Source organism: Copadichromis virginalis, linkage group LG19 (assembly GCF_057382275.1).
Source record: "Copadichromis virginalis isolate Kocher_CV1m ecotype Utaka linkage group LG19, C_Virginalis_male_GT1.1, whole genome shotgun sequence".
Lineage (NCBI taxonomy): Eukaryota > Metazoa > Chordata > Actinopteri > Cichliformes > Cichlidae > Copadichromis > Copadichromis virginalis.
In genome coordinates, this window is record NC_140636.1 from 6748099 (window position 1) to 6820187 (window position 72089).

General features: G+C 43.7%; 4 long non-coding RNA genes across 4 annotated transcripts; all 4 read left to right on the plus strand.

The window, feature by feature from the left end:
* Window positions 1-8083: 8083 nt before the first annotated feature.
* On the plus strand, window positions 8084-11006 carry LOC146685430 (uncharacterized). Its single transcript, XR_014916896.1, has 3 exons — window positions 8084-8966; window positions 10090-10184; window positions 10319-11006. It is a non-coding gene; the product is annotated as an uncharacterized LOC146685430 (long non-coding RNA).
* A 2219-nt stretch (window positions 11007-13225) lies between these two features.
* Window positions 13226-14762, plus strand: LOC146685431 (uncharacterized). Its single transcript, XR_014916710.1, has 4 exons — window positions 13226-13386; window positions 13753-13835; window positions 14137-14338; window positions 14450-14762. It is a non-coding gene; the product is annotated as an uncharacterized LOC146685431 (long non-coding RNA).
* An 80-nt stretch (window positions 14763-14842) lies between these two features.
* On the plus strand, window positions 14843-15881 carry LOC146685432 (uncharacterized). The gene is made up of 3 exons (XR_014916711.1): window positions 14843-15232; window positions 15330-15477; window positions 15594-15881. It is a non-coding gene; the product is annotated as an uncharacterized LOC146685432 (long non-coding RNA).
* A 10-nt stretch (window positions 15882-15891) lies between these two features.
* On the plus strand, window positions 15892-18127 carry LOC146685433 (uncharacterized). The gene is made up of 3 exons (XR_014916709.1): window positions 15892-16088; window positions 16186-16295; window positions 16782-18127. It is a non-coding gene; the product is annotated as an uncharacterized LOC146685433 (long non-coding RNA).
* Window positions 18128-72089: the final 53962 nt, after the last annotated feature.

Here is a 72089-nt window from a genome sequence, read left to right on the forward strand (position 1 = left end):
CTGATAAGATAGAACTGGTTGACCTGCAGCACAGGTTAGATGAGATTTACAAACGCAAAGCTGACGGAGCATTTATTCGGTCTCGCAGGAAATGGCTCGAAGAAGGAGAGCAGAATTCAGCCTATTTTTTCAGACTTGAAAAGCATCAAACACCAACTCCATCCTACAACTAAATATTAATGGGACAATTTATAATGATAAGGATACCATAGCAAAATATTGTTCAAACTTTTATTGCAAACTTTATTCTTCTAGTTATTGCCCTGAAGCTTGTCTGACTTTTTTAAATTCTTTAGACAAAATCACTCAGCTCAATGAGGAGGATAGTCAGCTTTGCGACAGATCGATTTCTTTGATTGAGGTTGCAGATGCTATAAAACATCTGAAGATTAACAGATCCTCTGGACCTGACGGCCTTACTGCCGAGCTTTACAAACAGTTCGCTGACAGTTTAGCCCCGTTTCTTTTAGAAGTTTTTAAGGAAAGTATGGATAGAGGTGCACTCCCTCCCACTTTATGTCAAGGTTTGATCACCCTCATTCCAAAACCAGGAAAGGATCCTTTGCTCTTAGACAATTGGCGACCAATCTCTTTACTGAATAATGATTATAAGATATTGGCACAAATTCTGGCTAATAGAATGAAACCTGTATTAGATAAAGTTATTGATGAGAGTCAGTCTGGTTTCATGCGGAATCGTCATATCTCAAACAACATAAGATTAATTCTAGACATAATAGATTACCCAGAACTTGTACAGGATGATAGTCTTATTCTTTTTTTTAGATTTCTACAAGGCGTTCGACTCCTTAGAGCATGAGTTTATTTTTACTGCTTTAAATAAATTTGGGTTTGGTCAGTCCTTCTGTAATGCCGTTCGGACACTGTATTCCAATAGTAACAGCTCCATAAAGCTTGCCACTGGTACTTCCCCAAGATTTTCTCGAAAGCGTGGAGTGAGGCAGGGTTGCCCCCTATCCATATATTTATTCCTTCTTTCTGTGCAACTCCTTAATTCGCACATTAAACTCAGTTCTTTAAAAGGCCTGGTCATTGCTAACAGAGAAATACTCATAAGTCAGCTGGCAGACGATACAGCTCTCTTCCTCAGAGACGCCTCGCAAGTTTCAGTGGCCATTAACAATATACAGCCATTCTCTAAAGCCTCCGGACTTTCGCTCAACCTGCATAAATGTGAACTTTTACCAGTTAAAAGTTGTTTAGCAACTTCAATTCATGGAATACCTGTAAGAAACTCTGTAAGATACCTTGGAATTCAAATAATAAAAAATGAGCAATCCAGATGCTCCACAAACTTCATTCCTATTATAGATAAATCCCAAAAAATCTTTAATCATTGGCTACAGCGAGACCTGTCATTGAAGGGTAGAGTTCTGCTATCGAAGGCTGAAGGTATCTCCCGTCTAACCTATGCTGCCCAGTCACTACATGTTGATAATACAACCTGTAGTCGATTAACAAATTATTATACAATTTTTTATGGAAAAATAAAACTCACTACTTACGTAAATCAGTAGCTTTAAATTCATATGATAAAGGAGGCATAAATTTTATTGATTTCGGTGCTCTTAACAACACCTTTAAAATAAACTGGATTAAAAAGTATTTAAGAAATCCCACTTCTATCTGGAACTTTATCTCACATCATGTGTTCTCTAATTTAGGCGGCCTTAACTTCCTACTGCTCTGCAATTACAGTATTCCAAAAATACCACTGAAACTTTCTCACTTTCATCAACAAATTCTTTTGGCATGGGCGCTGACTTACAAACACAATTTCTCTCCACAAAACTGTTTTATTTGGAATAACTGCAATATTATTTATAAAAATAAAACTCTTTTTTAAAATAACTGGTTTAATAATGGAATAATCTTGGTTAGTCAGTTATTTAGAGAAGATGGACTCTTTTATAATTACTCTGAGTTCCTCAGGAGATACAATGTACCGATAACGCCTAAAGAATTCTCAATAGTGCTCGATGCCATCCCATCTGGTCTGTCCATGTTACACAGATGCTCCCACAGTGCTCCACTACAGGTCACTCCCCCGGATGTGTTACATTCTTCTCCTGGCAATGTTTGCTTTTCCTCTCATAAGTCTATAAATACCAAAATAAGATCTCTCTTTCAGGATGCAATGGTCTCTGTTCCATCAGCCATATTTCATTGGGCCAATTTTGTAACAGATATTGAATGGAAAAAAGGTTGGACTTTACCACAAAGGTTTTTCTTAACAAACAAAATTAAAGAGATTTCCTTTAAGTCGATTCATAAGTTTTACCCTACCAAACAATATTTGTCCAAATTTATGGCTGAAATAAATGTAAATTGTACCTTCTGTCAAGAGCAACCTGAAACAGTTTCTCATCTGTTTTGGTCGTGTAAATTTACGTGTAAATTCTGGAAGGATTTCCACAAGTTTATTACTGACTTTGTTCTTCCTAATCTCCAACTATACTATAAGGATGTTATCTTTGGCTATTATTATTTTAAAGACAAGGACAATGATGCTTTCTTTTTTATAAATTTGGTTTTATTTTTGGCAAAATTTCATATACACAAAAGCAAAGTCCTCGGCAGAAAGCCTGAACTTCTTGTATTAAAAATGGAACTTGCACAATATATAAGGACAATCTCCTCATCAAAAAACACTAAGGTTCTCAAGACTGTTAACATCTGTAACCGATTGAAACTGCTAACTTGATTTTGGCTCTTGCAAACTTTTGTTTATTTATGTTCCCCTTAATTTATTTTATTTTTTGTACTCACTTTTGTCTCACTGTCCTTGTCACTCTTTCTGTTCCTCATTGTACTACCACAATGTCATCTTTTATTTGATCCCTGTTTTACTTGACTGTATGTCTATAATGTGATAAATAAAGTTAAAAAAAAAAAAAAAAGAAAGAAAAAACTAGTGCTGACCAAGCTGCCATCTTTCTCTCTTCCCGTTGTCACTACCCGATCCGAGGACCATCTATTCTTTTTGTGCAATTTTATACAAATATTTTGGTTGGATTTTCATACCTGGCTTTATTCCAGTGGGATTCAAATTACCCCATTTACCTTAAATATGATAATGTTTGGAGTGTTTTTGAAAGAAAAGAAAGCTAATTATGGTGTTAATGTGTTATTAATCTTGTGTAAGTATTTTATACATAAATGTCGCTTTTTTAAGATTAAACCAACACTGGCTCACTGGAAAAACGACCTAAACCTGTTGGTTAAATCTTTGACTTTAGTTAAAAAGAAAAAGGCTGCTTTTTTTGTTTCCTTTGTAGAAGATTTTGATTTAGTGAGTTAATAATCTGTTAATTTATGTGACCCCATTGTAACGCTAAGTTATTTAAGGACTAGTTTATGTCAATGGATGAATTTACTGACTGACGCGCAGAAGAAATAGTTCTTTATGGAGCCCAGATGGTCTTTTAGTGTTAAATTCATTAGTCTATTGAAGTGCTCTTGAACTTTTTTTATTATTTGTACAAGCAAAAACGTCAAACTTGAGCCTTGCGGTGTCTTTGTTTCCCACATACCAGTTCCCCCGAGAATGGCTTTGACTTCTGCAGTTTTAAATCATTTAAACATCATTTTACTAATATAAGACTTGGAAGCATGAAATTTCATTAGCTACTTAAGAGAAAATTGTTCACTAGTTATCTGGTTCATCATTTGGTTCTTAATCGTGTAGTGCAGTAGTTCCCAAACTACCGTACGCGTACCCTCGGGGGTACGCAAGTGGCTGTAGGGGGTACGCGTGGGTTGGGGTTGGAGTGGGGATCAAAAGTTTTAAAAGCCGAAATTTGCGCTAATGCAGTTTTTTTTGCCTGTCAAATACATGACTATATACCACCCTCTGGTGTTCAGCAAAAAAATAGCTCTGACAAAATACATGGGCGTGATTTGCCCAAATGACTGACACCTAACAGTTGAAGTTGCCTCCAAGCATTCAGTGCAGCGCGAAAATGGACAAGTGGTTAACAAGAAAAAAAGGCCCTACCACAGAGACACCGGCCACAACAACCAATAAGCTCATATCTGAAGATGCATTTTCCAGTGACCGCACAGGTGATTGTTCAACAACAATGTGTTCGTCAGATTTGGATGCTAGCAGTGCTAGCAGGGATGTATCTGTGGTTACTAGCCAAGTGGCTAGCATAGCTGGAGCCAGCCATGTGGAAAGTGATGAAGTGTCTGATGCGGAGCGTCAAAGTGGGAGAAAGCATGACAGCACGGACTGTAACACAACCTCATCAAAGAAGCGCAAATATGATGACAATTATATTTCGCTGGGGTTTACGTGTATAAATATTGGTGGATTTCCCCGGCCACAGTGTGTTATTTGTGCAAAAGTATTGTCTCAGAACTCAATGAAACCTTCACTTTTGCGCAGACATTTAGAGACAAATCATCCCCATTTGAAAAATAAACCAAGGGAATATTTTGAGCGACAGCTAAAATCACTTTCAACAAGTAAAACCTGCATTCAGGTGCCAGATCTTATGAATAAAAACAGACTACAAGCATCTTACATGGTCAGTTACAGAGTGGCTAAAAACAACAAACCCCACACTATTGTGGAGGACCTCATTCTCCCTGCTGCTTTAGATATGGTAGGGACAATGTTGGGGGAAAAGGCAAAAAAGACGATACAGTCCATTCCATCATCAAACAATACTGTCTTACGGCGCATCAATGCAATGTCAGAAAATGTTTTACAGCAGCTACTTCTGCGCATACGCCACAGTGAATGTTATGCAATACAGCTAGATGAGTCCACGGATGTGGCTGGCCTGGCGCATCTTCTCGTATATGTGCGCTACATTCATGAAGGAACCATCAAGGAGGACATGCTGTTCTGTAAACCGCTGGAACAAAGGACAACTGCCGCAGATATTTTTCAAAAGCTGGACACATTCATGAACACACATGGACTCGTGTGGGACAGATGTGTTGGCATCTGTACTGATGGCGCACGGGCCATGACTGGGAGACACGGAGGTGTGGTTTCGCGTGTGCAAGCAGTCGCGCCAGATGCCTCCTGGGTACACTGCAGCATCCACCGAGAGGCTCTTGCTGCAAAGGGAATACCTGTCCGTTTGAAACATGTTTTGGACACGAGTGTAAAAATGGTTAACTTTGTGAAAGCCAGGCCGCTGAACTCCCGCTTATTTGCTGCGTTGTGCAATGAGATGGGCAGCGAGCATGAGACATTATTACTCCACACAGAGGTTCGCTGGCTATCTAGAGGGAAAGTGCTGACCCGTTTCTTTGAGTTGAGGGATGAACTTAAAGTTTTCTTCAGTAACCATCCCTTTGAGCTGTCTGAACATTTGCATGATGAAGAGTACCTTACCTGCCTGGCTTATCTGTGTGATATATTTTCTCGTCTGAACGAGCTCAATCTCGGATTACAAGGCGTTTCTGCAACTATATTCAATGTTCAAGATAAAGTTGAGGCCATGATAAAGAAGTTAAACCTTTGGAAGAACTGCTTGGATACAAACAACACTGAAGTCTTTCCTGTGCTGCATGATTTTCTGTGCTCTAATGATCTCACACTATCTAAAAGTGTAAAGCGCGAATGTAACGTGCACCTTGAGGAGCTGGCGGTGCAGTTACGCCGATACTTCCCAGAGACGGACGGCTCAAATGATTGGATACGTCACCCGTTCACCGCCGTGCCTACTTCGTTATCACCGTCTGACCAGGAGAGCCTAATTGAAATCGCCACAGATGGATCTCTAAAAGTTGAACACGCTCAAAAGAACCTGGCGGATTTCTGGATAGGGCTGCGCACTGAACAGCCCGCGCTGGCTAAGCGCGCTGTCAAGACTCTGATGCCTTTCGCCACCACATACTTATGCGAAAAGGGATTTTCTGCTTTAACAAACATGAAAACAAAATACAGAGCAAGACTTTGTGTGGAAAACGATTTAAGACTCAGCCTTTCCCAAATTGAGCCAAACATTGAAGAGCTGTGTGCCTCTGCTCAAGCCAACCCGTTCTCACTCCCAAAGCGTAACATTTTACGCTAGGTGACAAATCGTCACCATATTACGTTTTCGGCTACCCACCACGTTCCTAAATGACGACCTCGGAAAAAGAGGAAATATGAGAACCGTCTGGACTGAACCTACACATGTTCGCTCTTTTTCTTCAAATCGCTTAGAAACACGCTATTTAACATCGTTAAAGTCCTGGTTAAGGTCAGGAATAAGGTTATGGTCAGGGCTAGGGATAAGGTTAGGTTTAGGGCTGGAATACAGGGCTGGAACGTCTACTACCGCGGGAGCGTCATTGCACTGGATTCCAGCCATAACCCGCCGCGTACCATAAGAACGCCGAAGGTCTCCTTTCGCGTTCCTCAGGAACGCCGCGGGACGTGACAAAACGTCGACATGTTACGCCTCGGGAGTGAGAACGCTCTGCTCAAGCACATCCATCACATTAAATAAAGTTCTGTTTAATGAAAGTTCATGGCCTTTATGCTCTCGACAAAAAAGTGAATTCTAATAAATCCTTTGATACACTGCTAGTATTAAGTAGTAAAGTTTGTTATTAAAACTCTGTCATTACTAAAAAATATTGATAAATTCATTTGGTGGTGAGAAATAATCGACTGTGCAGTATTTATCTTTATGCATGCGATATTGCAATGTATTTATAGACACTAATTAAGAGTCGTTCGTAGTAGGGGGTATGCGGCTGAGGGTGACATGTCTCAAGGGGTACGTGGCTGGAAAAAGTTTGGGAAGCACTGGTGTAGTGTATATAGCCTTTGTCTCAGATTCTATCATTGTATCCTGGTATGATTGTGATGATGCTACTTAATGTTGGTTATTGTGGAGATGGTTATTAAATAAACGAATCTTAAATCTCAAAAAAAAATTTATTTATATATATATATATATATATATATATATATAATAAATAGGGGAAAGGGGAAATGGAACAAAATAATTAACACAACGTAAATGTCCACAATTAAATAATAAATCAGTGCTGTGATTTTTCTGTGCAAGAGTCCTTTTGCTAAGAGTCCTTTTTTTGGTCCTTTTCTTTTTAAAGTTCACTTTTAAGGTATTCCTCCTTAGGGTCCAGCTTCATACAAGGGGGAAATATGTCCGTAATCCAAAGACGGCTAAGTGGGGGAAAAGAAAGAATGGTCCTACCGGCTCGCCACTTCAATATGAAGAAGATCAATTCAAAGAGGGAAAAAAAAACCTGACCTGTAGGTCAGAAAAATGTCCATTAGCACATCAAGTTCGATTCAGTTTACCGGTAAACAAGTATATTCTTCTGCATGTCTAGGTAACAATGCAAACCATAAATCATCATCAATCCATGTACAATAGTTAAATCATTAATCATCTTAGCTACGTAGCTTAATCTATACAGTCCAGTAGCGTTCGCTACAAACAATACAAAAACAACAATAAAGGAAAACAACTGTCTAACAGACAGCATAGCCGAATTCAAGGCAACACATAACAATAATCATTCAATCGCACTTTGTTTCAAAGTAAGCCCATAAAAATGCTTAAGTAAAGAAAGTGTTCAAAAACAGCGGTTTTTGAACCGGAGTTCTGCTTGCGGTGGGAGCGCTGCCGCACAAAGTCATTTTTTAATCGCGAAAACGATCGGCTGGTTACTGACAACCAAAGGTTGAAAGATATTAAGGACACTGACCGCTGAGTTTAAAGTTTAAAGATGACTTGAGGGGAGAAAACGCTTTGTTTCCCAACACCGTTCTAAATGCCATAAGCTCACAGCCACAGCAGGAGTCGAACCCGGAAGTATCCCTCCACAGCCGGTTTTCAGAGTTGCCGCGACATGGAAGGAGCCAATCAGAAGAGGGACCTCAAATCAGCTGACGTGGGTCATGTGACAGGGAGTAGTTGATATGGGTTACACCATCTTTATATTTTATTTTCACTATATATGAAAGTTGCTAATATGTAAGAAATGTTTATTCTCTGAATCTGTAATATATGGTGCATTTTGTTTGTATGTTTATATTACTAATAAAAAAAAAAACAAAAAAAAAAACTACCCGATCCGTACCGGAAACCCGATCGGTACCCCGCATGCGCAAATCTTACGTCACTTCCTCTCTTTGCGACATTCAATATATTTGAATGATGCGGTTAGCGCCCAGTTAGCTCTTATCATTTCTCAACAGCTCTGCCTTCTTTTCGACTGCCCGGGACATTTAAACAATGGATAATCCGTATACAAAGAAATTCATGCTTTTCTCGAGCGTTCCCCGATTGAGCAACAGCGCCGTAAAATAAGAAGAATGGCGCCTAATTACAGAGTTAATAATGCAGACTTTGTAATATCTCACGTGTAGATTCATCAGCCAGATGAAGTGTTTACTGACAATTGACAGTGATAGCGCACATCATCATCACTATTCCAACAATCCTCTCCTCACAGACAAGCATAAACACACTCGACTATCGCTAAATCAGATTTAACACACGTTTGTAATGACGATAAATCAGTTTATAATAGGGTTTATTCGCTCGGTCAGCAGGTGGCGGTATCCTCGTACACTGGGGAGTAAACTGCCATTAAACGAACAGGAGAAGAAGAAAACATCTGCACATGCGCGGTACGGATCGGGTAGACCCGATTTGTACGGTCAGACTTTACACATGCGCAGTAAAGATCGGAGAGTCCTGATCCGTAACTTTCTTTTTATTTTTCGTTTTTGTCTACATTGTACTGAAATGCTTCATTATTGCAAACATTTTAAGATATACTTGTTATTCTTAACATCTTAACAGATACTCTGACCCATAACTATCGTAAAACGCTACGACCGGAAGTAGAAACCTTTCGCGCATGCGGGGTACCGATCGGGTTTCCGGTACGGATCGGGTAGTGACACCCGTCTTTCAATGGCTGCTTCAATTTCAGCTTGAACCTCCAAACCGCAAGTAAGTAATCATTTTTTGTCATCTTTTCTTGCTGTCCCACTGGACTGGACATTAGTTTAGTTTTTTTTAGCTACATCTGGTGAAGTTGTGGTAAAATGCTGGTATTAGCCTATTCGTCGTAGCAAGCTAGCCTGAAGCTAATATTTGCTAAATTTAGGGACACCCGTGTCTCTTCAGGAGTTGGAGGCCGGTGTTCTAGGAGCGGATCTCAGGATCTCAACAGGCAGTGTTGGGCAGTAACATAATACATGCACCGGCGTTACGTATTTAAAATACAAAATATGAGTAAATGTATCCGTTACAGTTACCGTTCAATAGGTGATATTGAGAATACAGTTACTTTGTTGAAATAAATGGATTACATGGTGGAAACCAAACAAAACACGCAATAAGAGCCTCTAAAAATTATTATGCAAAAATTATTTAATATGAAGGCAATAGCAGAGTGTTACAGGCATCGCCCTAAAGAATGCAGCCTCATGGGCAGTGTAGTCCGTGCTGCAGGGAGAATGGACTGCCATACCCGTTATGTGTCTGTGAGCGAGCGAGGGAGGGAGAGAAAGGAAAAGTGCGAGCTGTCACGGAGCAGAAACGGGAGCTGGAAGCATGTAAATATAATAATAACCACTAAAGCCAAAAAGAGTGCCTGACGAGCCCAGCTGTGAGTAAGCTGTTAAGACTCGACTGTACACCGTGTTCGTGTTTGCCTCCAAAACAATAAGCAGCCTTTCAACGCCTCTCTCTGTCTCTCGCTAGCAAACTTGACCCAGACAACAAAGTAAAGCTAGTTTTCAGCTACGAGCCCAACACGAACCCGACGTATTAGCCAGAGGTCCCTTTACTACGGTTCGGAGCCGCTGACCTGTTTTATATACGCGCTGAATAGTTTTCTACACGAGATCACTGCAAAAAGTGCAGCCTTACCTAATGTCCACCTACTGTTACTCATTTATATTAAGATTTTAACATCTAGTTGGTGTTGGTATGGCGAGTAGCCTTCAGTAATAGTAATAAATCACACAGCAATAGCACATTCATGTAGTTGTAAAGTATTCAGAATACATTAATCTATAATCTTTGGTAGAATACATTTTAAAATTAACCTTCCCAACACTGTCAACAGGTTAGCACCTCATACCACAGTGCAGCAAAGCAGTCTCATGAGTGCTGGGAAGGACGAGCCCAGAGCCCAAAACAGACAGTGCAGGAGATGACAAGGTTAGTAATTGTATGGTGAAAATTATACTTTGTTATCTTGATTGGCAAAAGAAAAGTAAATACACAATCTGCTTCTCACATTTAGGGCATTTCCAAGATTTTTTTCAAAACTTCTTCCCTTTCTTTCATCACAGCTGTCCTGTGCCAGATGTTCTGTTGACCCACAGTGAGAGGCATCATTTCAGAAACACCAGGAAGACTGAAACTCGTCGCCAGGATCAAGCAGGGCTCGTGATCTTCACCAGCAGCTCCCTCACAAGAAGGATAAACCCAGCATTTCATGAACACTGATGGAGACCTTTGCTTTGTGTAATGTTAGAAGTACTCAGATAATCCTCAGAGGGTCTGGACTTTTACACAATAGAATAGAATTCAACTTTGTTGTCATTGCACAGGTACAGGGCAACGAAATGCAGTTTGCATCCATCCAGAAGTGCTTTAGCCATGATATAGATATATTACAATATATATTAGCAATAGTATAGATATGTAAGTATATTACAGAAATGGGTCTATTATGGTATGTTACAATGTACACGGTATGAAGTATGTTAAGAATATTCTATAACTATAAGTATGTACAGGCTGTAGTGAGTACAAACTGTACAGGCTATGAACAGGATATAAATATGAAAAACTACAGAAATCTGAGATATACAGTTATACAGAAATGTGAACTATGCAAATTATAAACAGTTGTAGGATTAAAAATCATATGTACAGAATGATTATTTACACAGAACTATACAGTAGTGCAGGTAAGTAATAGCTATAAGCTATAGTAATATCTTTAAGTCCTGTAGAAAGTTAAATATATGTTGTGCTCTCTGGTATGAATGACTCTGAATTACTTTATGATAAATAACACTATTGTCAAAAACAGTGAAAGAATTCCAGATCACAAGTTTTTAGTTCAAATACAAGTAACAACCTTTGAGTTTAATCAGGTTTTATTTAATTGTGTCAGAGAAAACATCATGTGCTCTTCATGTAGCTGAGTACATTCAGTGTTTAAAACAGAAGCTGTGCAGGTCTGAGATCAGCAGCTTTCTGAAACACCAAACTGAGGTCCTGTTAATGCTGATGTACAGTGACACAGTTACAGGGGTGATTAATCCTTTTGACTTTTTGTCTTTAAATTTATCAATAAAACAGCTGCAGCTTTCACTGACAGCACATGTGGTACTTTAACCTTTGTACTGTTTTCTTCAGTTAATTTTGGAGTTACTACAAAGACTGAAGATATAGGATGATCTGTCTGCTGTCACTGGGTGGTGCTGAGGTCTGAATTTGAGGACGGCTCCTGTAATCACAAACAGAATCATCACAAACTGAAATATAAAGTTTATCTCAAATCTGAAATACAGCTGATCCTTCTCCGGCCTCACACACTCGGGATCTGAAGTTGTTCAGTCCTACAGTTCTGCCGACAGCTGTTTATTTTTTTATTTGTTTTAAAGGCTTTACTAACACATTTTCTAACATCATGTTTACCTTTGAGTTGTTGATGCTTTATAAATGGACATCTGCAAAGATGAGATGATGGAGCAGGTTTCAGTCGAGGTTCAGTCTGCTGCTGCATCCTGGTCACAACATACAGAGGTGTTATCAGCTCAGTATTGAACAAGAAATATTAATGCTTCAAATTATTTGTCCTAAAGGATGCAAGCTGTACAGAGTACTGCACATGTGGCTTTGTGAACATAATTCATTAAAAATAATTTGGACAGTTTTTTAACCTGAATATTTGTAACAAACTCAGTAAAAAAAAAAAAAAGCTAAAAAAAATAATCAGGGGAAAAATGTAACATTTTAACTTAAGCTGACAAGCGGAAGTAGTTGGTTTCAGTACATAAGTATCGGGCTTTGCTATTTAATCCGTAGCTATTGACTAATGAGGGGAATTTAAAAGTTGGCTTTAATGTCCTTCCACATGTGGAAAGCGACAGAAAACATGCTGCTGTTTGCACATATCATATACACATATAATATATAATCAGCTCTGCACAGGAGCAGAAGCAGAGTCCAGCCTGTTGCTCTTACAGTATAATACTCATAATAAGAGTACAGTAAGCGTGGTTAGTCACTGAGCAGCCCGGTGCGTTTCTCTTGATTTCTTTAGTCAGGGTAAATTCATTCACCTGCACGGGTTAGCTAAACGAACTTTACAAAACTAGTTTCCCCGACAGCCGAGTGCTCATCTTAGCTAGCTAGATTGCGGATTAGCTTACAAACACATTTAATTTAGCAAAAATAATGCGGTGGGGCCTCAGGTCCTCCTGTCCGGGAGTCCAATTTACCGAAGAACACCTCAGGCTGTCACTTTGAAATAGTTGGTAATGTAAACGCTGGACCTCTCGGCATCTGCCATTCCCGAACAGACACGTGCGAGTTTGTCCGTGACCGCAGCCGCGTCGTCAGTGTTTTCTCCAGAGCAGAGTGAAGCTGACCCCCCACCCACTAGAAACGTAAAGGCAAATAGGCGGAGCGGTTAGTGCTACGTTTGTGCTGATTTGTGCAGGTAAAATTAGCGTTTGTGCTGCTACGGTTTTTGAGATATTAAACTTTATTTTAAAGGTCATTCAAAGGTCACCATCCCCCCAGACTGCTCCAAAACAAACCAAAATGGTCTACTGTTTAGTGCTACGTTTGTGCAGATTTGTGCAGGTAAAATTAGCGTTTCTGCTGCTACAGTATCTGAGATATAATGATTTTAATTATCACGGCCTATGCTGTATAACACCAGTGTCTGTGGCAGTGAGTTTCAGCAGCTGTGGAGTTTTGCACTTTTTCTAGGCTTGCTGCATAATAACTTTTATTAGTTTACACTTTAGTAACACAATTTATTCAGCGGAAAGGTCGATATTTCTTTTGTTACTAGTGCAGAAACGTACACAAGGTAGGCTAAAGTTTTTATTTTTTCTGTGGCAAAACTGAGTTTCATGTGAAGTGATTCACGTATCCCTAATTATTATTATTTTTTACATACCCAGTTGGCCTCTGTGATTTTGTTTTGAATTATACATGTTCATTATTATTAATGTAGCTGTCTCAGAAAAAATGAAGTGTTTGTTTTGATAGGTTGTTACCTACGTGTAGAAAACTGAATATTCCACAGCACCCAGGTGAGGGATCTTCAACCTGCGGCTCTAAAGCAACATGTGGCTCTCCGGCCCCTCCACTGTGGCTCTTATAAGACCAAGTAAGTCATTTTTTTATTATAAAGACAACAAGAAAGGGTTCTGTTAACAGTTTGTTTTTTAAATGAAATATCTGCATTGACTATTCACTGAATGTACAAGGCTTTTAAAAGTGATTTAATGTTTCTTAGGTTCAAATCTGTTTACTGTAATTTTCAAGTTGGTTGCCCATCTTTCCTAATTTTCAATTATTATGGAAAGGACTCACATAGCTGGCTTCATTTTAACAAATACTTTTTTCCGTTATAAAGCTTTGATGATTCATTGTCTTATCAAATCTAAAAATAAACATTTTTATTTACATTTCCATAGCTTACCAGATACAACAACTCATTTTCTAGATATTTATAGGCTCTTCCTTTTTTTAGGCTCTAGACAGGTTTTGTAGCAGCAGGGGGAAAAGGGGCCCTTTGAAATGAAAAGGATGCTGACCCCTGACTTAAGCCACCAGGTAAACACAAAACAAATACAGGAAAATTATTGACAGAAAAATGGAACGGGTACTTTCAAGGCTACGGGTGAAGGTGACTGGGTGTGTAAACGCAAATATACATCAGACTGACAAAGAAAAGAGTGTTAAAAGATTTTTAATTTAGAACTTTAACTTTATGTGCAAAACTGAACTTACTGATAACACACACTAGCCATTTGAACACATGTAACTGTAATGAACCAAATAAAACAGAAAAATGCAGGCAGCACTCATTATACTGTGTATAACACGGCATGGGGTTGTATTTTTTTCTTTTCAGATGCTCCTGTCACTCCATTTCCCAGGTCATCATAGCACTCCCACACACATGGAGCTCTCCTGCAGTATGCAGTGTAATGACCCAAACCATCAGTGGTCATCTTTCCATGGAAAGCAATTAATGCCCTCAAAGTGAACGACTTTCCTTGGAGAACCAGGTTGGAGGGAAATTCATTCAGTGGAAATTCTGTTTGGTTTGCAAGGTCAGTATCAATCCACACGATATCTCCAATGTTGTAGCTGTGAGTAACTGTCCCTGCACAGAGCTCATTTCCTGTGGTGCTGTCTTCTGTTTTGAATTCTGATGGACACAGAGATGGATTGGAGAGTGGCCTGAGGCAGGTAGACTCAGGTAGGCCAAGTCCTGCTTCCACAGCCGTGCCAAGATGAGCCATACCAGACTCTTTGAGGACAGAGATAGCAGGAGAAACAAATGGCACTTCCCTTGTCATCCCTTTGCTGAGGTAGCAGTGCTGTGAAGAGCAGTGTTTGGTAAAATAAACACTTGAGATGTTCCTCATTGTCTTAGCAATTACAGCAGAGATATTGCACTGAGCATCGATTTGGATCGCAGCAGACCTCAACGAGACAGCTTCAAACATTACACTAGCAGCTCTGCTCTCCTTCTGGGGCGATCGTGGCTCAAGAGTTGGGAGTTTGTCTTGTAACCGGAAGGTTGCCGGTTCGAGCCCCGGCTTGGACAGTCTCGGTCGTTGTGTCCTTGGGCAAGACACTTCACCCGTTGCCTACTGGTGGTGGTCAGAGGGCCCGGTGGCGCCAGTGTCCGGCAGCCTCGCCTCTGTCAGTGCGCCCCAGGGTGGCTGTGGCTACAATGTAGCTGCCATCACCAGTGTGTGAATGGGTGGATGACAGGTTGTGTAAAGCGCTTTGGGGTCCTTAGGGACTAGAAAAGCGCTATATAAATACAGGCCATTTACCATTTTACCATTTAGGTTTGTTGGGTCACACCATCTGTGGCAATGGCTTTCACCAGCTGCAGGACTGGGTTTTCACTGTCTTTCAGAACAGCATTTTGAAATGTGGAGCTGTCACAGAAGGCACAACATAAGCACTGAAAAAATGCATCAAATGCACAGGTATTGAGCACAGAGATTGTAGATTCCCCTAATCTAATAGGCTGATGGAGGTTTCCATTTTTTAATAATCCCACTTTCACTCTTTTGGCCCCAAAAGTTTCATCTGCATGGAGCCATTCGGTACATGAAGAGAGGTAGGAAGTCATCTTTCTTTTTTTGGGTGGAACAGCTAGGCCCCTCCAGTTCTCAACTGCATCCCCATCAGCCGGAAGAATGTTTGTGGCAGCATCAGATCCCACAAACGGGTGAGCATCCATTTTTATTTTGTCTTCTGCATTGTGAGTCGTCATGGATCCAGAATTGGCATCTGTGACTTTCAGTGATCCCACTGTTGGCTCATCTTTGACCTTTTCTTTTGCAGAACAAATCCGCATATTTCCCTCGATGAAGGAAAGATGACGAGCAATGAAGCAATTGACTCGAAGAGGCAAGTTGTCATGTTTGAAAAGGCCATGTTTTATGTTTTTGAACTCAGCTTCAACAGTGGCTGAACTTGCTGTGATGCTGGTGCTTTGGAAGAGAGGGACCATTATTCCTGTCCAGAGTGGCAAGTAACTTGCCAGTCTTATTATATGAGGAATAATCTCAGGGAGAAAGTGAATATTATCTCTATCCCCGTTTGCTGCAGCAGGTGACCTGCTCTCCTCACATATTTCTGTTACCCACTGTCGTAGGTCAGTCTGGATCTCATCCACTGAATCCACTCTCTCACTTTCCTCCGTCTGTTCATCTGGAATGATGATGGAGTCTTGAGCAATTTGGGCTTTCAAGTATTTCTTGCACCTTTCTGAAGGAAGAGGGGCTCCAGAACTGTCATCACCTTCTGCCTCACTGAGGGCCACAACAGTGATAGCACGTAGGAGCTGTTTTGCATGGTCCAAACATTGAGACTGAAGAAGTTTTGCTAATGACCTGACAAAGAAATCTTTAACGCGATGTGTTTTCTTCTTCAGGCAGTCCCACTGGCATATCATCTTGATGCAGTGCGCAACATCAACCCTGATATAACAAGGGGGAGTTTGGCAGACTGGGTTCCAAGAAGGACATGAAAGCATTCATTAAGGTAGGACTTCAGATCAGGATGAGGAGTGAAAGCCTTGACCAGAGCTCCCAGAATTGCCAGAGAAAAGTCACTCACAGCTTCCTTTGGCACAGGTGCACCTGCACGAATCCATTCTGTCAACCAGTTTGCGATGGCATTAACATCATGTTTCTCTGACAGCATTTGCACCACTGGGACACTGGGGCAATTGTTTTCTTTCAGAATACCTTGATAAAGGAAGATATGGCCAGATTTGACATTTGGTCTCAGCAGTTTTTTCACAACTGAACCAGTTGCATCAAAACACACAGTTGGGGGAGATTTTTTTGACAATGTCTTATAAACATGCATCTGTGTTTGACTCCAGTAGTGACAGAAAAACCTGTCCAGTCCAATATCTCGGATGCTACCACTGTGAGGAACACTATATTTTAACAATTGCAGAGATGCAATGGGGTCCTTATCTCCTAATTACAAGTCTTTTCTCTCTTGTTTGGCTTTTCGCAGAGTGGCCAAATTTGGAAGGTGGCTTGGCTCAGGATCTCCAACATCCATCAGATCTGCTGCCCTCGCTGACCTCCATACAGCCGGTTCCATTCTGCCCTCACACAGCTCTTTAGCGATCTGTTCACGCAGGTTTCCAGACATGAACCGCTTGGAGTGGCCAGTGTGCAGGGAGAAATCTGTATTTCTCATGAAACACTGGAGCACCATTGGACTATTAATTGCTGGCTGTCTGTCACATGACATTTCTAACTGGCCATGACACTCCTTACAGTCGCCTCTGATGTCCAGATAATTATTGTTGACAGTTGGATGGACCTTTGCTCTACGGAACACAAGTGTACATGTATTTTTGATCTTCTTCCATATAAGATCGTTGATGATATGAGTCCAAGTGCCAGGTTTCAAAATTGTGTATTCCCTTTTTTGGGTAGGAGAAAACTTGTCATTGTATTCAACCTTTTCAGGAATAAATTTAACCCAGTCCTCAAAAGGGACTTCTAGTTCAAAAGCTTGACAGTTTTCTTGTCCAGGAGAAATGCAATGTGAATCTAACTCTCCTTCACTATTACTTTCCTGATCACTGATTTCCAAAGCTGACCAGATGTTGTGTCTATTTAGCTTCACAAAAGTGTACAGGGCCTTTGCTGACATCTTGTCTTCTAGCTGCTGACTCAGCTCTTTCCAGACTGATGTAGCTGGAGTGGCTATTTTGCCATTTTGGACTATGGCCTCTTTTGAATTGCAAAGAACTGCAAAAATGGAAACCTTGTCTACAGATGGCTTTCGAGACATCTAAAAAAAAAACCACACTGATTATGATGGAGCAAAATGTGATTTCTGAACTATATATACAGCCAGGAGCAACCCCTCCCCCAAGTTCTCCACCAATCTACACTTTCATATTTTGTGGAATTATTGCTTTTAAGATGGAGCTATTGAATTTGTGAGTTTATTAAATTGAGTCTGAGTATTTAACCCATGTACTGTACAGCACTTTAGTCCAGTGTACTACATGTTTTAAAGTGCTTTAGAAACTTTTTTCTTGGACATTTTTGAAAATGTTTAACATTGAAAAAAAATCCTTTTGATCCAGACAGTTAGCTATATCATGTATTAACTCAGTAACTAAAACCTCAGTATTTTAAATGTAAGCTTACCTTGTTCAGAAATCAGATGAACGCTGTTCTAAGAATCCTTCAGACACAGTAATGCCAAATAATAGTTTTTTCTGCCAGAAAATGTGTATTTGATGCAAAAGACTGCTAGCTTGTTCGTTTCTCAAAAAGTGTTCATGGGAGTGTAAAATGTTCAAATGTAGTTTTCAATAAAGTTTTTTTAATCCACTCTAAAAAAAAAAAAAATACTCAAGCATTTGCATCGTGGTTTCATGAACAAAAAGTGATTGAAGTAAAGAAATTGAAGTAAAAAAAAATACACTCATTACAAATTTAGCTAATTAAATACAACAAGAGGGTTTTTTTAACAGAACTTTATTGAACAAGTGAACACACAAAGTGAAAGGTCATTTGAAAAAGACATTTTTCAGCAGTAAACCATAACAGGATATCTCAAATCATAGCAGCACAAACGCTAATTTTACCTGCACAAATCACCACAAACGTAGCACTAAACAGTAGACCATTTTGGTTTGTTTTGGAGCAGTCTGGGGGGATGGTGACCTTTGAATGACCTATAAAATAATGTTTAATATCTCAAAAACCGTAGCAGCACAAACGCTAATTTTACCTGCACAAATCACCACAAACGTAGCACTAAACAGTAGACCATTTTGGTTTGTTTTGGAGCAGTCTGGGGGGATGGTGACCTTTGAATGACCTATAAAATAATGTTTAATATCTCAAAAACCGTAGCAGCACAAACGCTAATTTTACCTGCACAAATCTGCACAAACGTAGCACTAACCGCTCCGCCCATTTGCCTTTACGTTTCTAGTGGGTGGGGGGGTCAGCTTCACCCTGCTTTTCTACAGTCATTGGTCAGCATATGCAAGTACATGCGGGTCGGAATCCCCGCCCCCCCCCAGTGCGCCCCCGTACGCCAAAACAGTGCCAGCAGAGTGAAACCGAAAAGTGGATTGAAACTGAAAAAAAAAATTGTAAGCGAAAACAAAAAAATTACAGTTTCAATTAATTGTTTTTCACTATCAATTTTTTTTTCCCGGTTTCAATACAAGCTTTTTCAGTACATTTATTTCAGTTACAATATTTTTTTTCGGTTTCAATATTTTTTTCGGTTTCGTTTCAAGGTGGCATCGTTCTGATTACATACATGGTTTGATAATCATGTGGGCTACAAACCAGTGGATACCTAAACGTAAAGGTGTGTCAGTTGCAGAATACCCATGTGAAGTCCTGTATAATGTAAATACACACGAATGCGCGTTATGTTATTATTGGACAATAGCATGTCAAAATGCTCCCTAACTGCTGATATTTTTGACCGTTGTGGTGGCTCCATACAGGGAGTGCAGAATTATTAGGCAAATGAGTATTTTGTCCACATCATCCTCTTCATGCATGTTGTCTTACTCCAAGCTGTATAGGCTCGAAAGCCTACTACCAATTAAGCATATTAGGTGATGTGCATCTCTGTAATGAGAAGGGGTGTGGTCTAATGACATCAACACCCTATATCAGGTGTGCATAATTATTAGGCAACGTCCTTTCCTTTGGCAAAATGGGTCAAAAGAAGGACTTGACAGGCACAGAAAAGTCAAAAATAGTGAGATATCTTGCAGAGGGATGCAGCAGTCTCAAAATTGCAAAGCTTCTGAAGCGTGATCATCGAACAATCAAGCGTTTCATTCAAAATAGTCAACAGGGTCGCAAGAAGCGTGTGGAAAAACCAAGGCGCCAAATAACTGCCCATGAACTGAGAAAAGTCAAGCGTGCAGCTGCCAAGATGCCACTTGCCACCAGTTTGGCCATATTTCAGAGCTGCAACATCACTGGAGTGCCCAAAAGCACAAGGTGTGCAATACTCAGAGACATGGCCAAGGTAAGAAAGGCTGAAAGACGACCACCACTGAACAAGACACACAAGCTGAAACGTCAAGACTGGGCCAAGAAATATCTCAAGACTGGTTTTTCTAAGGTTTTATGGACTGATGAAATGAGAGTGAGTCTTGATGGGCCAGATGGATGGGCCCGTGGCTGGATTGGTAAAGGGCAGAGAGCTCCAGTCCCACTCAGACGCCAGCAAGGTGGAGGTGGAGTACTGGTTTGGGCTGGTATCATCAAAGATGAGCTTGTGGGGCCTTTTCGGGTTGAGGATGGAGTCAAGCTCAACTCCCAGTCCTACTGCCAGTTTCTGGAAGACACCTTCTTCAAGCAGCGGTACAGGAAGAAGTCTGCATCCTTCAAGAAAAACATGATTTTCATGCAGGACAATGCTCCATCACACGCGTCCAAGTACTCCACAGCGTGGCTGCAAGAAAGGGTATAAAAGAAGAAAAACTAATGACATGGCCTCCTTGTTCACCTGATCTGAACCCCATTGAGAACCTGTGGTCCATCATCAAATGTGAGATTTACAAGGAGGGAAAACAGTACACCTCTCTGAACAGTGTCTGGGAGGCTGTGGTTGCTGCTGCACGCAATGTTGATGGTGAACAGATCAAAACACTGACAGAATCCATGGATGGCAGGCTTTTGAGTGTCCTTGCAAAGAAAGGTGGCTATATTGGTCGCTGATTTGTTTTTGTTTTGTTTTTGAATGTCAGAAATGTATATTTGTGAATGTGGAGATGTTATATTGGTGTCACTGGTAAAAATAAATAATTGAAATGGGTATATATTTGTTTTTTGTTAAGTTGCCTAATAATTCTGCACAGTAATAGTCACCTGCACACACAGATATCCCCCTAAAATAGCTAAAACTAAAAACAAACTAAAAACTACTTCCACAAACATTCAGCTTTGATATTAATGAGTTTTTTGGGTTCATTGAGAACATGGTTGTTGTTCAATAATAACATTATTCCTCAAAAACACAACTTGCCTAATAATTCTGCACTCCCTGTAATGTCCTTACAATGATAATCCTCAGAATCACCTCAGATCCAGCTCATACAAAAACTAATTTCTGCCTTTTTTTTTTTTTACAGCTCAGATTGATAACGAAGCAGAGACATTTAAGAGAATCAGGACTTCGTTTATCTTTGGTCACGTGATATTCAGAAGAACAATAAGGACCGCAACACGGGCTTCATTTGGATATGCCCCCTTTACTTAATACTGGGACATATCACTGACAGACGTTTCTCCCGTGAATAAACCAGTGTAATTTAAACAGTACTCTCCACTGAGGTGATCATTCTGCTAGATCATGATAGTATTTTTGAAGACCTGGAATATAAATGAGCTTGCCTCTAAAGGACATTGAATCAGCTTCTGTTGCTTAAATGTGCTTTAAGTAAAATAGATGCTTCAGTTAACACAAAAATGTCATTTTATAGTGCATGCTTGAGGGACATTTTTATGAAATAATAATAACATGATAGCATTGATTCACTGTTACTACTATTATCAAGAGTTGGTGTAACTGTCCCTGAGACAGTTAAAATAAAGTTGGTTATTTCATGTTTCTGTGATAGATTCATGCTCAATTTAGTTCTTTTATTTACAAGATAAGATGATAAAAGTGTAACATTAATTAAAAAACATGTCTAAAATATGTGATTACAAAATATGGGTTTGTTAAATATGTAAAGTGCTGTAAAGTTTGTATGAGGTAAAGTTTGTAATTGTCACATGACCAGAGTTTGGTTGAGAGCACAATCACGGCATTGTGGAGCTAGCATGGATACGTGGCTACAGATGCATCTACAGCCTCAGCGTTAATGTTATTCTGCATGTGGTCCAAGAGGCGCACACGGTATGGTTTCATGTATATTGTTTGTATAATGTTGCATACGTGTTCTACACTGGTAATGAGAGGACATTTTTGTGATATCCATTATTGTGCATTTTCTCTGTTCTGCTTGCACAAGACTGTTTATGGACACTGATATGAGAGACTGAAAAGCTCAAAACATTTATGTTGTAAACTTTGTGTTTCTTCAGTTTTCACGGTGTCTGAAGACAATAAGAGTGAGAGAGAGAGAGAAATAAATTTCTGAAGACATCAGTATGATGCGTGGCCATTCTTTGTTGGACCCCTGTAGTTACAGTGAAAACGTACCGCCAACGTGGCTGGAAGTTCGACGTTAGAAGCAATGCATGTTCCAGAATAAGAAAAGAAGAAACCTTCTTGACAGCGCAGTGTGTGTGGTTCGAGAACACAGCGGAAAAGAGGCTTGCAAACTTAAAAAGAGGAAACACCATTATTGGCGCTTTGGACGGCAACGACCACGACTTCACCAATAGAGGGCGACATTGACCATCATAAACTACAGCTCTGCAAATCTCTGCCGCTGCACACAGCAAGAACTGTAAAATCCCTGGCGGTCTTCAAGGAAAAGATAACGGCTCTTCAGTCAGCGCCAGGTTGGGCTGTGATATATCCACAACTTCATGGAAAGGTTTGGAGTTTGGAGAGGTCTATTAAAATTAGAGATGGCACGATACCACTTTTTTATGTCCGATACCGATACCGATATCATAAATTTGGATATCTGCCGATACCGATATGAATCCGATATAGTGTTTTTTAATCAACAAAACTGTTTTTTAAAATATCTTGCTGCATTTTGCAAGTCTGCAAGTTCATACTCAAGTTTAAAACAACAACTACACTAAAGCTATTCTGTTATACCTGTATACAAAAAAAATATTTCATAGTTCAGCAATACTGATCAATCTAATAAACTTAGACCTATACCATCCTCCCTATTCTGGTATTTTAAAGAGTACTTAGCGTAAATATTAAGCAACCTAACTAATAGGGTTCCAACTCCCAGCAACAACAAAAATAAATAAATAAAAAATAGGGAACCACCCCTCACGCTCCACCTCATGATGCTTAATCAACGTAATCAACCTTAATTTGATGCAGTGTGAAAAAAAATGCACAGAAATCAATTATTTTTCAAGAAATATTAAATAGATTCAACATCTTTCTTCAACAAAATTGCAGACTGCACAGATGGTACCTTCCCAAAGGAAAAAGTACTATAGCTTACTAGGGTATATATATTAGACTTAATAGTCACTATATACAGTAATGGACTTCTATTCATTTTACATCAAATTAAAACTTTGTGTGTCAGATAATTATTTATTAAAAGCTCGACATTTTAAATGAGAATAAGAAAGAAAAGTATGTCTTTGTGCCCCCTTTTCCCAGTTAATGCCCTATCGGCCCCCCTGGCTAAACTTTGCTAGATCCGCCCCTGCACAGTTACCAGCCGTCAGCTACCTAGAAAAAGATCCTGGTGTAGAAAGTAATATTAAATAAATTCTAACAACAGCTTATCAAGCTTAAACGTGCTGCTGTTGTTCAGCCGCTGGTTTCCTCTTTCTGGTGCAAAGTGGGCCAAAAACAAAGACGGACTCGCGACAGAAAAGCCGATCAGCTGATCATTTAAGCAGTTTCACGATTGAAGTAGCAGCAGGAGAGCGAGAGGCAGTCGCTCGTTAAGCTTAACGTGGGAATGCTTTACAAACATTCAGAGATGGACTTACACACTTGCTTTACTTCTCTCGGGGATAACTTTGTCGGAGATGAAATGCCAGGTTGCTAGCGAAGCTTCAAATGCTATCCAGACCACAGGTCCCGCATGCCACAGCCGCTCTATCACGTGATGCATACTGCTCCGACTGCTAACGTTCTGAGGTGAGTTACGGCGTGTTGCAAGTTTTGTGAGGTGCTTTCGTGATATTTAATGGATCGGATTACATTTTTTATTTTTCTCCGATATCCGATCCAGTCATTTAGGTCAGTATCGGACCGATACCGATACGTAATATCGGATCGGTCCATCTCTAATTAAAATAATAATTTATTTTGTTTAAGAAAGGTACTGAGTTAAAGGTAACCAACCTGTCATTATAGCCAAAGTGTTCCCTTTTATTTTACAAGTGGTGTTGTTTAAAGTGTTCTAAAAATGTTTAAGAGTTCAACTTAAAAGTAGAATAACAAGGGGTGTAGTTAAGCAAATTGTTGCAAGAATCAGATTGTACTGAGAATTGTATATTTGCCAGGATCGCATGTACATATAGCAACAACTTGTTTATGCAGCAGGTTTGCTGAAACATGTACAATGTCAGTAAACACAGAAAAATCACAAGTTGAAGAATGCAGAGAACAAATTGATTCCCTTAAGGAAGAGCTAAGTAGATTGAATGAACAATTGAAATTACAGACTGATGATGTTGAAAGGGAGAAATTGGAGTTACTCATAGGTGATATTCATGCTAAAATAGAAATCCAGCAGATAATGTTGAAAAAGCCTGCCTCTAATACTTCAAGACTAGAGCCCAGGAAATCCTCAAGGGAGCGAAAGTTAACGCCCAAAATGCTAGAACTTAAGCAACAAGAGTTTTCTCAGAAGGAGAGTAAATTTATCAAACTATATGAAAGCTGGAAAGAACAAGTTAAAGCTACACGTTCCAAACTTAAAGATGAGTGCTCTGACCAGGAATTAGCTGACATGATGGATACTGTCGAAGGGCTAGAGTCACAAGTGAAAAATACATACGAAGATATGAGATCGCAGTCAGCCCCTTCTACTGAGACTAGAAGAAAAATTGATTCCTGCACAGCAGTAACAGCGGACTTGATGAGAATACTTAAAGTACGTATGAGTGAAGTGGGGCAAGAAGAGTTTGATGCTAAGGCAGAAAATGCGAGACTTCACATGGTGCTAGACAGAGAATATGCTCGGTCAATATTTGGGACTACAATCTCCCGACCTTCTGTACGTAGCTGCCGCTCAAGCTGTTTATCGGAGCAGCAAAGCATCAATGTAAAAAAGGCAGAGTGTGCTGCACAGCTTGCCGCGAAGCAGGCCGAGATAGAGATGGAGGAGGCTATTGCTACACAAAGGCAAGAGCTTAAAAGACTAGAAAATCAGCGAGATCTTCAGGTAATAACTGCAAAGCTAAAGGCTTATTCTCAAGCAGATTCAAGTGAAGCCTGTGGAGAAGACAAAAGCGCACACAGTGCGGCAGTCAGTTGTCCTCCATTAGCTCCTGAAGAAATCATACCAGAGCAAACCTACAAGAATAATAACAATGAACAACCAAACAATAATAACAATGAGTCATTGTTAATGCAAGCCTTGCATGACACAATGGTCCTCACCAGACTTCCTGCACCTGAGCCCCCAGTCTTCTCAGGGGACCCACTTAAGTTCTTAGAGTGGAGCACTAGTTTCAAAGCTTTGATAGAGCGGCGATGCACAAATCCAGCTGACAGGTTGTTCTACCTACGCAAATACATCAGTGGAGAAGCACGGTCTGTATTGGAGGGAAGCTTTTACAGAAAGGATGACGAAGCATATGACCAAGCTTGGGAAGCTTTGAATGCTCGGTATGGCCACCCCTTTATAATTCAGCGTGCATTTAGGGAAAAACTGAACAACTGGCCAAAGATTGGTTCAAGAGAGTCGCTTAAACTGAGACAATTCAGTGATTTTCTGACATCCTGCAGCAATGCTATGCCATACATCAAAGAACTGCAGGTGTTAAATGACTGTGAAGAGAATCAAAAATTGCTCCAAAAACTTCCTGACTGGGTGACTTCTCGTTGGAATCGTCGCGTCACAGTGCAGTTACAGCAAAAAGAAGAATATCCAAGCTTCAAACAATTTGCTGATTTTGTTGCACAAGAAGCGGAAGTTGCATGCAATCCTGTAACATCATTTCATGCCTTGAAACACACTGAAGAAAGGTCAGCTAGAGACATAAAGCGTCCAAAAGCTAATGCATACATCACAAATGTGAAAGCATCAGAGAGAACAACCACAGGATACAGCGGAGTGGAGAACAATTCAAATGAGCCTGATATAGAAAGAAAAGCAAATGCTTTGCTATCAAACTCAGTCACATGTATTTGCTGTGGAGAAAGCCATTCTATTCACAAATGCCAGACCTTTGCTAAAATGTCCGTGGAGAACAAAAGAAAGTTCATACTTGACAATAACCTGTGCTTTGGTTGTCTCAGAAGAGGACACAATTCAAAAGACTGTAAGCGCAAGGCGACTTGTGGAGTTTGTAAAAAACATCATCCAACAGCTCTTCACGAAGACCGTCCAAAGACTCCAGTGAACACATCATCACATAGAATGCAGGCAGAAGAAAACATATCTGCACTTTCTTGTTGCATGGACAGAGGAGATGGTGGGAGCACATCCATGATCGTGCCTGTGTGGGTTTCTTCAACCACCACTCCAGAGAGAGAGACCTTAGTGTATGCTCTATTAGATACACAGAGTAGCAACACTTTTGTAGATCAAGGGGTATGTGAGGAGATGGGGATGAGTTTAGAGCCAGTGAAGTTAAAGCTAACCACTATGATGGGAAGAGATTCCATTGTTCAGAGCGAAAGAGTTAGTGGGCTTAGAGTTAGAGGGTTTTCCTCCAAAAGCTTTATCAACTTGCCACTTGCCTATACCAGAGACTTCATCCCACCTGAACGTTCACACATTCCCACCTCTGAAACTGCCAAAAGATGGGAACATCTAATCAGAATAGCACAGGAGATGCCTGAGTTAATGGATTGCAAGGTCGGGCTGTTAATAGGCTACGACTGTCCTAGAGCACTGGCACCACGGCAAGTAATCGCGGGAGGTGACGAAGAGCCATATGCAATCAAGACAGACCTGGGCTGGAGCATTGTTGGCAGTTCGCAAAAAATGGCAACATCAGCAGAAGTGACAGGCCTGTGCCATCGCTTATCTGTTAAGGAACTTCCACCCTTGACACCAGCCACCATCATCAGAGTGCTTGAGTCAGACTTCAAAGACACAGCTCCTGGAGAAAAGAGCATATCACAAGATGACATACAGTTCACGCAACTGCTAAATGAGAAAATACACCAGAATGCTGATGGGCACCTAGAGATGCCACTTCCCTTTAAGGCACGCCCTGAGCTGCCAGAAAATAAGCGTTGAGAAAAATCCCAAATTTAAGGACGATTATGTAAGGTTCATGGACAATGTCTTCAAGGGAGGTGACGCTGAAAGAGCTGAAGATGATCCCAGAGAAGGAAATATGTGGTATATTCCACATCAAGGCGTCTATCACCCGAGAAAACCGGAAAAAATCAGGGTTGTGTTTGACTGCTCTGCAAAGTACAGTGGCACAGCTCTGAATGATCACCTCTTGACTGGACCTGATCTCATTAACAGTTTGACTGGAGTACTCTGCCGATTTCGCCAACACCCAATTGCAATCATCTGTGATGTAGAGAAGATGTTTCACAGATTTCATGTAAACAGAGAGGACAGAAATTACTTGCGATTCCTGTGGTGGGAAAATGGTGAAACAAACACAGAGCCAAAAGAATATCGCATGAAAGTCCATCTTTTCAGGGCCGCATCCTCACCAGGCTGCGCAAATTATGCAATGAAGTATCTTGTGAGCCAAAATGAAAGGGAACATCCCACAGCAGCCAACTTCATCAGAAGTAGTTTCTATGTTGATGATGGGCTAATCAGTGTAAAAACTGTGAATGCAGCCATTGAACTAGTGAGAGATGTGCGGAAGGTGTGTGCAAAGGCAAGACTAAGGCTCCACAAGTTCATATCCAACAACAGAGAAGTCCTGGAGTCAATTCCACATAGTGAACGAGCTAGTGGAGCCCAGGATGTGGACATCAGCCATCATGAACTCCCAGTTCAGACTGTGTTGGGAGTAAGGTGGAGTGTAAGCAGTGACACCTTCTCCTTTAAAGTTGCCCTGGAGGAGAAACCAGTAACACGACGGGGAATTCTGTCCATTATAGCCTCTGTGTTTGACCCATTAGGCTTCTTGGCTCCTTTCCTTCTAATAGGAAAGAAAATTCTACAGGAAATGTGTCTAAAGAGCATTGGATGGGATGAGCCACTGCCTGGTGAATTGAAGCCACAATGGTGGGAGAGTTGGGTCACTGATCTGAAGAACCTGCAGAGACTCCAAATCCCAAGATGTACCTGAAAGCCTTGGGAAAGTCCAGAGAATAGAACTCCACCACTTTTCAGATGCGAGCAATCGTGGGTATGGTCAGTGCTCATATGTTCGGGTGATGAATGAAGACCAAGTGCATTGCTCCTTAGTCATGGGCAAAGCAAGAGTTGCACCCACAAAAGTTGTAACCATACCAAGGCTGGAATTAACAGCAGCAGTGGTGTCCTCAGCAGTCAGCAGAATGCTAAAAGAGGAACTGGAGCTCAAATTGACCAAGAGTATTTCTGGACTGATTCACAGGTGGTTTTGGGCTACATTAACAACGAAGCTCGCAGATTTCACGTTTTTGTTGCTAATAGAGTGCAAAGAATCAGAGAAGCAACTGATCCTGCACAGTGGCACTATGTTGACACCAATCAAAATCCAGCGGATCACGCTTCCAGAGGCCTCACAGTAGCGGAACTCATCAGTTCAAATTGGCTCATTGGACCTCATTTCCTGTGGGAAAGAGAGCTTGTCACACCAGACTCAACTCCAGACCTTCTGGTAGGTGATCCAGAGGTCAAAACGACACAAATACTACAAACAAAGGTAGTAGAGGACAGGAACTTCTTGGAGAGACTCAAAAAGTTCTCAAAATGGCATACAGCAGTAAATGTAGTTGCTAGGATTCAGCAACTAGCCAAAACGAGCCAGAATACAACTAAGAAATAGAAAACTATCGAAAGAGGGTGAAAGGCTCAATAAACCATCCACTCTTGAACGCCCTATACATAAATTAGTGGTCCTAATAGAAAGTAACTAGAATGTTCCAGTGGAGCTTCTGTAAATGTGTATGGGATGGTTAAAGTATTAGGATTGACTTGCAAGTTTGTCACAATTAAGTACTGTTTGGTTCTGTAAATTCCTAGATTTATTCAAATTATTTACAGATTTCATAAATCATAGTAATTTGGTGGGAGTGTAACTGTCCCTGAGACAGTTAAAATAAAGTTGGTTATTTCATGTTTCTGTGATAGATTCATGCTCAATTTAGTTCTTTTATTTACAAGATAAGATGATAAAAGTGTAACATTAATTAAAAAACATGTCTAAAATATGTGATTACAAAATATGGGTTTGTTAAATATGTAAAGTGCTGTAAAGTTTGTATGAGGTAAAGTTTGTAATTGTCACATGACCAGAGTTTGGTTGAGAGCACAATCACGGCATTGTGGAGCTAGCATGGATACGTGGCTACAGATGCATCTACAGCCTCAGCGTTAATGTTATTCTGCATGTGGTCCAAGAGGCGCACACGGTATGGTTCCATGTATATTGTTTGTATAATGTTGCATACGTGTTCTACAGTGGTAATGAGAGGACATTTTTGTGATATCCATTATTGTGCATTTTCTCTGTTCTGCTTGCACAAGACTGTTTATGGACACTGATATGAGAGACTGAAAAGCTCAAAACATTTATGTTGTAAACTTTGTGTTTCTTCAGTTTTCACGGTGTCTGAAGACAATAAGAGTGAGAGAGAGAGAGAAATAAATTTCCGAAGACGACAGTATGATGCGTGGCCATTCTTTGTTGGACCCCTGTAGTTACATTTGGATTGATCTGTCTTCTTCCAATCAAACCTCTTAATGCAACTAGCGTCTCCTCTACGTTCCCTGTGTACTTGTGCACCTTGTGGAAAAGAGTTTCGTTGGAAGAAGTGGCTGATAAAGACGTATGAACAACAGCAAAAATGTTCAGAGGCTCAGAGAAATATAAACTAGACATAGATGCAACAAACTGTATCAAAAAACCGACACATTAGCTGTTGGGCCTTATGTTGACAGTGCAGTAGCAGTAGTACCAGTAACAACCAGTAACCAGACCTTGCAGTCGCAGGATGGGTTCTGCTGCTACCACTAGCAGGGGGTATGTGGAGGTGGTCTGATTTGATGGTAAGGATGAAGAGCATGATCACGTAGTATTTCCTGTTCTCCAGATGTCTCAGTGCTCAGTGAAGGATAATGGTGATGGCACCCTCACTGGACCGATTTGCTGTATAAGCAAACTGGTAGGGGTCGAGACAGGGAGGTCGGCAGTCTCTGCTGAGACACTATCCGTTCGATACACTTCATGACTACAGATATGAGGGCTATAGATCCGAAGTCATTAAGGCTTTCTATTCCAGCCTTTTTGGCAATAGGAATGATGGTGGAGGCCTTCAGACAGATGGCAATGGTGGCATGAGTCAGCCTGGTGAGGATTTGAGCACAGTCTCTGGGATGGGTCTCTGACCAAGCAAAGAAGGTCTTGATATTCTCTGCTAGACAGAGGTTGGGGGACTCTGGCCTTTGCAGGTGGTGAGGGCCTGGATGCCTCTCCACAAGCCCTCTCTCCACCTCCTGTAGGCCTCCTTGGCCTGCTCCTCCTCAGGCTAGCTCTGGCAGTGCTGTACAGAGAACTGTCCCTCGGTCTGAAGGCTGAGTTATGTATTCTGAACCTGTTCTTCACTTGTCATCCAAGGTTTTCGGTTAGAAAAACTCTGATGGTTTTTGTCACTGTCACATTCTATACAGAGCACTTAATGTAGAAAAGGACAGAGTGAGTGAAGGTCTCCAGGTCCTGCTGTTGAAAGATGGAGCAGTCTGACAGATCAAAACAGTCCAGTAGCTGGAGGAGAGCATCATCTATGTTTTAATGGCCCAGGTGCTTGGAAGGTTTTTTTTCCTGAGGCAGATGTAGGGAGGGATGAGTAGCAGGGAGAGGTGGGGGAGGGGTGTTGTTCTGTAGGGATGCTTGATGTTACTGTGGTCCAGTGTCCTATTCCCCTGGTAGTACATGTGTTGGTGGAATTTGAGGAGTACAGATTTCAAACATGTCTTATTAAAGCCCCCAGCAACAATATGTCCAGCAACAATCTGCAGCTGATTGTTCAGTAAAATATTTTAGTCTTCTATCTCAGTGATAATGGAAGACATGTTTTTAGTCTCACTGCCACCAAGTGGCCAGAATGTAACATGTAATCACTTTTACTCTTAATTTCACAGATCTTATGCATTAATATTAGTGTGTAACATTTGCTAGATAAATTGTTTCTTCCCATTATGTATACATTTTTTCTTCTCTGTTTAAGTAGGACTTAAAGTTTGGCAATCTTATAAGTATAAGTATATATAAGTAAGTATGTCTTTTTAAAAAGATGGGATACCAGCGTCATTAAAAAACCTTCACATCTGTGAGAGTGTCTCTCTACACTGTTAAAAGAAATCAGTGAAAAAAATAAAACAAATCAGTAAGGCATTGTTACCAAAATGAGGAAAAACAAAACAATTATTCATGGGCATTCATCTAATCAGCCCAGAACTTAAACAGAACCTCTGAATGTGAATGCCTGATATTGCTCTTTCACAGATATATAAACCAGATATATTAATGTTAGAGGAGAAAAACTGTTACGTCTAGAAAGGAGACTGTAGAAGTTTCCAAGCCAGTAATGAATGCTCTGGTCCTAAGTGATAAAGTTTCGCGCTGCAGCAAATTGTGTGCACAGTAATTATAGTTCAGAAATCACAGCCCAGCAGGTGGGAGATTGCCTTCCTGGCTTCATCTCGTTCTGTTTCTCAGCCAGCACTGACATACCTCACCAGACAGGCACAAAGGCGAGAAATTAAGAGCAAGGATACGTTGATAGCACTTGCTGATGTTACTGGCCAGGGGGTTACTGACAAAACAGGTTTTTGCTCTTTGTACATATCCCTAGCAAATTGTTGCTATAGATGTAAGAGTTCTTTAAGTTTTCATCAATCTCAATGTGTCACACATGCATGCAGAAACACATGTAGACATACACACATACAGAAGCACACTACCAACTGGCCGCCAGCACTGGGGAGAATGTACTGGAGCAGGGTGGGCAAGTATGGATCAGTTAGCAGGAAAGTTGTCATCAGTGTAATGGTCAGTCGCTGTGACACTCTGTCTCTGGCCCATTGGCTTCTCTGGTCAGATTCAATTTCAGCCAGTATGACTGTGAACTTCTCTCTCATTAGTTGACAGTCATGCCTCACTGCTGCAGACTTTGGGGGTCTGGCCAAATTTTAAGGCCAATTGACTTTTAATATGAATCACGCTGGGATGCCAAGGACTCATCCCATCGCTGGAAATTAACACCCTGGAGCCCACACACACACACACACACACACACACACACACACACACACACACACACACACACACACACACACACACACACACACACACAAAGTGACTCACAAACAGTTATTAATGGCTTGACAGAGTAGTGTGATTGTTTTCCCTACAACTAGACAAGTATCATGTGGTGCAGAATATCACACTTTTGGTGTAATGTATAGTAAAGGCAGACTTTTCCATTTAAGGCTGTCAGCCCTGTACACAATACAAGTCTAGCCTCTGGCCTCATTCTTCTGCTTATTTAGTTTTGATATCCTTGCCGGCTCATCCTAATCACCATTTTTAACCCTGCTCTATTTGGTTGCCCGTCATAAGCAATTTTGTATTCTCCACAAGTGCACTACCTTCTATAATCACTTGTGTTGTTGAAAAGTTGGCCTGAAATTCTGATTTTCCACACCAAAAACATGGTCTGCTCTGTTCCTTGTTGTGATCCAATCTTTGTCTTGGTGTTATTTCTACCTTTATTTTTATAGCCTTTAGTTGTTTGTACCTTGTTCTAAGTTTAATCTCCCATGTCTTGTTATTCCTGATTTGTTCCTGCTGTTCCCGCTAACCATCTTTTGTTCCCATTGAGATTATTCCGTACTGCTTTAATAATGTTGAGATTTGGGTTCTGAGCAGGCCAGGTCATAATTAATAAAAAAAAAACCCACACATAACAGAATGCTATCTGTGTACATTAGGTACTAACTACATTAACCCACCTCCGGCAGAGCTTCAACAGCATTCCAAGGGAGACTGGGGACATTGAGTCCGAATGGACCATGTTTAGCATCTCCATTGCCGAAGCTGCTGCATTGAGCTGCGGCCACAAATTGGTTGGTGCCTGTTGTGGTGGTAACCCCGGAACCAAATGGTGGACACCAGAGGTGAAGGAAGCCTGTGGGACTTTGGAGGCAGCTGACAGGTACCGACAGGCTCGGGCAGTAGCTGAAGCAAAAACTCGGGTGTGGGAGGAGTTCAGAGAGGCCATGGAAAAAGACTTTCGGACTGCCTCGAACAGATTCTGGCAAACCGTCAGGCGTCTCAGGAGGGGAAAGCGGTGCTCTACCTGGGGTAGTCTTAGATGATATTACAGGTTTTGCTGAGACAGCGTTTGTGTGCAACATGGATGCAAGTGAATGGATGCAAGGGAAGTGATCTCTTCCATCATCAACTTCTCTTCCTGGGAGAAGGAAGAGAAGTTTATGCAAGGTAGGCCTGGAGGAAATTAAATACCTTGATCACATCTTCTCAGCAGATGGTTTGAAACCAGATCAGAGCAAGATAGAGGCAGTAAAAAAATGCCTACACCAAAGTGCAAAAAAGATGTGGAGCGATTTCTGGGTATGGTGACATACCTAGCAAAGTTCATTCCAAACATGTCACAACACACAGAGCCATTACGTGGCCTTACCAGAGATGATGCTGCATGGCAGTGGGAAGGTGAGCATCAGCACGTGTTCAAGAAATTGAAAACAATTCTTACTGAAGCTCCTGTGCTCAGATACTATGATGTACAGCTTCCAGTAACACTATCTGTCGATGCTTCTAAAAGTGGACTCGATGCTGTCTTACTACAAGAGGGCAATACAGTTGCTTATGCATCACGCTCATTAACAGAGACTGAACAGCGTTATGCACAAATAGAAAAAGAAATGTTGGCGATTGTGTTTGGTGCAGAGCGTTTCCATCAGTATGTATATGGAAGAGAAGTGAACGTGGAGTCAGATCACAAACCACTAGAAGTGATAATGAAAAAGCCATTGAGCAGTGCTCCAGCAAGAATACAGAGACTCCTAATGAGACTGCAAAAATATCAGGTACAAGTACAGTACAAGCCAGGAAGTGAAATGTACATCGTAGACACATTATCCAGAGCATATTTGCCAGTGACCAGCTCATCTGATAATGAGATAGAAGACCAGCGTAATTGGCAGTCCACAAATATAATCAAACAGTATATGAGTGACTTTGGTCTTTGCGATGCATGGCGCTCCCTTCACCCCACCAGTAAGGAATATACTTTTTTCTCACATGTCCATCACTCCTACTCTCGTCTGGATTATTTTTTGGTCAGCAGCTCACTGCTGAACGACATTTCAGACACTGAGATTCATCCTATAGCTGTCAGCGATCATGCTCCTGTATCTTTAACACTAATGCACAAGAATAATACTACACCAAGTAAAAACTGGAGATTTAATACATCATTGCTTAAAGATGAAGACTTTATCAAATATTTTAAAAAAGAGTGGACTTCATATTTGGACTATAATGACACTCCCGAAACATCAGCTTCTGTTCTATGGGAAGCAGGGAAAGCTGTGATGAGAGGTAAAATAATTTCTTTCTCATCACATAAAAAGAAAAAAGAAAACAAAAATATTCAGGAATTAGAAAAAACCATCAAATCACTAGAAGAAGCCTACGCGTCCCACCAAGATCAGGAAACATTGAACAAAATACACAAAACAAAACTAGAATTAAATGAGATAATTGATAAAAAAAAAAAAAAAATTCTTAGTACAAAGACTACGCCTACAAAATTATGAACATGGTAATAAATCCGGTCAATTTCTAGCAAACCAGCTAAAAATAAATAAAGAAAAAACAACTATATGTGCTGTTCAAGATTCATCTGGGAACACATTATATGATCCGATACAAATAAACAACATTTTCAGGGATTTCTATAAAACTGTCATGGTCCTGGGTCGTTGACCCAGCGTTTTGTGTTTTGTGATTATTTCCCTCTGTTCTAGTTATTCTGTGTCCTCCCCCCTTGTGTCCGGTTTGGGTTCTAGATTTCCTGTTTTACTTTGTAGGTCTGTGTCTCGTTATGCCCATTAGTTCCAGCTGTGTCCCCTCCTGTGTGCCATTTCCTCATTACCTGGTGTGTGTATTTATAGTTGGTGTCTGCCTGTGCTCCTCGTCGGCTCGTCTGCGTTCATCCATGTATCACTGCGTTAATCTACATTCATCTGCGTTCTATGGTGTTCCTGTCTCTGCGTCTCTCTGCCCCGCACCCCTTTTGTATGGTCCCAGGTTTGTCACTTAGTTTCTCCCAGTTTAGGTTTCCGTTTGTAATTACTCATGGTTCATTGCCTGTTTTTGCCACTACCACCCTGTAAATAAACGTCACTCGTATCATCAGTTTGCTGCATTTTGGGCCCTCCTTTTCCTCCACTCCACACGGCTCTCCGCCAGCCGTGACAAAAACGTTGTATTCACCACAAATAAACCCATCTAAAAAAGAAATTGATCAGTTTTTAGACAACATAACTCTTCCAAAATTATTGGACACTCAAGCAATGGCACTGGATTCACCACTGACACCAGGTGAACTCCAGGAAGCCCTGATAAGTATGCCCAATAATAAGGCTCCAGGTCCAGACGGCTTTCCTGCAGAATTCTACAAAGAATTCTGGTCGATTCTAGCACCAGTTTTTTACAGAACGTTGTTAGAAATCAAAGAAAAGTGCAGACTTCCATCAAATATGAATTCTGCAAACATTAATCTCCTGCTAAAACCAGGCAAAGACCCTGTATATCCCTCAAGCTATCGTCCAATATCCCTTGTAAATGTAGACCTTAAAATAATCTGCAAAGCTCTCTCAAAGAGACTGGAGAAAATAACCCCCCTCTTAATTCATCCTGGCCAAAATGGTTTCATAAAAGGTAGGCACTCATCAACAAATACACGTCGATTACTTAATTTGATAGACTACTTATACAGTAAAAACCTAGAAACTACAATATTCTCTTTAGACGCAGAAAAAGCATTTGACAGAGTTAACTGGAAATTTCTATTTGCAACTTTACACAAATTTGGTTTTGGATCCTCTTTCATTAACTGGTTAAAAATATTATATAATTCCCCAACAGCTTGTGTTAGAACAAATGACCAGACATCCTCCAGCTTCTGTCTCTTGAGGGGCACCAGGCAGGGATGCCCACTCTCCCCTTCACTGTTTGCAATTTTTATTGAACCACTAGCAGCAGCAATTAGACAGAATTCAGTAATTAAGGGCATAAAATGCAAGAACGTGGAACATAAAATCAGCCTTTATGCGGATGATGTGTTACTCTTTCTCCAAAATTCACAAACTAATATCTCTGGGGTAATTGAATTGATAACCTCTTTTTACAAGAATATCAGATTACTCAATTAACTGGTCAAAATCTACAGTCCTTCCGATTAATTGCTCCCTCCATAATTCCTCTTCTAAACCACTGCAATCGGGAAATATAAAATATTTAGGTATTAATGTTTCTCCCAAGCTTGCAGATCTAACTAAATTAAACCATATCCCACTTTTAAAGAAGGTAGAAGATGATCTGGCTAGATGGAAATGTCTACCCATATCACTCATGGGAAGGGTTGCCGCTATAAAAATGATGGTCTTACCAAAAATAAATTATTTATTCTCAATGATCCCAACTAAACCGCCACAAGATTGGTTCAGATCTCTAGATTCATGTATGTCCAAATTCCTTTGGAAAAATAAACCCCCACGTATAAGCTTAAAAACACTACAAAAGACCAAGGATAAAGGAGGACTAGAACTGCCTAACTTTCAGCACTACTTCTTAGCCAACAGGCTTCAGTTTATCTCAGGATGGCTAAAACATACCCTCTTAGATGAACCTTGGCTAGATGTTGAACAAGCACTCTGCAATAATCTAGAGATCTCAGACCTACCATTTATCAGCTCAAACATCCAACGACATGAATGCTTTAAAAGCATCAACATCAGCTCTTCTCTGACAGCATGGTGGGAGTTTCTAAAATTGACGGCGTCTTCATTAATCCCATGCAAACGTACACCTATCTGGAACAACCCTGACATATTACAAAACAATAATATGATAAACTTTTCAGATTGGAGTGGTAAAGGAATCAAATATTTAGAACATATACTAGAAGGAACAGAATTTATTTCATTTGACGGACTAGTTACACAATATGGGATCAACAAGAAAAGATTTTTAGAATATCAACAAATTAAATCCATAGTAAAAAAGAAATTTAAACCGGGTCAAGTTTAACTACAAACACCACCAAGTGTGGTTCAATTTCTTACTCTTAAAACCCCCAAATTACTTTCCAAAATATACAGAATGCTTTCTAAAACAGATGAATCAATATCACTTCCTATTGCAAAATGGGAAGTGGATTTATCAGTTAACTTAGACCTAAACTTCTGGTCTCAGATCATTAGTTCATCTAATTAGAAAGTCTCAGTTTAGTTTTTTGTTTTTTTTTTCTAATTAGAAAGTCTCAGTTCATCTAATTAGAAATCCCAGTCTTCAATTAATTCAATACAAAATATTACATAGAGTGCACTATACAGGTCATCGGATGTTCAAGATGGGCTTTACGTCTACCAACAACTGCTCACACTGCCAAACCAATTCACCGGACAATTATATCCACGCTCTTTGGTTCTGTCCACCAGTTCAGAAGTTTTGGCGCGAGATATGTGAAGACTTATCAAAGTGTCTGAAATGTAACATTCCAACTTCCCCCTTAGTGTGTTTGTTGGGCAGCTTAGATAATGTCACTTCAGAAAAGAATATAGCCCATATGGTTTTCACTGCCCTATGCATCGCCAAGAAAACTGTCCTCATGAACTGGAAAAATAAAAATAATCTTAATTCTAACCAATATAGAAATTATCTATTAGATTACATTAGTCTTGATACAGCCTCTGCCACCACATCAGATCAATTGCTCTGGGCTCCTTTGATCAGCTCCATCACCTAGTGGGGGTGGGGGGTCATAGTTTGGTCCCGCCTTCACTGTTGTGATTGGTGTGGGGGTAGGGACAGGCTTAGGGCGTCGGGGGGTTCCCCGGAGGCATCTTCCTTGGGGGGCTCAACCCGAGGTAGCGGTCATGTCCGGTTAGGGGCTCTGTTGGCTCTCAGGTGACTGTTTCCTCGCGGCTGCGTGCAGCGGGGCTAGGGGAGGGTCTGTGCTGACGGACGTGGGTTACTGACCTGGTAGCCTGGCTGGCCCTGGGTGGGTCCGGGATGGGCGTGAGGTTCTGGGGGCGCTCCGTCTCTGGGCTGGGGCCCTGGCCGGGCCTCGGGACCTTGGGTCCTGGTTGGTGTGTTGCCGGGGTTGTGGGCGGGTGGGTGCATGGGGGCCCAGCCCTGGCGCAGGGTGCCGCCGGTGCGTCGAGCCACCTGGGGGGCTCTTCAACTGGTGGGGGAGATTGTCACATCTTGCAGGAGCTTTCCGCTCTTCAGGAACTCTCTCTGCAGGAGGGGGAGATACAGGTGGAGGAAGATCTCAGCCTGGGCGTCTATTGTCTTATGTAGTCTGGAAGATGAGTGGATGGTGGGGTGGGTGCAGTTTTCTCTGTGGTGGGGTTGGGTGGACTGTCCCGGGCTCTGTGGGGCCGGGAAGCGCTGCTGCACTGGGCCCCGGTCTGGATGGGCCTGGGCCCCCTTTCCCTGGCGGGTCGCGGAGTATGGGGGTGCCTACTGGGGTCAGCGGGGGAGCTGGCCCCAGGGAGGGGTCACTTGCCCCTCCCTTCCTTCACTCCCCATCTCCAGCTGCCTCCCTCTTCCCGCTCCACCACAACCACCCACACATGCAGGACCTTGGAGTAGGGGTATGTCACCAGGGTGCAGAGGAGGCTACCCCCCCTCTGTCCCCTTCTGGCTGCCTCTGCCTCAATTTTATCCCACAACTTAGACATTCACATTACTCACACTCTCATTACACATACATATAGGATCTTGGGGGTGGGCACGCTACACGGACTCCAATAGACCATCAGGGTGTACACCTCACCCCTGGCGTCGTTGCCCACCTCTCAAGGTTAAATACACGTAGACATTGAGGGCTAGCAGGAGGGACCATGCGCTTACCTGCTGCTCTCTGGCAGGTAGCTCCATGCCCTCCTGGGTTTTAAATGCACCTTAGAACACACAAGCATCAACACTACAATGAGCGGGTGGAGGGAGGTTTGGAGTCTTCTCTCACCCCCATTCTCTGCGGCCTGCTGGAGCGGGGGGCTAGGAGGAGGAGTTGGCCGTCCGACTGGGGTCTGGAGTGTGGGGCCTCCCTGCTGCTGCGTAGTCGGGCGGTCACCACCTGGGTCTGGGTGCAGTTTCCCCCTCCAGGGGCAAGGGTACCTAGACCCGGTTCGTAGAGTACGCTTGGGGAGTGTGATCGTGTGTACAGCGTCTCTTTATGTCTGTCTCCACGTTGGTTGAGTGTGGAGTAAGTGCATATGAGAGCATGAGGGTGGGAATGGATGTTTGTATCTGTGTGTGCCTGTATGTCTGTGTCTATATGTCAGGTTGGGTATCAGACGCCACCTCTCTGGGGACATCTCAGGCCCTCCAAGGTTTGGAGGCCTATCTCCACCCACCACTTCCCCTGCCAGTGGCGGACTCCCTCAGACATCGGTGCGTTGGTGGTTCTTTGTGTCTGGGGGTGGGTGTCCAGGTACACACCGGCTCACTCCTTGGCGGCCGCTTATCGGGGCCTGGAGCCTGGGGCTCGCTCGGGCCACTTCGGAGGTGGGGTGCCCCCGGCCTCTCGGCCTGGGGCTCGGTCACTCAGGCACAGCTGGCTGCCGGCGGAGCTCACGGGCGCGTCACTGCAACTCTCCCTGGCTTCTGCTCCGCGGCTGCTGAGTGAGCCCTCATCTGGGACTCTCCTCAGCTCTTTCTGGGACAGTGGCGCAGCTGCCCCTCTGTTGGTCTTCCTTGGTCTCTTGTGTTCTGGGGGCCTCTGGATGTCTGGAGTTTTGATCTCCTCCATACCTGCTTCATACCCTGGTGGACGGGGCTGTGGCCCCCCCACACCCTCTAGCAGATCATTACATGAAGGAACCTTTTAAAAAAACAAGCGCGTCCATGCTCACAGGTGTACACACGGGTGATCACACCCACAAACTACACCCTTTTTGGCTCCTACCTCAAAGCACACTGTTCTGTTGATCTTATGTGCTGCACAATAATGTTTAATATTTAGTATTTACTGTCATATTCCCATATATCATTGTGATGTTGTTTATTCTATTACTCTTGTTCTCTTCTGCTTGTTCTCTTTTTTCTTTCTCAGCAGGTGATCCAGGTGATCCTCTTTCTTTCTCCCCTTCTTTCCCCCAGTCAAGTCTGTCCCGTATTCAGCAAGTTAAAATAAAATAAACAATAAAAGGTGAATCAAATGGACCATTACGGCAAGGCTGGGATGGTCCATTTGGTAAAGTAAATCCGTTGGGCATCTTTCTTCGCCTTTAGACAACAATTCTGATGGCAAAAGAGCCAAACGGGACAGGCAAAAAGAAAAGAAAAGAAAAAAAAAAGAGATAGAAGACCAAGTGCACATGGTAATTTCAAACTTACCTGTGACAAGTGCAAAACTAGAGGAATTCAGAAAGGAAACAAGGAATGATATGACACTGACTAAACTTACAGAGACAGTTTTGGATGGATGGCCAGAAGCAAGAAACCAAGCTGCAACAGAAATCCAAGCGTATTGGAATTACAGGGAACAAATTTCAGTAGTGGATGGAGTTCTGTTCAAAGGAGAGCAGCTTATTGTTCCTGCAGCACTGAGAGCAGAAATGCTAAAGCGCATTCACGAGGGTCACTTGGGTATTGAAAGCTGCAGACACAGAGCAAGAGAAGCACTCTTTTGGCCTGGAATGTCACAGAGTATCACAGAGATGGTGAACTGCTGTGATGTGTGCAGTACTCACCAGAAATGACAGAACAAAGAGCCACTACATCCACATAGTGTTCCAGAAAGACCCTGGCAGAAGATAGGTGTGGACCTATTTACCTTTGACCAGCAGGAATATATCCTCTTAGTGGATTACTATTCCAAGTTCATTGAGGTTGAGTGGCTGAAGTCAGACACAAGAAGTGCAACAGTTATCACTCATCTTAAGCCACAATTTGCCAGACACAGAATTCCTGAAACAGTGATTTCAGACAACGGACCACAGTCCCGTGAATTCCAAGACTTTGCAAAAGAGTGAGAGTTTTGGCACAACACTATGAGCCCCCACCACACACAGTCAAACGGAATGGCAGAGAGAGGAGTACAAACAGTGAAACTCGTATCTACACCCGTATCTATCATTAATGAATCTGAGGAGTACACCGTTGGAGGACATTGGGGCATCACCAGCCCAGCTGCTAATGGGTCGACGCATAAAGACAAGACTTCGAACAACATCGCAAAGATTGAAACCCCAAATGGTCACTAAGACAGTGCAGCAATTGTTGGAAACAAGACAACAGAAACAGAGAGAATACTTTAACCAAGGAACCAAAGCACTTCAGCAACTGCAGGTTGGTGACACTGTCAGAATGTGGCAACAGGGTGCATGGAATCCAGCTCAGGTGACAGGTTTATGTGAACATCCAAGATCTTATGTCGTTCAGATGCCTGATGGACAGACATATAGAAGGAACAGAAAGTTTCTAAGGCAGTCAAGGGACAATCAAAATGTGACACAGCAAAATGAGTGTGATAAAACACAGGGACAAAGTGAGATGGACATGCAAAGTAAAAATGTCATTCCTACAGAGTTTCCAAGTTCCCCACCCAAAACAGCGAATGGACATATTGCTTCTAAGCCCAGAAGGCTTATTGAGAAATAAAATGAACATTATGTTTTGAGTATATGCTTTGACTTAAAAAAAAAAAAAAAAAAAACATGGGAAGAAAAAATATGTTCACAAGACAGAAATGTGAGTATGCCAAGAAGCATTTCTTTCTCCCTTTCTTTTTTTGATTGATTGATTGGTTGAATATTTATTTTGAACATGTTGAAAAAGTACAACAAAATAGAATTAAAAGAGACAAATGAACAAAGCAAAACAAAAGGAAAACGAGCAACCACAACTCCAAATAACGTTCATGTTCAAAAAGGAGCAGGAAGAAGCATAAGCTTATTTAATCCCACCCCTTTTCCACTATCTAGTATCAATAGACTACAGAAATACCTCATTGCAATTACATTATATGTTATTTGTAATTTTTATTTATTTATTTATTTTTTTATATATATATGCATATATGTTTCTATCTATCCATGCATACGTATATACACATACGCACATATACACATTTTCAATAACCCCATTAACACCTCAAGGATACACAACCTACAAAATATATATATATATATATATATATATATATATATATATATATACACACACACACACCCATACCAACATACCCGTGCACCCGCACACACATGAAAATATTAGACAAGAACACCCTATCAAATCTCTACCTTTTCCCTGTACCCTGTAAAAACCATATCCTTAAACTGCTTTTTAAACTGCGCCATGCTTGGACATTGCTTCGTATCTTTACTTAACCTGTTCCACAGCTTCACTCCACACACAGAGATGCAAAAACTTTTTAATGTTGTACGGATACGAGGATGTTTTAAATTTAATTCCCCCCTCAAATTGTATCCCTGTTCCCTTTTAGAAAACATTTTTAGAATATTGTCAGGAAGCAGGTTATTTATTGCTTTATATATAATTTGTGCAGTGAGAAAATGAACCAGATCTGTGAATTTTAGAATTTTCCACTGGTCATGGGCCTTGGTTCGTGCTGTGAGTTACTTTGTTGTTTGCACCTGTTGTTAAAAAAAAAAAAAAAGGGGGATGTCATGATATGCTGAACAGTTGTTGTTTAAGGTGCAGTTCACATGGAAGCCACAGGAGGGTGGTGTTGAGCGCATAATAAAAAGTGATGGCAAAACCTAAAAGACGGTGTCATGTCTGCTCCCTGAAGTAATATCGTAACACCGTGTACCTCTGTGCAACTGTGAAACGCAACGGCAAGGGGTTCTATGGCCAGATCAAAAAGCAGGGGGCTGAGAGGAAATCCCTGGCATGTGCCTCTGTGAAGTTTGAAAGGTTTTGAGAATTGGAGGTTAGCTCGTATTGTAGCACGTGCACAGCAAATTCAAAAGTGTTAAATGTTTTGGTGTTAATAGTCTTCTTGCAAAAGTAGAGTTAATTTTACTCTAAGCAGAGTCACATTCTTTTAATGTAACTCTGAGGTGTAAAATGATAGTAGTTAAAATCGAGTGTTAAAAATGAGTGTTTCTCTGTCAAATCTGGAGGTGTTACAATGGAAACATTAACTCTTGACCTCTTAACTCTGAACTCCTACAGGGGCTATGACACCAACAGAGTAAATTCACAGACTCCGCCCCCAGCACGGCTCCAATCGAAGCTGAAGTGAAGCCGTTTCAGAACATTTTGCTCTACATATTTGAGTTGTTTGCCATGCTTGGTAAGTCATTTTTTCAAAGATTGTTTCAATTATTATTATGAGCTTTTACTTCTGTGGCTCTTTGGAGTTGAGACAAAGCTGTGTGAAAGGCATTAGCCATGTTGCTCGCTGATAGCATAATATTCTGTTTTAGCTAGCTGAAAGGTATTGTTTGCGGGCAAATACCACAGCCTTGAAAAAAAGCTTGCATGTGAATTTTCAGTCAAACTTTTGGTCAAATACACCTAAAACAATGTCTAGAATGTGAAATGTTGGTATAATGGTGCTGCTTGAAGCCTGAAAACGATCGCCCATAAAAAAAACGAGCAAACAGCAGTAGCAGGCGTCCTGACTCGATTCTACGTTAGCATAGATCCCTCCAGAGTTTTGTGCACACGGTTTAGGTAAAAATGAAAAAGGTTGAGGTTTTACATTTAGTTCAGTATTACCTGTTGCCTGTGTCCTTGTCTTTTGGGAAAATACTTTACACAAGTAATGGCTCAAAGAGGATTCCTTTTTTTTTCTGTGCTGCAATTGTTTACTGGATTATTTGTGCCATTAATTAGTGTCAACTAATTTTTATTCAATCTCCGCACAGGATATGCTTGTGAAGATGGAATATGGGGGAGAGCAGAAGTGCGTTGAAGTTCCACAAAGGGATGAATGAAGGACATGCATATTGTATTGAAGGAATAACTGATGAGATGCTGTTATTTGCATTTACCATGTCAGACCTTTTGATAAACAAAATTCTAATGAAAGTGAGAACATGTAAACTGTTACATCTTTCAGAAAATGTTTTGAAATTGTGGTGCACAGTTCAGAATAAATGTTTTTCAAAAACCATTGCATCTTTTTAGTAAATGTTTATTTCCAAAAGAAATTTCTAGAAGTTCAGAACAGTAAAATTCCCGCTTTTTAGAATGAATTAGAAGATAACTCTTACGTAGTTAAACTAAAATGCTCTTTGAGAGTTAATATATAAACTCTTAACACCAAGTGTTAAATTATCAACTCCAGACAGATTTGGTGTTTAACACTAAATCAGAGTTAACGTACCAACTCTCCAAAAAGAGTTAAATTAACACTCTCTGGTGTGGACCCATATAGACACTTTAATAGTGTTGAAGTCAAATCCGACAGTGTTAATTTGGACATGCTGGATTTGCTGTGTGGTTAAGAGTAGAGTAATTTAATCCATGAGGTAAATTTTGCTCCAAAGCCAAATCTATCAAGGACTGCAAAGAGATAGTGGAACTCAACTCGATCAAAGGCCTTTTCAGCGTCAAGAGAGACTACACATTCATCAGAATATGTGTGGCTGGAGTAGACTATATTAAACAGCCTCCTTATGTTAAAATATGAATGACGATTTTTAATGAAGCCTGTCTGGTCTTTTGAAATAATTTTTGGAAGAACTATTTCTAGTCTACGGGCAAGTATCTTGCCTAGTATTTTAGTGTCTGTGTTCATTAGAGAAATGGGTCTATAGGAGGCACATTCCAACGGATCTTTTCCTTTCTTTGTAATAAGTGTAATACAGGCTTCATAGAATGACTGAGGAAGAGATCCCTGTCTGATGCAGTCTTTGAGGGTAATGAAGAGAAGTGTTTGAAAAACTCTGACGGAAAGCCATCTGGACCTGCACACTTCCCAGATTGCATTGAAGCTACAGCTAAGGAAACTTCTAACTGAGAGATGGGTTCATCCAGCCTTGTTCTATGTTCTGGTGGAATTTCAGAAATGTCAAGTTTAGCTAAGAAATCATTCACGGAATTGCAGACAGTTTGGGACTCTGAGGTGTAAAAATCCCTGAATACTTCATTGATTTTTTCATGATCTGTGACTATGTTGCCGTCTTGTTGTCGAATTTTAAGAATACTTTGCCTTGCCCTAGAACCTTTTAGAAGGCTCACCAGTAATTTATCAGGTTTGTCACCATGCATATAAAATTTTTATTTCTCATGTAAGAGTAAACGTTCAGTTGAGTACGTTGTGAGTAGGTCAAGTCTTGTTTTGAGTTCAACACGCTTTTTAAATATTTCACGACTCTATTTAAGAGCATACTGTTCATCGGTCTTCTTAATTTGTTGCATTAACTTATTCCTTTCACGGGTGGACTGTTTTTTTAATTCTTGCTAAATAACCAATAATCTGGCCTCTGATATACTGTAAGCCTTAAAGGCATCCCATACGACAAGGCTGGAAGTCTCTGGGGAAGAGTTGGTGGCAAAGTAAAAGCGTATCTCATCCTGGATAAACTTTACAAAATTTTCATCAGACAGAATGGTTGAATTGAAGCGCCACTGTGCAGCTTTAACAGGAAGATGTGGAAGAGACAGAAACAGAGTAAGAGAAATAACTACGCTATTGTAGGCACAGGAGTGGACCTGCTGCAGACAAGTAGTGTCAATGATAAAGTAATCAATTCTTGAATATGTATGGTGCACATGTGAAAAATAGGAGTAATCTCTTTTATGAGGATTTAGGGTACGCCAAACATCACACATTCCATATTCTGATAGAAAGGCATGAATGACAGATGCAGATTTGCTTAGAACATTACTCTTAGTAGATGAGTGATCCGGGGCTGGGTCTAACCAGCAGTTAAAATCACCCCCCAGAAAAAGAGAGTAGATGTTTAAGTCGGGTAAAGAGGAGAATAGTTGTTTAAAGAAATTCTCGTCATTTATATTAGGAGCATACACATTTACTAGGGCAACAAGACTGTTATACAGTTTCCCACTGACTATGACATATCTGCCATATTTGTCTGCTATGACATTGTGGGCCTCAAAGGGAATGTTCTGCCTGACCAATATAGAGACCCCATGTGCCCTAGCTTGGAAAAGTGAGTGCGAATACTGGCCCCTCCAACGGGAGAAGAGACGGACGTTATCAGAAGCCCTGACGTGGGTCTCCTGCAGGAAAGCCACGTCACTGTTATGGTGTTTAACATGTGAGAAAACCTTTTTTCTCTTGACTGGATGATTTAGATCATTACCATTCCAGATCAGAAAGTTTAACTGCAGACTCATCTGATTTATAGAGCAAAGACAATATGCACACTGGCTTTAAACGATAAGAACAGAATAACTGTACAGTGGGTGGAAATTCGTTCAGAACAGGTGAAAAAAAAGGAACCAAGTCAGTGTATGAGGTTCATAGCAGTGCAAAACTTTATCTGCCTGTTAAAAAAAGAAGATAATCTTATCACAAACTGGTGTTTGATTTTGAAACAGGAAAAAAGTGGGGAAACAACTGAAAAGTAGGGATGGGTACCGGTTTCTGGTGCCATCATGGCACCGGTTTTGACATAAACGGTAGTAACTAGACCGAAAAGCAGCGCACATTTCGGTGCTTCATTTCGGTGCTTTTTTCCTCCCTGAGATGTCACACACTTTAGATTCTAGCCAATCATTTTACCTTTCCGAGGATAGTAGGCGGGCCCAGGTACGTACATTCTTTTAGAGCAGAGCTACAGATTAAAAATGCCCAAGGCGAAGCGGTCAAAGTCTGGCTGTACTTCACAGCAAAAGATGCAAACTCAGCAGCCTGCAACAAGTGCTTTAAGCTGATACTGTCAAAGGAGGTAACACCTCAAATCCGATGAAACACCTGGTAACGCATAGCGTTTTTTTAAAAGCCGAGAAATGCACAGTATTTGATAGCTTGCTGCGAGACCTCACACCGAGCACATCTACTGCGGGTGGGTTGCCTGTTATCGGACCCAGAGTTAGCAACATCCCCCAAGAACCCGAAGAGGAGAGTCCTGGCCCCTAGCCCTGCCAGTGTAGCAGAAATGATGATGATGGCAGCAGCAGCTGTTCTTCTCTGCTTAATGTTGTTCGTGTGTAATTTACGTTTAGTAGGCTAACCACATTATTACATTAATGCATGTAAGGTGAACTAGCAAACACCGTCGTAGTTACATGCAGCTGTCTTCTTGTTTTGATGGCAGATACTCCCTTCACCCTGGCCAAAAAAGCTAAAATGACCAAAGAAAAAGTGGAAAACAGTTAAACATGAGAGGTTTTTGGACAAAGTGTCAGGGCTCTGTGTGCGGGCAGGCAGAGATGAGGATCCAAATGCAGGACTCGAACACAGAATTGAAACTCAAAAACCTCAGCTTTATTGCTGGCAGGAAAACAAACATGAAGTGATGATGGAACACTGAGACCAAGGACACACAGGCATAATCTGATGGTACGACGCAACACCGAGCATGGGAAAACACAGGGCTTATATACACAGGGTAGTAACGGGGGAATCGGCAACAGGAGGGAGACACAGCTGGGAGAGATCAGGGCTAACGAGACAGGGGGAACAAAGCTGCACACGCTAACATCAGACAGGAACAAGAACCCTCAAAGTAAAACAGGAAACAAAACACACTTTACTAAGACACAGACTAGACAGAGACAGACTTGACACTGACCAAAGGCTACTAAATGATAATCATAATCACAACAGTATCAGATCATAAATCATAATATAGAAAAACACCAAGATAACTGAAACACCAAGTACCAGAGAAACAAAGGAAAATCCATGATGCAAAAGTACCAAAACATAATGAACTCAAAATACTGGGTCCAAGAGTCCACAAAAAGTTCAGGGGACCGACCGTGCACGCGGCAACAGCGGCGACGGGCGTACAGTTCTGGAGGCCGACCGTGCACACGGCAACGGCGGCGACGGGCGAACAGTTCCGGAGGCCGACCACTTGGAAGGCAGTGGCGGCCACTGAGCAGGTTCGGAGGGCGGCTGCGATGCCAGCGGCGGCGACAAACCCTTTCCGGAGGCCGTCCCCGAAGGCCATGATGCCACCTTAGAGGCCCGGAAAACGGCCGGCAGAGGCGAGGCGGAACGGATCGAGCTGGCTCTGACGGCGGCGTGGCAACCACAGGACCAGACGAGGCAGGACCAGACGAGGCCGGACCAGGCGTGGATGAAGACACGGAGGCCGGACCAGGCGTGGATGCGGCTGCGGAACCTGACGGCAGCGGGACGGCTGCGGAACCTGACGGCAGCGGGACGGCTGCAGGTGATGATGTAAAAGTCACGGGGGACGATTCAGCAGGTGATGGCTGAACCAATTTCCCCGGACCATCAGCAGGTGTGAGGATGGGCTGGCTGGGTCCCCCAGGACCCTCAGCTAACGAGGCGTGAGGCTGGACGGGCTCCTCGGGCCCTCCAGCAGACGTGGCTTGAGGCTGGACGGGCTCCTTGGGCCCTCCAGCTGACGAGGCAGAACGCTGGCTGGGTTCTCCCGAACCCCCAGCAGGCGAAACATGAGGCTGGCTGGGTTCTCCCGAACCCCCAGCAGGCGAAACATGAGGCTGGCTGGGTTCTCCCGAACCCCCAGCAGACGAAACCTGAGGCTGGCTGGGTTCTCCCGAACCCCCAGCAGACGAAACCTGAGGCTGGCTGGGTTCTCCCGAACCCCCAGCTGACGAAACTTGAGGCTGGACGGGCTCCTCGGGCCCTCCAGCTGGAGTAGATGCAGGGCCAGAGGCAATAGGGACCCCTGACTGAGGGTGGAGATGAGAGGCTGATTTAGCAGAAGACAAAGCTAACGATTCCTGCACTAGTTGCGCTACTGACTGGGCCATGGACCGTAATAAAGTCTGCAAAAAGTCTGATTGAGGTAGCGACTGAGCCATGGATAACTGAACTTGAGGTGATAGTGGTGGTGGTGGAGTTGGTGACTGGGCTACAGACGGCTGCTGACCAGGTGACACAGAAAACTGAGCTGAAGGTGGCTGCTGATCGGAAAACTGAGCTGAAGGTGGCTGCTGATCGGAAAACTGAGCTGAAGGTGGCTGCTGATCGGAAAACTGAGCTGAAGGTGGCTGCTGATCGGAAAACTGAGCTGGGAACTGCCATAAAGGTTGTAGTGATGGTGGTTGTGATGGTGACTGAGCTAATCCTCCTGAGCCTTCTGAACACGACAAAAACTGCTGGAAGGGCTCACCTGAGCCTCCAGCTGACACAGGAACAGGTGCCGGCACCAGCTGAACACCAAACCCTTCCACCCGAGGAACTGAAACGGGTGGAGGGGAACGCTGGGCCCGAGCTACCCTAGAAGCAGAAACAGGAGGAGCGAGAAGCTCAGGAATGGTCTCAAAATGCCCAATATTGCCAACTGGGTCTGGGCATATAGTCTTAGCAGAGTGGGCAACCTCAGAAACATTCAACCGGGACACAGAACAGTCCCTGGGAAGAGCCACGGTCTTAATAGACTGTAGAGAGGTGCAACTAGAGTCCTTAAATGTCCTTGGGGAACAGACAGCCCCTTCCTTCAGAGAGCCTGAGTTACAGCCTGCAATTTCTGTCCCTACCAACTGCCTGCGCCCTTGCTGAAAAGTACATGGTTGAAAGGCTGGCTTAGAAACATTAACCACCCCCCTTTCAGCTGACTTGAAAACAGAACTTGAAGCCTCCGGAAATTTCACAGCAGTTCGAACATTTCTCCCCCCAGATTTAAGTGGAGTAGTCTTATTCATTTTAACACTAGGTTCAGATTGGGCAGAATGAAAACAGGTTCTTAAATCCTCAGAGCAGGGGTTCACAGGGTTAACAAACACAGACTCAACTACCTTTAAGTTAGTGGATTTAGATTCACTTGAATGGCAGGTAGTCTTCAGAATCTTAGGGGTGGATTTATTGTTTGTTATGTTCATGAGTTCAGGAGGTGCATGAGATAGACAGTCTTTGTTGCTCACCACTGCTGGCTGTCCAGAGGAAGCGGAGCGACGGCTGCGTGAGCGTCGCTCACTCTGGGAAGAGGGAGATAAGCCAGACTGCGAATCCTCCTGCAGACCGGGCCGAAAGTCTTTCGGTGGGCCGGGCTGGGACGAAGAGGCGGGAAGTTTGTGTAGCTCCGAACGTGGAAGTCCCAAAAACAAAGCAAAGGATTGCAGTGGAAATATGGTGATTTATTTTTTGTGTGTTTTTCCCAGCATTATTATTATCATTATGATATCAAAAGTGCATAGGTTCATAATAGGTTCATAATAGTTGTATTTTTAGAATATTATCTGTTGGTTACAACATAACTACAAGGTTTATTGTGAGTGTTTTATTTTTTATGTTGCTGGCATTTACAGTCATGAAAAAAGAAGAGCTTTGTGCAATCCTGTGAAAAACCAAATACTCCTCATAGTTCAATAGTTTATAGAGCCGCCTACAGGAAAAACTTGAAGTCATTATTTTCTGTAGGACTTCTGCAGTCTCTCAAATCATTTGGAGGAATTTTTAAACATTTCACTATGCGGTTGTTACTTTGGTTCACTAGTGGGCATTTGTTTAGGCACAGGTCTCGAGTTGATCGAGAGGTTAATACCTTGATTCTTATAAAATATTTTCTTTTGTCCTTTGGATCCAAGCTAACTAATGAGCTCATATCTAAAATCCTTCCGCATACGTAGAATACAAGGTGTCCAGGTCCTGTGGCTGCAAACCAAGCCCAAATCATCACCCTCGGCCCTGCCATTGTGCTGATATGCTGTGGTGCTATACATCATCTCCTTTTTTTTTTTTTTTTTTTTTTCTAAATGCATCCCTGACGGAACAGCTGATGGAACGGCGGTAGCCATCGCAGTTTGGAAGCTGCGGGGCCCACCCAGAGCCAAACGAGACCCATCGAATGGTGACTCGTGCTCCCAGGCACACCTAGCTCCCTGCCTCTCCCTCTCCTTGAGGAAGGTGGAGACTGCGGGTCGCCGATACCATACGGAGTCTGCTGGATCCATTACTGGTCGCGTCGTTCTGTCAGGGCTCTGTGTGCGGGCAGGCAGAGATGAGGATCCAAATGCAGGACTCGAACACAGAATTGAAACTCAAAAACCTCAGCTTTATTGCTGGCAGGAAAACAAACATGAAGTGATGATGGAACACTGAGACCAAGGACACACAGGCATAATATGATGGTACGACGCGACACCGAGCATGGGAAAACACAGGGCTTATATACACAGGGTAGTAACGGGGGAATCGGCAACAGGAGGGAGACACAGCTGGGAGAGATCAGGGCTAACGAGACAGGGGGAACAAAGCTGCACACGCTAACATCAGACAGGAACAAGAACCCTCAAAGTAAAACAGGAAACAAAACACACTTTACTAAGACACAGACTAGACAGAGACAGACTTGACACTGACCAAAGGCTACTAAATGATAATCATAATCACAACAGTATCAGATCATAAATCATAATATAGAAAAACACCAAGATAACTGAAACACCAAGTACCAGAGAAACATAAAGGAAAATCCATGATGCAAAAGTACCAAAACATAATGAACTCAAAATACTGGGTCCAACGGACCCAGAACCGTGACACAAAGTTTGTGTTTTTTCCATTGTTTAAGCACTGCTTCCAGCCAAGAGTGATACCAAATATGCCCTATAGCTGCAGAAAACGCTAACATTGTTATCTTTTTACAAAAAAAACAGCTGAACATGAGAGGTTTTTGGACAAAGTTTCTTTAAGCACTGGCACCGTTTCAAAAGTACCGGTTTGGTACTGGTATCGGATAAAACCTAAACGATACCCATCCCTACTGAAAAGACTAACATTTGAATGAAACCTGAAAGCAAGTAAATACTTTCTATGCTGCCTTATGGTAAACTTTAGTAATATTGATGTATAAAGAACAACACTGGCTGATGATGAAATGCAGTCAGCTGGCATGGTGACACTACCAGTATTAACCTGCAGGGCTGGACTGTGACAAAAAAAAATCGGGCATTTTGACTAGAGACCGGCCCAACAGGTATTAAAGCCATAAAGCCTTTGAATGAAAATAAACGTTGTTGTGACAGTGATGTAGAGTCTTTTTGGTATGTGTATGATTTCTATACATTTTACATCAGATAAAAACTTTGGTTGTAAGATTCAGATAATTATTTATTAAAAGTGAGACATTTTAAATGAGAATAAGAAAGAAAAGTATTTCTTTGTGCCCCCCTCTCCCTGTTAATGCCCTACCTGGCCCCCTGGCAAAACTTTGCTAGACCCGCCCCTGCACAGTTACCAGCTGTCAGCTACGTAAAAAAAGGATCCTGGTGTTATTTGTCTCTCAGAAACAGTTCATAACTTCCCTTCAACTCATTCATGTCACCTAAAAGGTAAACCTGTTTCTCCATCACCTGTTCAGCTCTGATGGTTCAGTAAGGACATCTCCTGGTTTCATCTTCATGTTTCCCTCTCACCACATATCCAAACCGACATCATGACCAGCAGGTTTACAGCTGTGACTCCAGCAAACATCAGCTGATACTAGAAAGTAATATTAAATAAATTCTAACAACAGCTGATCAAGCTTAAACGTGCTGCTGTTGTTTAGCGCGACATCCGCTGGTTTCCTCTTTCTGGCGCAAAGTGGGCGATAAACAAGCAAGAGAGCCGATCAGCTGATCATTGATCAGTTTCATGATTGAAGTAATAACAGGAGAGGGAGGGGGAGAGAATGAGAGAAGTAGATGCAGCTGTGCAGCGTAAACACAGAATAACTCCAGCTTTGTGTCTTTTTTTCATTATAGCTAAAGTCCGGGACAAACTGCATCTCTACTCAGCTCAATACGAAACGTGTAATATTTTCTCTGAATGAGGGACCATTCCATTTTTAAGGAGCCATTGGAAACTCTACTAACTAACCTTATAAATAAAATAAAGTTCACTATCAGTAACATCATAGCACCCACCCAGCTGTATAGAAACTCCGTCATGTTAGCTAGCAGTACAAGTTATTGTAACTGACTGTAAAAAGTCAGCACAACGAAAATAAACTCCACCTAAACTTGATTTACTACTAATTGTATTCAGTTGTGTTGCACCAGGGACACATGGAAAAGTTGCATGACACCGGCCCTCGAGGACTGGAGTTTGAGACCCCTGTCATACAGAATATGACAGGTGTGGTTGAACTGCACGAAGGCTGAAGTTTCTCTTCTCTTCTGGCAGGACAGGAATGTGGCCTTGTCCTGTGAGCCACTGTAAGGATGTACTTAGAGTAGAACTGGACTGTCACCAGCCTCAGGCTCTTCCCCTTTTCAAAGACAAAGCAGTCATTTAAATAAAATATAAGATATTGTTTACCTGTAAATGCACAAAGAGAATGTAGAAATGTAATTATTATCAAGAGTGAACAAGCACTGATAGTGTAATCTACAGCTGTGGCCAAACGTTTAGAGAATGAGAAGTGTTGTTTGTTTATTTACAAAGTTTGCTGTTTCAGTGATAGTTCAATCAATCAATCAATCTTTATTTATAAAGCACTTTTCATACAAAAAACAATGTAGCACAAAGTGCTTTACATAGTTAAAAACAGCCCACCCCACCCTCCAACTCACTCCCCACACTCTCATTAACATAAATGATGTGAATACACACATATCCCCCCCCCCCCCCCCCCCACACACACACACACACACCCACACATACACACACGCGCACACTTAAAGAGTAAAAATTGGGCTGGGCTCGCATGAGCCAAGTGAGGAAACACTATAACAGGGAGCCGTCTGCACCGGGAGCCGGTCACAGACCGCAGTCTCCAGGCTGGGCACACAGCAGGAGGGAGGCCAAGGAGCCCCCCAGCCAGGCTGAGAGGACCCCCAGAGACCCAGCAGCCACAGTCGATCACAGCCCCGGTGCAGAGAGCGCCCTCTGAGGAAACACTGGAGATATGACACAATAGGATATATATAGGGTAAAATGATAAAATAAATAAGAACAGGATACAATATAAATATAAATAGAATAAGAAGATTAAAAAATGAATAAGAATAAAATCAAACAAATATTAGGTAAATCCTAAATTAATAATAGAATAACAGGATAGAATAAATAAGCATAAAATAAATAAACGCTAAGTAAAAGCTAAATTAAAAAGGTAGGTCTTGAGCCTGTTCTTAAAAACATGTACGTTCTCTGCGGCCCTGAGCTCCGCAGGCTGTTCCACAGACGAGGACCATACCACTGAAAAGCTGCCTCTCCGTGAGTATGTGTCCTGACTTTAGGGACAATCAAAAGGCCAGTACCAGAGGACCTCAGGGTCCGCGAGGGTTCGTATGGTAAAAGCAGATCTGAGAGATAAGAAGGCCCAAGACCATTAAGACATTTAAAAACCAATAAAAGAACTTTAAAATCGATCCTGAAACACACGGGGAGCCAGTGCAGCGATTCTAAAACCGGTGTAATGTGGGCCCGCCCTCTGGTCTTCGTCAGCACACGAGCTGCCGAGTTTTGCAAAAGTTGTAAAGTTGAAATATTCTTCTTAGGAAGACCAGAGAGCAGGGCATTACAGTAATCAATGCGACTGGTAATAAAAGCATGCATCAGCATCTCCGTGTTGGCCCGAGAGAGAATAGGGCGGACTCTGGCTATATTTTTTAGATGATAAAATCCAATTTTGGTCACATGTTTAATATGTGGGATAAAACCAAGCTCAGAGTCAAAAATAACACCCAGGTTTTTCACTTGTAGCGAAGGACATAGTGAAAATGCCTCTAATTTAGACAAGAGTTTCTCTCTCTGAGCCTCGGGACCGATGATTAAAACTTCAGTTTTGTCCTGGTTAAGCTGTAAAAAGTTTTCTGCCATCCAAGATCGTATATCTAAGATACAGTTAAAAAGGGCATCCATTGGTCTGGTGTCATCAGGAGACACGGAGATGTACAGCTGCGTGTCATCAGCGTAACTGTGGAAGTTCACTCCATGCCTCCTGATGACACCGCCGAGAGGGAGCATATACAAATTAAAAAGTACAGGGCCTAAAACCGACCCTTGAGGCACACCACATGTCATTCTATGGATCTTAGAGGAGCATGTAATCATACTCACCATAAAAGTTCTGTCAGAGAGATAGGAAGTGAACCAATTATGTACAGCACCAGAGAGGCCCACCATGTGTTTCAGTCTGTTTAAAAGAATAGCGTGGTCTACTGTATCAAAGGCTGCGCTTAGATCCAGTAGCACCAGGACTGAGAGCTTTTGGGCGTCCCAGTTATATCTAAGATCATTTAAAACCTTTAGGAGAGCCGTCTCTGTGCTGTGGTTCACCCTAAATCCAGACTGGAATATCTTGACAATGACAATAAATAAATAAATACTAAATACTAAATACTCCAGGATCTGTCTATCATTGAGAAAATCAGTAATCTGAGTAAAAACAAGTTTTTCTAAGATTTTACTTAAAAATGGTAAGTTGGATACAGGTCTGTAGTTATTAAAATCATTACAATCCAAATTGCTCTTCTTCAGAAGGGGCCTCACCACCGCCGTTTTAAAGGCAGCAGGGAAGACACCCAACTGAAGAGAGCAATTCATCATGTATAAAAGCTCAGCCTCAAAAAATCCATAAAGTGTTTTAAAGAGTGAAGAAGGGATTGGATCTAAAAGACATGTGGTGGGTCTCACTGTGGAGAAAACTTTCTGAAGGTTCTCAGCATTAACCAGGACAAAGCTGTCCAGTGTCTCCTCAGGTACAATCGAGCCCTCAGATGTGTTTACAAACATATCGCGATTAGATAAAATATCAGATCTGATGGCGCTGATTTTTCCCCTGAAGTGGTCTGCAAACTGTTGTATATCATATTATATCACTTCAAACAGAGATGATCCAGTAATGCTGCACTAATTAGACTAACTATTCACAGAGTTGGGATGCTGTGTAAGACATAAATAAAGCTAAAACACAAAGGTTTGGACACTGTTTTGCATGTTTCCCTACTGTAGGGTCTCTGCAAGCATACAGAGGGGGTACTCTGAGAGGGTCCAAGATGACAACTTTGGAATTCTGCTAGAAACAGTCTGAATTCAGGGTACGGCTATCATTTGTTAACATGACACTTGTTCTTATACATGTAATACATTTATTACCAATCTGAGAGTTTATCCGCTGGTCATTCAACATGACGAATGACTTCTGAAGTTTTAATTCAGCTCAAGACGCTGTAGATTCCCGTCAGTAACACTTTCGGTCCGCTAGTACAAAGTAGAGATGGCACGATACCACTTTTTTATGTCTGATACCGATATCATAAATTTGGATATCTGCCGATACCGATATGAATCCGATATAGTGTTTTTTAATCAACAAAACTGTTTTTTAAATATCTTGCTGCATTTTGTATAAGTTCATACTCAAGTTTAAAACAACAACTACACTAAAGCTATTCTGTTATACCTGTATGCAAAAAAAAATATTTCATAGTTCAGCAATACTGATCAATCTAATAAACTTAAACCTACACCATCCTCCCTATTCTGGTATTTTAAAGAGTACTTAGCATAAATATTAAGCAACCTAACTAATAGGGTTCCAACTCCCAGCAACAACAAAAATAAATAAATAAAAAATAGGGAACCACCCTCCACCTCATGATGCTTAATCGACGTAATCAACCTTAATTTGATGCAGTGTGAAAAAAAATGCACAGAAATCAATTCTTTTTCAAGAAATATTAAATAGATTCAACATCTTTCTTCAACAAAATTGCAGACTGCACAGATGGTAGCTTCCCAAAGGAAAAAGTACTATAGCTTACTAGGGTATATTAGACTTAACAGTTACTATATACAGTAATGGACTTCTATACATTTTACATCAGATTAAAACTTTGGGTGTAAGATTCAGATAAATATTAAATAATTAAAAGCGAGACATTTTAAATGAGAATAAGAAAGAAAAGTATGTCTTTGTGCCCCCTTTTCCCTGTTAATGCCCTATCGGCCCCCCTGGCTAAACTTTGCTAGATGCGCCCCTGCACAGTTACCAGCGTCAGCTACGTAGAAAAAGATCCTCGAGTAGAAAGTAATATTAAATAAATTCTAACAACAGCTGATCAAGCTTAAACGTGCTGCTGTTGTTCAGCCGCTGGTTTCCTCTTTCTGGTGCAAAGTGGGCCAAAAACAAACAACAGAGACGGACTTGCGACAGAAAAGCCGATCAGCTGATCATTAAGCAGTTTCATGATTGAAGTAGCAACAGGAGAGGCAGTCGCTCCATATATCGCTTGTTAAGCTTAACGCAGGAATGCTTTACAAACATTCAGAGATGGACTTACACACTTGCTTTACTTCTCTCGGGGATAACTTTGTCGGAGATGAAATGCCGGGTTGCTAGCGAAGCTCCAAATGCTATCCAGACCACCGACAGGTCCCGCATGCCACAGCCGCTCTATCACGTGATGCCTACTGCTCCGACGTGCTAATGTTCTGAGGTGAGTTACGGCGTGTTGCAAGTTTTGTGAGGTGCTTTCGTGATATTTAATGGATTGGATTACATTTTTTATTTTTCTCCGATATCCGATCCAGTAATTTAGGTCAGTATCGGACCGATACCGATACGTAATATCGGATCGGTCCATCTCTAGTACAAAGTAGTTCTATTAATCTGAGCTAGATTAGTCTTCAATTCAATTCAATTCAGTTCAATTTTATTTATATAGCGCCAAATCACAACAAAAGTCGCCTCAAGGCGCTTCATAGATACAGAGAAAAACCCAACAATCATATGACCCCCTATGAGCAGCACTTTGGCGACAGTGGGAAGGGAAAACTCCCTTTTAACAGGAAGAAACCTCCGGCAGAACCAGGCTCAGGGAGGGGCGGCCATCTGCTGTGATTGGTTGGGGTGAGAGAAGGAAGACAGGATAAAAGACATGCTGTGGAAGAGAGACAGAGGTTAATAACAGATATGATTCAATGCAGAGAGGTCTGTTAATACATAGTGAGTGAGAAAGGTGACTGGAAAGGAAAAACTCAATGCATCATGGGAATCCCCGGCAGCCTACGTCTATTGCAGCATAACTAAGGGAGGTCCAGCCCTTACTATATGCTTTGGCAAAAAGGAAAGTTTGAAGCCTTATCTTGAAAGTAGAGATAGTGTCTGTCTCCTGAATCCAAACTGGAAGCTGGTTCCACAGAAGAGGGGCCTGAAAACTGAAGGCTCTGCCTCCCATTCTACTTTTAAATACTCTAGGAACAACAAGTAGGCCTGCAGAGCGAGAGCGAAGTGCTCTAATAGGGTGATATGGTACTACAAGGTCATAAAGATAAGATGGGGCCTGATTATTTAAGACCTTGTATGTGAGGAGCAGGATTTTGAATTCTGGATTTAACAGGAAGCCAATGAAGGGAAGCCAAAACAGGAGAAATATGCTCTCTCTTTCTAGTCCCTGTCAGTACTCTTGCTGCAGCATTTTGGATTAACTGAATGCTTTTCAGCGAGTTTTTAGGACATCCTGATAATAATGAATTACAGTCGTCCAGCCTGGAAGTAATAAATGCACGAACTAGTTTTTCAGCGTCACTCTGAGACAGGATATTTCTAATTTTAGAGATGTTGCGCAAATTGTCATGGTCCTGGGCCATGTGGGCCCAGTATTCTTAGTTTTCATGTATTTTTGTATTTTGTTCTTTATTTAGGCCATGCTTCCTGGGTTGATCTGTTACGTTGTTCCTTATGTGTTTTCCCTTCGTGACTCTTACCCCCTGTGTGCCCCTCTGTGTATTTATGAGCCCTCGTCTCTCTTTGTGCTTTATTCTATGTTTTCCCCAGCCCGTTATGTCTGCGTTCTCCCCGTGCTCTCTCTCCTCCTGTTTGAACCTCTGTGTACTTCCTGCTTTACTTTGCCCATCTCCCATCAGTGTTACGTTCACTCCTGCCGTGTCTTGTTATGATTATCAGTGTCACCTGTGTTCCCCGTGTGCATCCACTTCCCCTGATCTTCCCTCATGTGTATTTAGTCTCTGTGTTTCGTACAGTCTGTGTCGCGTCGTCTGTGTTCTCACCCCCATGTTTTCACGATCAGTCTTTTGTGATCATCTTCGTCTCAGAGTTCTCTTAGTTTGTCACAGTATTAGTTTTCCCAGTTTAGTTATAGTTTAGCCACGCTATCCCTGCTGTGTTTGTATTCCTGGTCTTCAGTCATATTAAAGGCTCGCTTTCTGTTAAACTCACTCCCGTCTACTCACTTGTGTACGCTCCTGGGTCCATTACACACACCACCGCACGACCTGCCTCTGCAGACCGTGACAGTACGACGCGACCATGCCGGACCCAGCGTCACAAGACCAGGAGATCATTCGGACAGTGGAGTCGCTATGCGGCGGTTGGCTGCAGTGTTCCGGGGAGGAGGAACGGGTTGAGCTAGCCCGCCAAGCCGGAGTATGCGTGTCCGCATTCCCCTGGTTATGGGAGGCGCTGCATCCCCTCATCATAGACTTTCTCGCCTCCACTCTCCAACTCCGCCCGCGACAGCAGCTGCCCGGTAAGCGTGAGCCGTCGCCTGAGCCATGCTGTAGCTCTGTTTCCCCGCTGCCTCGTGAGCCTGAAGCGGTCAGAATCGGTACGGTGTGGCTCACCGCCGACACACCCTCGGCTCACGCTCCATCGGCTTCCGCTTCCTCGCCATCGCCTGACTGCACTACGCGGCTCAAGGAGATGCCAGCTGCTATTGACTTTGGTGAGGAGGAGCGGCAGCAGGTATTACGGGCGTATCGCGAGGACGAGTTCCGCTGGAAGCCCTGGCTCATCCCCGAGGAGGAGTTCTCGCCAACTTCCCCACCTCGCACCTGCCGCCCGCCCTCGCCGCCCCGATCGGACTACTTGTCCCCTGCTGTCTTTCTAGCACGGATGTGGTTGGAGGACGAGGAGCCGGTCGCCAGGGACAGTCAGGTTTTGTCCACAGCCGCTTCAAGGGGAAAGCGGCGTTCTCGCCGGCGTCGCGCACTGCTACGTCCTGTCTCGCCCTCCACGAAGCGTCCCGCGGACGCTGTGGGGGTCCTGGACGTCGATCACGAGGGGCAGCAGCACGCCGCAGGCGCACAGCTAGTGGAAGAGTTCGGGAGGGAGCCGTGGCTCGCTCCTGATCATGACGAGCGCTCTTTCCGGGGAACTCGACTGGCTCTTGGGGGTCCCCGGAGTTGCCAGGGACTTCCACCGCTCACCCCGCCCGCTTCCACGGATAGAAAGAAGCGGCACTCTCGCCGCCGGCGCTCTGAGCCCCACCCTAAGGAGGTCCCTCAGTTAATGCCATCTGAGGCTTTAACTCCCATCAGCCATCCAGCCGTGAGTACCCCTGACTCAGTTTCTGACGTCGTATCTAGCCGCTTAGCCAAAGACTTCAAGTCAAAGGGATTTTCTGAGGTAACTAGTGATGAGGACGTTACGTCTCACACAGTGAGCCTGCAATCGGTGGGTTTTTCTGGAATAATGAAAGATGCTGGGAGTAAGGGGTCAGACTCAAAGTATTCTGTATCAGACGACTTTCGATTTAATGTGTTGACATCCTTAGCGAGCAGTCCTAGTTGTGTGGGTGATCAAGAATTAAATCCTATTACCTCTGACAATTTAACGATTACCAAGCCACCTCATGCCAGGTTTGAAACTTTGCGTGAACCATCTACCGAGTCTGAAGAGAGACTGCCTAGCTTTCCTCAAGGAGCAACTACAGACTGTTTGTACTGTGCTGAAGTCTCTGAAGAGGTGGGGGCAGCAGCTGTCCAGTCAGCACCCGTCCTAGTTTTGCCCCAGACTCCTCTTATAACGGAGGTGAGTGACTGTGCTTTTTCATCTCATGAACCTGATATAGTGGAGTGTACTGGGTTGCCCTTTTGTGGGCCCAGCTATGAAGAAACTGGTGCCAAAGACTGCTCTACCATTAATCATGATTTCATAGACACCCATGCTGTGACTGACCTAACTCTAGTTACGAATGAGGGCCAGTCAGAGCAGTGTTGTGATAATGAAAGGACTGTGTGTAACTGTTTTGAAAAACCACACAACGAAACCACAGACAACGTTCTTGACCCTGTAGAATCCAGGACTTTTTCTAGTGTTGCTCCCATAGCCGCACCACATGGAGCAAAGGTTCATGAGACAGCGAAAGGGATTCACACGTCGACTGTACAGTCTGCTTCTGAGCCTGCTAGGAATGGCGTGAGCTTTCTCTCCGCCTCAGACTGTTATCTACTGCAGCAAACTCGTACAGCTGAGACGGAGTGTTACCCCCGCGTGCAGATCGTAGTGGAGTCTAGTTCCGTATTCCCTGATGGTGGGATTGCAGACAGTGCTCAAGACCAAATGCACAGGAACGTGAGCTCTGATGCTACTGCTTCTCAGTCGCAGACTGTTAGGCCAGCCATAAGCATGCCTGCCTCTTTATGTGACTCTGAATCCAGCTACGGACTTATGTGCAATCCTACCATGAACTATTGTCTTGACAATACCGACAGGGAGTTGGCATCTACTACTCGAGTTACCGAAAGTGTTCATGACCTGAGAAATTATGTTTTCAAAGCTTGTCATGCTAACAGTGTTCTATGTGCTGCCTCACCAGTCGCTTCTGAGCTTAAGACTCTCCCCAGGGCCTCCTCAGATGCCACGTCAGCTGGAGGGTCCGAGGGGCCCGTTCAGCCTCCCGTCTCCGCTGGAGGGTCCGAGGGGCCCGTTCAGCCTCCCGTCTCCGCTGGAGGGTCCGAGGGGCCCGTCCAGTCCCACGCCACGTCAGCTGGGGGGCCCGAGGAGCCTGTCCAGTCCCACGCCACGTCAGCTGGGGGGCCTGAGGAGCCCGTCCAGTCCCACGCCACGTCAGCTGGAGGGTCCGAGGGGCCCGTTCAGCCTCCCGTCTCCGCTGGAGGGTCCGAGGGGCCCGTTCAGCCTCCCGTCTCCGCTGGAGGGTCCGAGGGGCCCGTTCAGCCTCATGCCACGTCAGCTGGGGGGCCCGAGGAGCCCGTCCAGTCCCACGCCACGTCAGCTGGGGGGCCCGAGGAGCCCGTCCAGTCCCACGCCACGTCAGCTGGAGGGTCCGAGGGGCCCGTTCAGCCTCCCGTCTCCGCTGGAGGGTCCGAGGGGCCCGTTCAGCCTCATGCCACGTCAGCTGGGGGGCCCGAGGAGCCCGTCCAGTCCCACGCCACGTCAGCTGGGGGGCCCGAGGAGCCCGTCCAGTCCCACGCCACGTCAGCTGGAGGGTCCGAGGGGCCCGTTCAGCCGCCTGTCTCCGCTGGAGGGTCCGAGGGGCCCGTTCAGCCGCCTGTCTCCGCTGGAGGGTCCGAGGGGCCCGTTCAGCCGCATGCCACGTCAGCTGGGGGGCCCGAGGAGCCCGTTCAGCCGCATGCCACGTCAGCTGGGGGGCCCGAGGAGCCCGTCCAGCACCATGCCACGTCAGCTGGAGGGCCCGAGCCGCCCATCCAGCCACCTTCTGCTTCTGCTACGCCTGGTCCAGCCTCAGCACCAGCTCCTGCTTCGGCCACGCCTGGTCCAGCCTCCGCCTCTGCTTCGCCTGCTGCAGCTCCAGCCTGTGCTTCGCCTGCTGCAGCCTCAGAATCGTCGCCTGGCCCAGCCTCAGAGTCGTCGCCTGGTCCCGCCTCAGCCTGTGCTTCGTCTGGTCCCGCCTCAGCCTGTGCTTCGTCTGGTCCCGCCTTGACTGGTCCCGTGCCCACCGGGCCTCAGCCAGTACGCCTGACACTGGAGAGCCGCCGCTGCCTTGCGCACTGCCGGCCCCCTGAACTGCTTCGCCGCCGCCGCTGCCTTGCGCACTGCCGGCCCCCTGAACTGCTCCGCCTTCGCCGCTGCCTTCCGCGCGGCCGGCCCCCTGAACTGCTCCGTCTCCGCCGCTGCCTTCCGCGCGGCCGGCCCCCTGAACTGCTCCGCCTCCGCCGCTGCCTTCCGCGCGGCCGGCCCCCTGAACTGCTCCGCCTTCGCCGCCGCCGCTGCCTTCCGCGCGGCCGGCCCCCTGAACTGCTCCGCCTTCGCCGCCGCCGCTGCCTTCCGCGCGGCCGGCCTCCGGATCTGTTCTGTCACCGTGGCCACCTTTCCCGTGGCCGGCCTCCGGAACGGTTGGACTGGACTTTTGTGTTGTCACCTCTCGGGTTGGCCTTCGGGCCTCTTTGGACATTCGCCTTCCTGTTCTGGACCCTTTTGTGTATTTGTGGACTCAGTTTTGTTCTCGTGCTCCTTGTTTTTGGTTCGTTTTGTTCCCTCCATCCTGGTCCCCCGCCTCCCGCCCTGGGTGGGGTGTTTTCTGTTTCGCTTGTGTTTTGTTTCTCGGGTTTGGGCTGTCGGGAGCCAGCCCTTTAGGGGGGGGTGGTGTCATGGTCCTGGGCCATGTGGGCCCAGTATTCTTAGTTTTCATGTATTTTTGTATTTTGTTCTTTATTTAGGCCATGCTTCCTGGGTTGATCTGTTACGTTGTTCCTTATGTGTTTTCCCTTCGTGACTCTTACCCCCTGTGTGCCCCTCTGTGTATTTATGAGCCCTCGTCTCTCTTTGTGCTTTATTCTATGTTTTCCCCAGCCCGTTATGTCTGCGTTCTCCCCGTGCTCTCTCTCCTCCTGTTTGAACCTCTGTGTACTTCCTGCTTTACTTTGCCCATCTCCCATCAGTGTTACGTTCACTCCTGCCGTGTCTTGTTATGATTATCAGTGTCACCTGTGTTCCCCGTGTGCATCCACTTCCCCTGATCTTCCCTCATGTGTATTTAGTCTCTGTGTTTCGTACAGTCTGTGTCGCGTCGTCTGTGTTCTCACCCCCATGTTTTCACGATCAGTCTTTTGTGATCATCTTCGTCTCAGAGTTCTCTTAGTTTGTCACAGTATTAGTTTTCCCAGTTTAGTTATAGTTTAGCCACGCTATCCCTGCTGTGTTTGTATTCCTGGTCTTCAGTCATATTAAAGGCTCGCTTTCTGTTAAACTCACTCCCGTCTACTCACTTGTGTACGCTCCTGGGTCCATTACACACACCACCGCACGACCTGCCTCTGCAGACCGTGACACAAATGGAAGAACGCAGTCTTACATATTTGTTTAATATGTGCGTTGAAGGACATGTCCTGGTCAAAAATGACTCCAAGGTTCCTCACAGCGTTACTGGAGGCCAAGGTAATGCCATCCAGAGTAAGAATCTGGTTAGATACCATATTTCTAAGATTTTCAGGGCCGAGTACAATAACCTCAGTTTGATCTGAATTAAGAAGCAGAAAGTTAGCGGCCATCCAGGTCTTTATGTCTTTAAGACATTCCTGCAGTTTAACTAATTGGTGTGTGTTATCTGGCTTCATGGACAGATAGAGCTGGGTGTCATCAGCATAGCAGTGTAAATGTATGCTATGTCTTCTAATGATGCTGCCTAAGGGAAGCATGTATAATGTAAACAGAATTGGTCCTAGCACTGAACCCTGTGGAACTCCATAATTAACCTCAGTGTGTGAAGAGGACTCTCCATTTACATGTACAAACTGGAGTCTATTAGATAGATATGATACAAACCACTGCAGTGCAGTACCTGTAATACCTACAGCATGTTCTAATCGCTCTAATAGGATATTATGATCGACAGTATCGAACGCTGCACTGAGGTCTAGCAGGACAAGCACAGAGATGAGTCCACTGTCAGAGGCCATAAGAAGATCATTTGTAACCTTCACCAAAGCTGTTTCTGTGCTGTGATGAGCTCTGAAACCTGACTGAAACTCTTCAAATAAACCATTCCTCTGCAGATGATCTGTTAGCTGTTTGACAACTACTCTTTCAAGGATGTTTGATATAAAGGAAGGTTGGAGATTGGCCTATAATTAGCTAAGACTGCTGGGTCTAGAGATGGCTTTTTGAGTAAAGGTTTAACTACAGACAGCTTGAAGGCCTGTGGTACATAGCCGATCATTAGAGATAGGTTGATCATATTTAAGATCGAAGAATTAATTAATGGCAGGACTTCTTTGAGCAGTTTTGTAGGAATGGGGTCTAAAAGACACGTTGATGGTTTGGAGGAAGTAATTATTGAAGTTAACTCAGAAAGATCAATTGGAGAAAAAGAGTCTAACTTAACATCAATGGTACTAAGAGTAGCTGTAGATAATATTACATCTGTGGGATGATTATTGGTAATTTTTTCTCTAATGATAAAAATTTTATTTGTGAAGAAGTTCATGAAGTCATTACTAGTTAACGTTAAAGGGATTGTTGGCTCAACAGAGCTCTGACTGTTTGTCAGCCTGGCTACAGAGCTGAAGAGAAACCTGGGGTTGTTCTTATTTTCTTCAATCAGTGATGAATAGTAAGATGTTCTGGCTTTGCGGAGGGCTTTCTTATAAAGCAGCAAACTATTTCTCCAGGCTAAATGATGATCCTCTAAATTTGTGACACGCCATTTCCTCTCCAGATTACGAGTCATCTGCTTTAGGGTACGTGTTTGAGAATTATACCACGGAGTCAGGTACTTCTGATTAGAGACCTTAGTTTTCACAGGAGCTACAGTATCCAGAGTCGTACGTAGTGAGGAGGTGAAATTATTAACAAGATAATCGACCTCTGTTGGGTTAGCGTTCAGATAGCTGCTCTGCTCTGTGTTGGTACAGGTCATTGACGATGATAACAGTGGGTGGATTATATTCTTAAACTTAGTTACAGCGCTTTCAGAAAGACATCTACTTTGATAAAGTCTACTCTCCACCGCTGTGTAATCAATTATTGTAAATGTAAATGTTATCAGGAAATGATCAGACAGGAGAGGGTTTTCAGGAAACACTGTTAAATGTTCAGTTTCTATGCATATGTTAAAACAAGATCTAGAGTGTGATTAAAGTGGTGGGTGGGTTCTTTTACATTTTGAGAGAAACCAATTGAGTCTAATAACAGATTAAATGCCATGTTGAGGCTGTCATTTTTAGCATCTACATGGATGTTAAAATCACCCACAATAATTATTTTATCTGAGCTCAGAACTAAATCAGACAAAAAGTCTGAGAAATCAGACAGAAACTCTGTGTAAGGCCCAGGTGGACGATAGATGATAACAAGTAAGACTGGTTTCTGAGTTTCACAGCTGGGGTGGACAATGTTAAGCATCAGGCTTTCAAATGAATTAAAAGTCTGTCTGGGTCTTTGGTTGATTAATAGGCTGGTGTGAAAAATTGCTGCCACACCACGCCCTCGGCCTGTGCTTCGAGATTTCTGGTAGTTAGAATGACTCGGGGGTGTTCAATTCAATTCAATTCAATTCAATTTTATTTATATAGCGCCAAATCACAACAAAAGTCGCCTCAAGGCGCTTCATAGATACAGAGAAAAACCCAACAATCATATGACCCCCTATGAGCAAGCACTTTGGCGACAGTGGGAAGGAAAAACTCCCTTTTAACAGGAAGAAGCCTCCGGCAGAACCAGGCTCAGGGAGCCATCTGCTGCGACCGGTTGGGGTGAGAGAAGGAAGACAGGATAAAAGACATGCTGTGGACGAGAGACAGAGGTTAATAACAGATATGATTCAATGCAGAGAGGTCTATTAATACATAGTGAGTGAGAAAGGTGACTGGAAAGGAAAAACTCAATGCATCATGGGAATCCCCCGGCAGCCTACGTCTATTGCAGCATAACTAAGGGAGGATTCAGGATCACCTGGTCCAGCCCTAACTATATGCTTTAGCAAAAAGGAAAGTTTTAAGCCTAATCTTGAAAGTAGAGATAGTGCCTGTCTCCTGAATCCAAACTGGAAGCTGGTTCCACAGAAGAGGCCAGCTTGAAGGCCTGTGGCACATAGCCGGTTATTAGAGATATCCATCCATCCATCCATCCTCATCCGCTTTGTCCGGGGCCGGGTCGCGGGGGCAGCAGCCTAAGCAAAGAGGCCCAGACCTCCCTCTCCCCAGCCACCTCCTCCAGCTTGTCCGGGGGAATACCAAGGCGTTCCCGGGCCAGCCGAGAGATATAATCTCTCCAGCGTGTCCTGGGTCTGCCCCGGGGCCTCCTCCCGGTGGGACATGCCTGGAACACCTCACCCAGGAGGCGCCCGGGGGGCATCCTTGTCAGATGCCCGAACCACCTCAGCTGGCTCCTTTCGATGTGGAGCAGCAGCTGCTCTACTCTGAGCCCCTCCCGGATGGCCGAACTTCTCACCCTATCTCTAAGGGAGAGGCCAGCCACCCTTCGGAGGAAGCTCATTTCCGCCGCTTGTATCCGCGATCTCGTTCTTTCGGTCACTACCCACAGCTCGTGGCCATAGGTGAGGGTAGGGACGTAGATCGACCGGTAAATTGAGAGCTTCGCTTTTACACTCAGCTCCCTCTTCACCACGACGGACCGGTGCAGCGTCCGCATTACTGCAGCTGCAGCCCCAATCCGTCTGTCGATCTCCGGCTCCCTTCTCCCATCACTTGCGAACAAGACCCCGAGATACTTGAACTCCTCCACTTGTGGCAGGAACTCATCCCCGACCCTGAGTGGGCACTCCACCCTTTTCCGGCTGAGAACCATGGCCTCAGATTTGGAGGTGCTGATCCTCATTCCCGCTGCTTCACACTCGGCTGCGAACCGCTCCAGTGCGAGCTGGAGGCCTTCACCCGATGAAGCCAACAGAACCACATCATCTGCAAAAATCAGAGATGAGATTCTGAGGCCACCAAAGCGAAAGCCCTCCGCCACTTGGCTGCGCCTAGAAATCCTGTCCATAAAAATTATGAACAGAACCGGAGACAAAGGGCAGCCCTGGCGAAGCCCATCACCCACCGGGAACGAGTCTGACTTATTGCCGGCAATGCGAACCAAGCTCTTGCAACGGTTGTATAGGGATCGAATGGCCCGTAGCAATGGGCCAGACACCCCATATTCCCGCAACACCTCCCACAGGACACCCCGAGGGACACGGTCGAATGCCTTCTCCAAGTCCACAAAACACATGTAGACTGGTTGGGCAAACTCCCATGCACCCTCAAGTATCCTGGAGAGGATAAAGAGCTGGTCCAGTGTTCCGCGACCAGGACGAAAACCGCATTGTTCCTCCTGTATCCGAGGTTCGACTAACGGACGAACTCTCCTTTCCAGCACCCTGGCATAGACTTTCCCAGGGAGGCTGAGGAGTGTGATCCCCCTGTAGTTGGAACACACCCTCCGGTCCCCTTTCTTAAAGATGGGGACCACCACCCCGGTCTGCCAGTCCACAGGTACTGCCCCTGATCTCCACGCAACATTGCAGAGGCGTGTCAACCAGGACAGCCCTACAACGTCCAGAGCCTTCAGGAACTCGGGGCGGACCTCATCAACACCAGGGGCTCTGCCACCAAGGAGTTGTTTAACTGCCTCAGTGACCTCGCCCCCGGAAATTGGCGGGCCATTCCCCTCATCCCCAAACTCTGCTTCCTCCTCGGAAGACGTGTCAGTGGGATTAAGGAGGTCCTCGAAGTATTCCTTCCACCGCCTGACAATTTTCTCAGTCGACGTCAGCAGCGCTCCGCCAGCACTATACACAGTGCAGGTAGAGCACCGCTTTCCCCTCCTGAGACGTCTGACGATTTGCCAGAATCTCTTCGAGGCAGTCCGAAAGTCTTTTTCCATGGCCTCTCCGAACTCCTCCCACACCCGAGTTTTTGCTTCAGCCACTGCCCGAGCCGCATTCCGCTTGGCCTGTCGATACCTGTCGGCTCCCTCCGGAGTCCCACAGGCTAACCAAGCCCGATAGGACTCCTTCTTCAGCCTGGTGGCTCCCTTCACCTCTGGTGTCCACCATTTGGTTCGGGGATTACCACCACGGCAGGCACCCACCACCTTGCGGCCGCAGCTCAATGCAGCAGCTTCGGCAATGGAGACTCTGAACATGGTCCATTCGGACTCAATGTCCCCAGTCTCCCTCGGAATGCTGTCGAAGCTCTGCCGGAGGTGTGCGTTGAAGATCTCGCGGACTGGGGCCTCTGCTAGACGTTCCCAGCACACCCTCACTACGCGTTTAGGTGCACCAGGTCTGTCCAGCATCCTCCCCCGCCACCTGATCCAACTCACCACCAGGTGGTGATCAGTTGACAGCTCAGCCCCTCTCTTTACCCGAGTGTCCAGAACATATGGTCGCAGGTCTGCTGATACGATTACAAAATCGATCATCGACCTACGGCCTAGAGCGTCCTGGTGCCACGTGCACTTATGGACACTCTTATGTTCGAACAGGGTGTTCGTTATGGCCAAACTGTGGTTAGCACAGAAGTCCAATAACAGAGCACCGCTCGGGTTCAGATCAGGGAGGCCGTTCCTCCCAATCACGCCCCTCCAGGTCTCGCTGACGTTACCCACGTGAGCATTGAAGTCTCCCAGCAGGACAACAGAGTCTCCAGGTGGAGCACCCTCCAGCACCCCCCCCCCCCCCCCCCCCAGGGACTCTAAGAAGGCTGGGTACTCTGAACTGCCACTCGGCGCATAAGTGCAGATGACAGTCAGGACCCGTTCCCCGACCCTAAGGCGCAGGGAACAAACCCTCTCGTCCACCGGGAAAAACCCCAACGTACCGGCAGCAAGCCGAGGGGATATTAGGATACCCAGCCCGCCGCCTCTCACCAGGGGCAACTCCAGACTGAGACAGAGTCCAGCCCCTCTCCAGGAGACTGGTTCCAGAGCCCAAGCCATGTGTAGAGGTGAGCCCGACTATATCTAGCCAGTACCTCTCAACCTCACGCACTAACTCAGGCTCCTTCCCCACCAGAGAGGTGACATTCCATGTCCCTATTGCCAGTCTTGGCAGCCGGGGGTCAGTCCGCCAGGGCCTCCGCTCCTGGCCGCCACCCGGCACACAATGCACCCGACCCCTATGGCGCCTCCTGCGGGTGGTGGGCCTGCGGGAGGATGGGCCCATGTCTCCTCTTCGGGCTATGCCCGGCCGGACCCCATGGACTAAGGCCCGGCCACCAGACGCTCGCCCTCGGGCACCCTCCCCGGGCCTGGCTCCAGGGCGGGGCCCCGGTAACCCTATCCCGGGCAGGGTAAACTGTTCCCTCGGTGTCCTTTTCATAAGGGTCTTATGAATCGCTCTTTGTCTGGTCCCTCACCCAGGGCCAATTTGCCATGGGAGACCCTACCAGGGGGCAAAAGCCCCCAGACAACATAGCCCCTGGGATCCCTGGGACACACAAACCCCTCCACCACGATAAGGTAGCGATTCAAGAGATTCAATATGATCAACCTATTAGAGATAGGTTGATCATATTTAAGATCGAAGCATTAATTAATGGCAGGACTTCTTTGAGCAGTTTTGTAGGAATGGGGTCTAAAAGACACGTTGATGGTTTGGAGGAAGTAATTATTGAAGTTAACTCAGAAAGATCAATTGGAGAAAAAGAGTCTAACTTAACATCAATGGTACTAAGAGTAGCTGTAGATAATATTACATCTGTGGGATGATTATTGGTAATTTTTTCTCTAATGAAAAAAATTTTATTTGTGAAGAAGTTCATGAAGTCATTACTAGTTAACGTTAAAGGGATGGTTGGCTCAAAAGAGCTCTGACTTTTTGTCAGCCTGGCTACAGAGCTGAAGAGAAACCTGGGGTTGTTCTTATTTTCTTCAATCAGTGATGAATAGTAAGATGTTCTGGCTTTGCGGAGGGCTTTCTTATAAAGCAGCAAACTATTTCTCCAGGCTAAATGATGATCCTCTAGATTTGTGACACGCCATTTCCTCTCCAGATTACGAGTCATCTGCTTTAGGGTACGTGTTTGAGAATTATACCACGGAGTCAAATACTTCTGATTAGAGACCTTAGTTTTCACTGGAGCTACAGTATCCAGAGTCGTACGTAGTGAGGAGGTGAAATTATTAACAAGATAATCGACCTCTGTTGGGTTAGCGTTCAGATAGCTGCTCTGCTCTGTGTTGGTACAGGGCATTGAAGATGATAACAGTGGGTGGATTATATTCTTAAACTTAGTTACAGCGCTTTCAGAAAGACATCTACTTTGATAAAGTCTACTCTCCACCGCTGTGTAATCAATTATTGTAAATGTAAATGTTATCAGGAAATGATCAGACAGGAGAGGGTTTTCAGGAAACACTGTTAAATGTTCAGTTTCTATGCCATATGTTAAAACAAGATCTAGAGTGTGATTAAAGTGGTGGGTGGGTTCTTTTACATTTTGAGAGAAGCCAATTGAGTCTAATAACAGATTAAATGCCATGTTGAGGCTGTCATTTTTAGCATCTACATGGATGTTAAAATCACCCACAATAATTATTTTATCTGAGCTCAGAACTAAATTAGATATAAAGTCTGAGAAATCAGACAGAAACTCTGTGTAAGGCCCAGGTGGACGATAGATGATAACAAGTAAGACTGGTTTCTGAGTTTTACAGCTGGGGTGGACGAGGTTAAGCATCAGGCTTTCAAATGAATTAAAAGTCTGTCTGGGTCTTTCATTAATTAATAGGCTGGTGTGAAAAATTGCTGCCACACCGCCCCCTCGGCCTGTGCTTCGAGGTTTCTGGTAGTTAGAATGACTCGGGGGTGTTGATTCATTTAAACTAACATAATCATCCTGCTGCAACCAGGTTTCTGTAAGGCAGAGTAAATCAATTTGTTGATCAATTATTAAGTCATGTACTAACAGAGACTTGGAGGAGAGAGACCTAATATTTAATAATCCACATTTCACTGTTTTACTCTTTGGTTCAGATGTGGATACTGTATTGCATTCTTTGTGATTGTTTTTGTTTAAGTTGTTTGTTGCTGATTTTTAGTTTGTTTTTTGTCTGTTTGGGAGCTGACACAGTCTCTATGGAGATGGGTTTTTGGGGGGGTAGCAGGAGGAGAGAAGCTGCAGAGAGGCGTGTAAGACTGCAACTCTGCTTCCTGGTCCCAACTCTGGATAGTCATATTTTGGGGGGTTTAATAAATTTGTCCATATTTCTAGAAATGAGAGCTGCTCCATCCAAAGTGGGATGGATGCCGTCTCTCCTAACAAGACCAGGTTTCCTCCAGAAGGTTTGCCAATTATCTATGAAGCCCACATTGTTTCTGGGACACC